General features: G+C 36.9%; 2 protein-coding genes across 4 annotated transcripts in view; one reads left to right on the top strand and one right to left on the bottom strand.

The window, feature by feature from the left end:
- The window catches only part of ENPP3 (ectonucleotide pyrophosphatase/phosphodiesterase 3), a 31,063-nt gene extending 3,079 nt beyond the window's left edge, over positions 1-27,984 (bottom strand). The window contains exons 1-22 of the mRNA XM_042821747.1: positions 27,762-27,984; positions 25,382-25,460; positions 22,575-22,697; positions 21,352-21,477; positions 18,549-18,609; positions 16,230-16,327; positions 15,368-15,447; positions 14,700-14,819; positions 13,314-13,423; positions 11,945-12,010; positions 11,190-11,262; positions 9,734-9,842; positions 9,463-9,591; positions 9,074-9,105; positions 7,055-7,182; positions 6,503-6,569; positions 4,884-4,971; positions 3,962-4,131; positions 3,806-3,857; positions 2,911-3,065; positions 1,805-1,940; positions 698-775 (exon numbers count right to left, since the gene is read on the bottom strand). Of these exons, the coding sequence (XP_042677681.1) occupies positions 698-775; positions 1,805-1,940; positions 2,911-3,065; positions 3,806-3,857; positions 3,962-4,131; positions 4,884-4,971; positions 6,503-6,569; positions 7,055-7,182; positions 9,074-9,105; positions 9,463-9,591; positions 9,734-9,842; positions 11,190-11,262; positions 11,945-12,010; positions 13,314-13,423; positions 14,700-14,819; positions 15,368-15,447; positions 16,230-16,327; positions 18,549-18,609; positions 21,352-21,477; positions 22,575-22,697; positions 25,382-25,460; positions 27,762-27,878 (2,197 nt within the window). The 5' untranslated portion in view covers positions 27,879-27,984. The remainder of the gene's footprint in view (positions 1-697; positions 776-1,804; positions 1,941-2,910; positions 3,066-3,805; positions 3,858-3,961; positions 4,132-4,883; positions 4,972-6,502; positions 6,570-7,054; positions 7,183-9,073; positions 9,106-9,462; positions 9,592-9,733; positions 9,843-11,189; positions 11,263-11,944; positions 12,011-13,313; positions 13,424-14,699; positions 14,820-15,367; positions 15,448-16,229; positions 16,328-18,548; positions 18,610-21,351; positions 21,478-22,574; positions 22,698-25,381; positions 25,461-27,761) is intronic.
- Positions 27,985-32,529: 4,545 nt separating this feature from the next.
- On the top strand, positions 32,530-66,932 carry MED23 (mediator complex subunit 23). 3 transcript variants are annotated; one of them, XM_042811216.1, is made up of 30 exons: positions 32,530-32,656; positions 34,324-34,355; positions 34,461-34,548; positions 35,255-35,379; positions 35,514-35,625; positions 36,414-36,512; positions 37,067-37,168; positions 37,389-37,458; positions 39,026-39,138; positions 39,862-39,957; positions 40,551-40,568; positions 46,987-47,187; positions 48,823-48,966; positions 50,176-50,321; positions 50,892-51,137; positions 51,322-51,464; positions 51,843-52,017; positions 53,444-53,607; positions 54,872-54,996; positions 55,459-55,664; positions 56,276-56,456; positions 57,412-57,582; positions 58,828-59,044; positions 59,848-60,084; positions 61,501-61,666; positions 62,510-62,582; positions 63,669-63,883; positions 64,747-64,867; positions 64,969-65,100; positions 65,804-66,932. In XM_042811216.1, the coding sequence occupies exons 1-30, from the start codon at positions 32,597-32,599 to the stop codon at positions 65,975-65,977; spliced, it is 4,152 nt and encodes a 1,383-aa protein (XP_042667150.1). In that variant the 5' UTR covers positions 32,530-32,596; the 3' UTR covers positions 65,978-66,932. The 3 variants fall into 3 exon arrangements, with proteins under 3 accessions (XP_042667150.1, XP_042667164.1, XP_042667156.1); XM_042811230.1 differs by lacking the exon at positions 65,804-66,932 and adding an exon at positions 65,181-65,777 and having other exon boundaries at positions 64,969-65,147; XM_042811222.1 differs by lacking the exon at positions 40,551-40,568.
- The last annotated feature ends 4,590 nt before the right edge of the window (positions 66,933-71,522 follow it).

Below are 71,522 nucleotides of genomic sequence, written 5' to 3'. Positions count from 1 at the left end.
TTTTGTTACTTACCTGTAACACAAAAAAATTTAAACTAAAATGCCTGTAAAAACAAATCTTCACACACAGTTTGGATTTCATTAGAAAGTATGGACTGTACTCTCTCACCTTTTAAAGAGTTATGGTAAATGCTGTCACACCTGTGCAAGCTCCTGCACTACCATAGCTAATGCATTTGATCTGAAGACAAAGATGCAATTCTAAAGCTGAGAGGCCATTTATTTCTGGCCTATCTGCTAGCACCCACAACTGTCAATTGATAGAATCCAAGATAATGACTTTGAGTATGAAATATTTACCACCTGAGGGCTAGTGTAACTCTACAGCACTCACATAAAATATCACTGGCAATTCAGCTTATTTAAACATGTTATTTGAGCAAATAGAACTTGTATATTCTAAGCTAATGAAACTGAATAGTTATGAAGGCAAAAAAACAAACAAACATGAGTTCGGAGGGCTGGTAGGTTTATAAACATTAAAAAACAAACAAACAACAACAAAAAAACAATAGTTTACATAAGTGCATTTAAAATATTATAAATCTGATTTTTAAAGCTTTGTATACATTTGCATGAGACCTGGATATACTGAAGGCTACAAATTAATGTTTTTAAGTCCTTGTCACAGCTATTCAAAATCCAGAGCTACATTTACAGGCAATTAATCAAATTTAATCAAAATCTTGGATCCTACCTTTAAAAGCTCTATACATGGGAACAATGTTGCTGGTGAGTAAGGCATCATATTGTTCAAGTGCAGATGAATTGAAATCTATTTAAAAGAGCAAAGTATACATTAATGAGATACTAGACAAAGACAAATCTGATAGATATCACTATAAGTTGCAGGTACGTGTCGTTCAATCATTATACATTTCATAACATTTACAATTCCTTCTATTCTGAAGAAAACACAACATTCCCTGTTTAATGCAGGGGAGTTGGATTAGGTGACCTTGGGGCTTCCTTCCAACTCAAATGATTCTATGACACTAAGTATGTGAAACTATATACAAATACATTTATGTCTGAAGCATATTGTGTTAGACTTCCATCATAATTATGACAAACACCAATGACAGTTAAACAAGAAATTTTCTTACCCCAAGAAATTTACAAGAAATTTAATACTCCACAGAATAATTTCAGTTTATTTGCTCACAGAGTAGGAACCATTAGAGCACAATATCCCTGTATTTATTGCTATTATAACTTCCAAGCTATTCTACTCTCATGAAATTAATTTTCTTTTAATTTCCTTTACCCATGAAGTTAGTTCCCCAGAAAAAAAGTATGTTCTGAAATACAACAAATGGTGCAGTACCTTTGTGATATGCTGGCAAAGGTTCTGTGCAAGGACTATCTGATTTCTATCAATTTGTAATTAAGTAGACATCTGAGCATGGTTGTATAATCCTTTGCATATTTAGTATCTTCAAATTTTTTACATAGTCTATTCAATGCAATCATTATCAAATTTGGCAATAGGAAAGGAATATTCACACAGGGAAAGACAGACAGCTTTTCATTCCAACCATTTACACCTTTCAAACCTGTTATCACAATCAAGCTGTTAAAAAAAAAATAAAAAAAAACCTAAATGCTCTAAGCCAAAAATATTTAGATGCAAGGAGCTGTTGTCTAGCTTTTGGTGAGTCTACAAACACTGGAAACATTTTTTCTGCCCAACATGCTGATCCAAAGAAGTTTGCTTTGGTGCTTGGTTATATGTTTAAACATAAACCCACATCCAGCTGATTAAGACTTTCTAAACTCCAGCTATAAAAAGAACAGTGCTCACTGGGAGGGTAGAGGAAACCATAGGTCAAGTCCAGCCCTTCTGGGTAGTTGGAACAATTTTGGCTATGAGCAACGGGGATTCTAACATCAGCCCGCAGACAGTCTGAAACAGTGGGAGGAAGAGAAGATGTGCTTTCCTGTGAAAAGGGAAAAAAAGAAAAAGTATTACACCCACGGTTGTGGTCAACATAATGCTCCGTATGTTTTTAACTCTCTCAAATGGCCTTCATTGAATCTTCTGTTTTCAGAATGAATCAGGTCAGGGTAAGCAATGGATGCTGATGTTCTCTGCCTTGTGTTTTTCCTCTTTTTCTGTTTTTAGGTAATTCCCTAAAATCTTCACGCGGCATGTAAAACTATAGCAGAAGGAGTAAAGTTTCACCTTAGGCAAAAACAAATGACAACTTTGGGTCATTCATCCCTTTTATGGAAATACAAACTTGATATCACATCCCGCTGAGAAGCAGTGAATATATAAAGATGACAATATCATCACATTGTAGCATCTGAAAACTCTGTCTTGATAATAAGAATCTGAGTTTCTAAAGAGTTAAATAAAACCAGAGTAAATTTTACTGACTAGCTTCAGTAATTTCCACTGAGATACGTTAACATACACACAACCTAAGAATTGGTAAAAAGTGATGCTGATCAGTGTAACTGTTTCTAAAACATTATATTTTACAATATAATGCATCATATATTACAATATATAGCATCATATAAAATATCAAAGCATGTGTTCCATATGTAATTGTGTTTTCTTTTTCCATACTCAATTACCTGCTATTTAATTTCTTCGCATTTTTACAGAAGTTGAACACTCCGATTGCATTTTAGAACATTGCCATTTTGATTGGTTCAAATTAGAAAAGAAAAAAAAAAATGGAAAGACCCTCTTGTGCCTCTTTGTACTCCTTGATTTAAATTTATTCTTTCGTACTCTTTCTATAGGAAACATGCATCATTGCATTAATCTGCTTTTCGGAAATAAAGGCCTCAGTCGCATGATATCCATCAGTCTTTAACCAGAATTCCTCATGAATGAACATTTTCAATCCACCTTATTTACACATTTGTGAATTATACTAATATCTGATAACCTACAGGATTAGTCACAGTGTACGCAGTCCATAGTGGCATCCAGATATCATGACTGTATCCACTCACATACTGATGATGGGGAAGGAGGCAGTAGGTGCTTTCTTTCTGAAGAACTTGAGGTCTCCCATATGGCAAATTATATAAAGTTGCATTCTTTACTATAATTAAAAAAATATTTATTCATTCTCCTATAAAATTTCTGATGGAATCAAGGTTTAAGAAAGCAGAGAAAAGAGACAAAGAAAAATGTAAATTAAAGCACTAATAAATACAAATAGAAGTGACAATATACACAAGTACATACTTTTAAGTTCTTAGCTCAGTGGAAAGAAGTGTATAAAATAGTTTTCATTCAAAGAAGTATGACATCAGACATTCAAATTCTCATTTCTTTGTAATTTCATATATAAAACTTTGGAACTCATCAGTGAAGTGAGAACTATATCATATTGGGCTGGGAAGTTTTGTAATGCCCCATAGAATTTCCAGAAGCACCACAAAATAAAATAATAATAATAATAACAAGAAGAAGAAGAAGAAGAAGAAGTGAGTTTTCACCAAAGAAAAGCTTGGGGTAGCAAAGTGGCAAAAAAACAGTTATGGCAATACAGTCCAGAAGTGCACAAGCTTTCCACTGAAACCTGTATAATTTTTCCCAGTATTTTAATTGGATTCAGATTTAGTTCTTCCACACAAATGTTACTACAAAAGCATCAATTAGTATCTTTTATAGAAATTCAAAGAAACAAGGAAAAAGTTAAGTTTCTGACTTGGCTCTCCTATTTCACATTAAATTGTAGTTAACATTGCCAAAGTTTCCACTGACACCAATAAAATGCAATTTAAAATGGTCATAAATTTAAAAATGTTGCTGTCCTTTTCATCTCTCACTACTTACTTTCATCTGTGGTGAGATTTAACCTCTCGTTAATTTCTGAAGCATTTGTCACCTGTAAAATATTATAGAATCCTTTAGAATGATTCTGCTGTTTACAAAATTAAAAAAGAACACACTTGCCAAACATGATTAAAATATTCCCAAACTCCTACTTACACCCTGGCATGTGCATTCCAGTTCATCTACGGGAGTCAGATGGGAAACCGGACATGAAACAGGAGATGACTCTTCTTTTGCATATGAAGGGCTGTAAAAAGGTTTTTTTAGCAGATGATTTAAGCTACCATGTGTGCCATTGTTTGGTGCTGGTGTAATTTGCAGCAGATCTGTTGGAAAATTTGAAAATTTGAAACAAATTTAAAGCTATTTTAAAGCTAAAATGATAGTTTTAACGTGGCAATCTGCAATTCTATCCATTTTCTATGCATTTCTTCTAAATATAGAAAAAAATAGCCTATTCAATTATTGAAAGTATTGAGTTAATTACTATCATCATGCAATTTTCTAGATAAAAAGCTTTACTGGTATTCCCACTGCATCAATATATCTGAATACTACTCACACAATTTTATACATTGCCGTAACATTCTTAAGGTTCTCCAATTTTATGCAGACTATAAACTTGTTTGCAAATCATCACATTATGAAGCATATTAGCTTAGTGCATTTTTGTGTGATCCTTTAATCCATATTTTCTGAGGCTTATACTTCCTAACTGCTCACTGCCAGGGCTGCAATCATCCACCTCAAGATACAAGAGTTGTAACCCTCTACAAGGTTCTTAGCAGAAAATGGTTCCACAGGTACCATTTCAACAGCAAGCCCAAGTGGCAGGAGCACTTCTCTCTGGTTCTTTAGTGGACTCCTGCAATCAGGACAACATCCAAAGCAGAACAAGTTCTGGCAGTGAATGTTTCAGCATAAAGAATGCAAATTGTCATGGCTTTTGCATTTTGTATTAAAAACTTTGCTTTTGGATGAGTTCATTACAGTTTTAGTTACCCTTTAGCTCTCAGCACACCTGTATTTGAAAACACTGTTGGTTTATAGTTTTAAGCACTAGATGCTTTCTACTCACCACACATAAGGTTGTAAACCTCTATGTTTTCAAAAGCATCCACTTCTGTTTTTTCTTTAAAGCCTGGGCCATATCCTAGGAATATAGCCTAGATTGTAATAAAACAAAAGTTGTTATGTAAAGAAATTCATATTAAAAAGTAATTCAGTTGTACTTCATTTGAACAGGGACACTGTCATAAAAGTTACAAAACAGGATTGCTCTGATCAAGAAGGCAAATTTTGCCCATTGCATATAACTTGAAGAAGAATTGTTTTCTTATCTGTTTTTTTTATTTCTTTCTTTAACATTTTCAGTTATATTTATGAAAATTATCTTTTGATGTGTTTCAAATTCACTCCTTTTCAATTTTTAATTCCAACAGCTGGTAAAAGTTATGCCATTTCAAGAAATGTAGAGTCATGGCACTCATACATCCCATTTAAAGGCTAACATCAAGCCAGAAATAAAAGGTTTGGTTTTGTGGTGTTTTTTTTTTTGTTTTGTTTTGTTTGTTTAAACATATGTTACATTAGCAAAAGTCTTTGGGTAGCTTAGGTGCCTACAGCAAGCAGCAGGGAACTAAGGAAACCCATCTCAAGCTTTGCAGAGACCTCAGGCAGTACCACCAATGGTACTGGGCAGCCCCTGCTGGGGTCTGCAAGCATTTTGACAGAGCACTAATACAACCTTCAGTCTCACATTAATTTCTGTTAATTTATAAGCCTCCTGAGCTGCTTGCCATGAAACACTGGGAAAATGACTAAACAGGACAACAATTTATTTTAAAATAATATTCCTACGTTCTCATAATAGGCAAAGAATCCTCAATTTATTTTAAAATACAACATTAAGACATTACTATTTTGAAAAATCATGTTTACTCAATTACTGTATCACCACTGTAAGACTATCTATGATTACTGTTTCCAGAATTTAAACTTTTTTACCATGCAAACATTGAGCACTGTTCTTATTGGTATATAAATGTGATTTTAATACAGTTGTGAATATCTGGAAGACTCTGGTTACTACACACAGAATACGGGCATGCTCAACCTTGCTTAAAGAAAGTACATTAAGAAATGTATCCTCTGGAGCTCAAAAGCTCAAGACTTTGACATTTTTTCACTGTAACCAGAAGTGAAAATGAGAAAAAACTTCAGTACAAGCTACACTAATACACAAGTTACAAAAAAATGACTTCTTTTGTTCTGATAACATGTGTAGGGCTTGTAAGACAAGCAGAAAAAATTAGATTACTCTAATTTGAGCATGCAGGCCTTCAGATGCTCTACTGAATTCCCAGAGCTTATGGAGCTTTTTCAGTCTTTGCTTAAGTAGAAAAGGAAAGAATTTATTGTTCCATATCTGAACACAGATGCTTGATTTAATAGCTCTATGGAGTTAAGGTGAGACGAAATAAGTTTTACTATAGGGTCCAAAGCGCCAAGACATGTACACATTGATGAAAAGCAATAGAAATCTGTGTATCTAGTATGTGTTCACAGTTTACAGGTCTGGATGACAGATAAGAAAAAGCACACTGCAAAAAGTGACACATATTATCCTGGTTCATCTAGCACATTCTGATTTTCTATATGAGAAGATGCAAGAGCTGAAAATCAAAATCATCTTACCTCCATACTTTTAAATTCATTGTCATAACCATGGTTACCCTGATCACAAAATGTGTAACTGTTGTCCCTAAGGAGAAACCATCATACACTGTAAATTAAAATGGCATAAATAAGGTCAGCTAATAATTATCAACCTGAATCACAGACCCTGTATAATGTTATTACAACTGACTCTGAAATAATATTGCACTACTTTTGCTCATCATGTGTTCAAGCCTACATAGATCTCTCTGTCTGGTAATGCAGATTGTGATGAAAAGAAACAATGTATCCTATACAGCTACTGAATCAATGTTTTTTAAAAAAAAAGAAGAAATGCCCATTTTTGAACTGAGACCTTTTCTTATGATGACTAACACTTGCTTAAATTTACCTGTTGCTGAGATACATGGAAAAATAAAGAGATAGTCATTCTATATTGATTCAACACCCTTGTCATGCCCATGTATCCTGTTTTCAGAGGCACCAGGACATCGGTGAAAAGTTGAATATGAGGGAAGTATTAGTAAGAGAAATTAAAAGGAAAAAGCATGATGATAAAGATGATGATACCTCACAGCCAGCCACTGTCGATCCACCAGAAGATGAACTTTATCAATACGAATGTTGTTAGCATAATGAAATCGTTTTGGCAAGTTAGGTGTCAGATAGGGCTTAAAGTGTTGAGGTGACCTTTTGCACTGTATGACAGAAGAAAATCCAGTAGTGAATTTCATGCAGTGTCAAAAATACACCATAAATCATTCCTTATTATCACAAACATCCTAGTGACAGGAATATAAGTACAAAACATATTATTTGGAGCGTGCTTCTTCAATAACCTGCAGATCCCATTTCTGGCCCAAGAGGCAACAGAATGAAAAGTGACTTATTTTGGAACTGAAATACATTACTATAATATTTATTTATAATATTTATTGCTATAACAGTTAGCACACCAATACTGTGGTAAAGGTAATATTAAGACTGAAAGACAGTAGTAATGCTTACTCTATATGTCTGTACTAATGCCACTGGCATTTGGTATGTAAGTTCACAACCCACAGGAGAATGTTTCCTAGCAGCTAATGATTTTCTGCCATCTTCTATCACTACACCATTCAATAAATAGCAAAGAAAACCAAGTATGCATAACACAGTACAGTCTAGAGTTTTAGCTGCAAGATTGAACAGGTGATGTCTAGTGCTCAGTTGTTAGATGAAGACTTTTACATCCACATTTAATGTGTTAATATAACTGCTGTGTTAAGAGGCATGCCACTGTGAGTCTACTGACAGCAAAACAACATGCTGCAATGATTTAACTGTATATGGTCATTAGGAACCACTCCAGCTGCCAGAAATCATCATAGTGATGTTTCAGAGACATCAATCCAGTTCACTAATCCAGCACTGGGGCAACAGTGAACACTGAAAACATCAAGTGAAGAGCTGCTAGCCAGTTGTTTAAGCCAGAGAAATGGACATATTTTATTCCACGGACGATACATAAGACTACAGTATGCTTGGACTCTGATCTGACATCTTCACCTTTAAATCCTAGAATTGTATGCTCTGCGTAGAAGGACATCATTGTGTGAAATGAAAGTAAATGTCCCTAATAGTAAACTAAGAAACTTAGTGGGAAATGAAAAATAAGGATTCAGCAATTCTGTTTGCTCGGAAGAGATCATTCTGCAAACAATACTCTAATTAAAGAGAAAAAATTGAGGGAAATGACTTCAGCAATATACAATACATAATTCCCTTCTCTGTCCAAAACCTTCCTCCTAACAACTTGAAAGAGAAAAAATACACAAGCAATAAGTATGAACTGACAGGGGAAGAGGAAATCTCCTCATACCAGGTTATTCTTAGAAGACAGAGATGTTACACCTCTCCTCATAACTAATAAAGGTAGCAGTTTCAACAAGGGAAGAGAATATGCAGAATCTGCAGTTGCCTTTAGAGAATGCTCTTTGGTATGAAATGTTCCAGGTCAGTGGGTTAGACAGTGCAACACTGAAAAGGCTCCTTCTCAACCTCTGATATTCTACTTCCATGCGTCCTTGTATGCTGAGGAACAAAGGGTGTGTTCTAAGGCATTCATAATCAATAAGAATTTAACCAGGAAAGTTTACTGCTCTTTGGACTTCATGTGGCTCACAAAAGCTACAGGTAGCATACTTTCAGCATTCAGTTGTTCAGCAGGTTACAGGAAGACATCTAGTGGTACTTCATCAGAAATATACCCAGATGAGATAGCCCAGTATTTTTACAAGCTGAGTAGTTTTTCTAAAAGCATCAGAACATCTGCCTGTTCTGATGTCTAGTCCAACTGTTTGGACTAGGACTAGTCACAAAACAGAAAACAAATTGGCACCGAAGGAAAGAAAAGATGGAGAGTTGTTTTTATGCTTAACTCACTGCAAATGATAAATGTAAAGAAATACAAGGCACCAAGTTTCTCAAATGAGTCCCAGTTTGTACATCACACTCACCCCACATGTATTAATGTATATCTTGAACTAAAAAAAAAAAAAAAAGTAAAAAAAGTGACTACTAGGAAAAAGTATTAAAATATTTACTTACTGTGAGGTTTTTAACAATTCCTTCTGAGTCAACTGTTACAAAGGAAAGATGATATACATTAAGATAGTTCAGCATGGTTTAGCGCATTCACTTTTCACATTTTAGAAGAGCAACTTCAGTTACAAACATCAGCTTTCTGAGAAACGAATCTGGACACTTTACAAAGGAAAATTCTTTCAGAAAGAGTAAGACCACTAGTAGAAATGATTCAACAATTATAAGGAGATTAAGTCACATTAAAAAAACAACATTATTCACTCCACTGGACTACTCAGAATACCTTGTTCCTGTCTGACTTAGACTGCGATTTATGCCAAGGAAAGTCTGCTTTATGTTAACTTATTTCCTGTCGTACTGCTTGTGCAATCCCAGGATTGGTCCACACTTACAAGTATAATAGTTCTGTGGAACGATGCGTGCTCGAATGCGAGCTGCAGGCCCAGCATATATGTAGAAATTAATCTCACTGAAGTAATTAGTCATGTATTCTAATTGGCTGCAGTAGGTCATATCCATCCCTAAAGAATACAGAAACAGTTATTTTTCTAGATAAAGTGAACTATAAAATTAACTTAAAGTAATAAGTACATATATTATACAGCAAAAGAAAACAATGACTCAGTGAAGAGAAACACTGAGAAACAAAATGATATACATTACCATGATCAGCTAAAACAATGAGGTTTACACAGTTGTGAAGGTTTCTCTGTTTAAGCCCCTCCATTAGCATTCCCAGCGTTTGATCTGCTAGCTGTAAAGCTTTGATTACCTGTGAGAGAAACAAGCTTCCTTAGAACCTTTCCTTTTTACTGATTACAAGTTATCACTTAATGCAAACATGAAAGACTAAAAAAGCATGTTTTTCTGTTAGCTTTCATGTTCTTAATATTGCTTCCTTTCTTTTGCTCCAGTGCAATTTGCCATCCCTACTGGAGTACAGGTGTGCCCGCTACTCCACCACAGGATTTCCTATACTAAGTACTTTTTTTTTAAAATCTATTAATTTTTTTTCTATTTAAAATTTATTAATTGAAAAAAAAGTTACACATTAAGATCAAATTTTCCATACTCTCAATTTATATAAAATGTGATATTTATAGCATTGCACGTAATTTTTTGTAATATCACGATGCCGTTGTATTATCAATAAGAGGCATTTTGAAAATATTTACATACACATGTTACTTATTAGACCAGTGCAGCATTTAAGTCACTTAAGTCCCTTTAAGCTTCCTGCAGAATATCACCAGCAACCACTGAAGTGACATGTGAGAAATTTAGCACAATCCACCTTGCAGAACTTCACAGCGAATGGTTCTTCTCTAACTGGCACAGCTGATTTATTGTCTGCTTTGAAGTGCGAGCAGTAAGGACAAGATCTGACTGAGCGTGAGCATTTGCATGCCTTTTGTTCCCCTAGCTGCACTCTCGAATTTCTTGCATGCACGGACAATACACACACATATGCAATTACGCATGCAGTCACAGATTGTGTGCCTTTTGTGGACAAAGAGAAATTCACTTCACTTTCTAATTTAGACAGACTAAAACTATCCTACAAAGATGAGTTTTTTCATCCCTGTCCACCATAACAAGGCCCTCTGTGGAAGACTATTTTCAAGGATATTGCACAAAATCATTCCAGGAGGGAGCTGTTACAGTAAATCCTAGGCTCCTTAAAGATGTAATATCTTCTGTGCATGCAAGTAAAAAGGAAACACTGCAAAACAAGAAACATTGAAGTAGAGTATGGAAAGTAAACAGAAGACAGTTCTGGGAATTTGCTAGGCTACACGCTTCCAAATATCCCTTGCTGATAAAATTCAAGTTCAGTTTAAATACGTGCAGCTTGAAACTTAATATTATTTCTAACAGCATGTTCAGCAATGATTTTCTGCCAGTCTCTTATGATTTCAGCAGTGTGTATGAGCCAAAGTAGCTGTAATCCAAACAGCACGCTCAATCACAAACAAGAATATAATGGAATGAAAACTCATATGAGAATTGTGGTAATTTTTGATCTAGTATCTTTTCCAAGTTGATAAATTGGATAAGTTCTTAGTACTCATCCATTTTTAGTGATATTTAGTCTAGTAAAAACAAAAAAGCTACTTACACCACCGCTAACTGGTCCAAATGAATGTCCAGAAGTATCTGGTTCTTCAATATACAAAGTGTAGAAATCAGGCCTTGAGTTACAAGTAAATAAAAAAGGAATACTGTGAAAACTTGGAGACATAATTACAAAAGAATACTTTCATTTTAAAAAGAAATGAAAGGAAATATGTACAGAATTGTAAATAAATACAATTTACTTAACAACAGCAACAAAAACCAGACAGCAAATACAGTCATCTACATTACTGTGAGTTTTGTAGTTAACCAACATGAATTATTTGAAATTACATTTTCAGAAACTGTATCCAGTATCTATAATAGAATCCAGAAAACACTCCCTAGAACTTCAAAATCTTAGAAGAGAAAAATCAAGCTGTTCCTTGGGATATAGATGGGAACTGCCACCAAAATTACCTCAATCTGCTTAAGTGATGAGGCTCTAGAGAGTACCTCTTAACTGCATACATAAGAGAAATCTGCTAACAAATCATGATATAAAAGATTTCACTTGTTTACATATCACATGGTAGTTTATCACTCCAAATATAAAAAGCAGTGATTCCTCATCTGATGTTATTTCATTTAACTTGTGCAACAGGCTGTACTTATAGAAAAGGCTTAAGTTCAGCAAATTCTCATTTGAGATGGTGAGGAAGATTCCACGTTTCACAAATACCAACAGAAAGCTCAGCTGCCAAGTATTAAAATCCTTCCAAGCTGTATTCTTACAAACCATTGGAATACTGCTGTTACCTCTCAGATTTGGTTTTATCAAGCCATTTTAGTATTCCTGAAATTCTCTCTTCATACGCAACTGAACTGAAAAAAAAAAAAAAAGTATATCAACAAGTCCTTTCTGATTTGCCCTTCTAATTTCAAAGAATATATATACAGAGCACACCCTGTATGGTAAAGACAATGACTTGTATTGCAAGAATGATGTATCACATTAATATACCAGTAATCAGTTTTATTATTTTTATTTTTGATTGAATGTAATGCATTTTTAATGATAAAACAGATAGACCCTGATATTGAAAACAGAAATATGGGTGGGATTATTTATATGTTTAAAAGTAAATACATGCAAAAAAGGAGTTTTCAAGTTCAGAAAAACCTGAAATACAAGTCAGACTCTTTTTTCATTCTTTCCACCACGTCTAGAACTTGGACTTTCATATTTTAAAAGCAAGCAATGTCTCCACAAAAATCTTCATGAGGTCATGCTCTCTTTCCTGTGAATGAGTTTTACTCATTTAATATCTCTACTTTTCCACAAAGTCATGCATAAGCTTCATGTTAATAAACTATGGTACTCAGTTGTTTTCTGAGTACCAATCCTAGATATCACAGCCAAACATTTGTTATCTGTTAATACTTATAATTACATGCTTACTTTAGATTTACTTAGTAATTATGAAGAATCATCATTTACTGAAATAACTATAAAACTTTTGAAATCATTTGCTGGTATCAATGTCTTCCACAAGAAAAAAGATTACTATGAAGGTTATTATTGTATTTTCATGCATGTAACCTGAGAATTAGCAGCAATGTGCACTTTATCATACTTTCAAGCAAAATCAGAGGGAATTTGTCTACAGCCCATCTTCCTTCAGTAGCTTCTCAATGCAGAGGTCTTACTTCAACAAGTTTCTGCCTTGTATAGGCTCACGCCAGTGCTTCTGAGTTACTTAGGGTTTAATTTAGTGGAAGGCTTATTCTCAAGTAGGAGAACTTGTGAAGGATATTATAGATAGATATAGATATTATGTGGGAATTTTTTGTGTTAAAATGTGGCAGTTTTTATAATAACACAGAAGTGGTTACGTCATAGGAAGGCTTCCCAGTGGGAAATTAGTGGTTTCCAGTTGGCTGGAACATTTAAAACTGTCTCAGGGGATAACACACATACAATAACCTTTGCTTTATTATTGTGAATAGCCTAAAATTTAACTGTTAATGGTAGTTCCATGGTAAAATCATAACTATGTAACAGGGAACTTGTCACTCAGACTGGTGTTTAAAAAGTCTTGTTCTTTATTTCCTTCAGCTGTTATATGGCATTTTGAATTTTTGTAGTAATTTAAGGCAATTTACCATAATCCTGATAAAAACTTACCCGTTGAATAAATAGAAAAAGTTGGGGTATGTACCATTAATTGGAACATCAGAGCCTGGCCAGAAGAAGGTGCCTGCTTTCAGACCTTGGTACATTGCTGTCAGCCATATCTATGGATAAAGATACAAACAAACAATTTTATGGCATTAACACTGCTGGAGGATCTCAGATGACCAGAGTCAAAATACTGAAATGGCTTAGGAATGTGGCCTACAAGAATACATTTCCCTTTCTTCTTTCATACATCATGCTGCTGACCAACAAACACATCTGATTTGAAGTTTGTTTCTTACATACATAGTCTGAAAAAAAAATTGTAGCACAGGAGTCAACATGTTGCCATTTGTTGGGAATTCTCAGTGTAGAAATGATGTCATATAGATATTTTCATAGGTGACAACAGCCAGTGAGTGACCTTCTATCCAATGACACATTCGGTGGAGTGGATAAGTGAATCCACTGCAATGGATTGTGATCATGGAAGATATGATTTCCAGTTATATGATTTTATTGTAAAAAGGTGTTTTCCTATTCATCTCACAGAGCCCAGCTACAGTTCTGTTAGGAGCCTGACTGAATCCTTCAGGAAACAGTAGCCGTAAAACCTGGCCACTATAATATATTAGAAACATCACCACACAGATACTATATATAAGTATATATAGGGACTACAAGTGGATATATATTTAACTCTCTCCTCTGTCCCTATATATATATATATACACATATATATGTGTGTATATTAAACAGATACGTTAAGCAGATACTACGTGTTTATATTTTTTCCATTTTTGTACTGCATGATATTTCTAGTAAATGAATAGCATTATAATCACAGGTGCTTCTTCGATGAAATGGGACGAAATGTACACATAAATACTCATTTTGATGGAAATGAAGTTCTTGGTTATTCTATCCCTTTCTTTTACATGCCTGGACATTGAAAATACTTTTGTTATGTTGTTTTTGTTGCTGTTTGTTTGTTTTATAAAATGATGTATTCTGGAAGTAGATTTGTAGATTTCATTCTTTAGATAGTTGTCAAAAAATAACCAAACTCCACACAAACCCTATCAGACTGACTGAGTTTTTCAATATTTGGCAGCAAAGAACTCCAAGTTTGCAGATATTCTGTTCTAAAACCATCCATTATGAAAAGGATAAGTGCTGGTTTAAGTTTCAGTGTTAACATTTTAGGAGTTCCTCTATCTTTACAAAAAGTGAACTGTTTCACAGTCAGCCTACAATATGAAGGCTACATGACATTTACCGTGTACTGCAAATATATCACACAACTTTGCATTTTGTTCTCTTTTTGTTTTATTTAACAACATGGCATATGAGCCACTAGACATAGAGATACAACATAAATAGAAGTAAACTTACTGGCTGACCCTGCCACCATGAAGGCTCAAATTTTTCTGTGCTTGAAAGTGAGAAATGCTTGTTCAAATCTACATCATAAATGTTGTTATCAATAATACCATGAGATTCTGGATACAATCCCTGCAAAATGAAAAGAAACAAGTAAAAACCTATGAACCTATGATCTTAAATTACGTTGCAATGTGGTGTTACAATTATTTTATGGCTGTTTTATCACAGAAACAGAACATAATTTATAATTCCCATAGAATATCACATTCCTACTAGTGAATTCAGTGTGCCTTTCAAGTTCCCTTTTAGTTTCCCTGTCGTCTTCACAGCCCAATTAAAACCTGATCTGCTGTAGATTAAGTCCCATGGCCATGTATCAGCTGCCAAACCTATCCCAGCAAGACACTCATCAAATGGCAGTGCTCTCATCCATACTCATCTGTATACACTTAGAATGGCAAGGGCCAGGAATAACTGGTTCACAGACCAGAATATGGTAACATACAGACATAACCACATAGCCAACATTTATTTCCTTATACACAGTATCTGTCCCTCACTTCTACATCTTCACTTCCCATGTCATTAGTCATTAGATGAGTTAATTCCCTGACACCACAGGATTCTTTCTGTGTTGTCTAGATAAAGACAAGTAAAAATAACAAACTCTCACTTACTGTGACAATAGTATAGTGGTTTGGAAATGTTTTTGTGGGGTAAGCAGCTCTCATGTATTTTGAATGTGTGCCACATGTTTCTGCAAAAGATAACAATTCATATAGATTTGAATATATATATTCAAATCTAAATATATATTCAAATTGAAAACTAACAGTTTTAAAGACAGGAAAAAATTACAACAGTTAATTGCTGATTTGCTATGCTATTAGAGGGGAAATCTGACTTCAAACTATAACACATACATTCTCATGTTTCCTTGTAAGGTAGGTCTACACTGTGATTACCTTCATGGTGTATATATTCTGTAACAACTTGCTTAACTACCTCCACCAAAAATGCAAGCTTAGGTTGGTAGAGAGGGAAAATTTTATGTTACAAATCAGCTTTACAGTCTTCCTTTCACAAAGAAAGGAATTCCTCTTTACTACTCCCTGTAGATCCAGACAGTGACCTTTAAAAGAGCATCTTTGAGGGACACTTCCCAAAAACCCAACGCAGTTCTTCCTTATCAGTAGGAAGTTTTAATAGAGTACAGAGAATGAATGAAATCCAGCTCTGGAACTATTTTGCAGCTTTAAAATGTATTTGAATGTATGTTTCAAACTACTTGTGTAATAAAAAGCTGCAAGCCAATATTAATTGGCTTTAAAAAAAAAAAAAAAAGCCATGTTTGCTGTGCATTCAGATACAAGAATTAATGTAGAATATGAAATACTGTAAGTATACAACTGATGATAGAGACCTGATTTGGGATCTTATTGTTGAGAAACAGTTGTGAACAACATAGCAGCAAAAGGAACTAGAAAGGCTATATGCAGACTTCTAAAGAAAAGACACAAAGCACTCCGGGTAACTTACTGAGCTTTTCAATATTTGGCAGCAAAGAACTCCATGTTTGCAGATATTCTGCTCTAAAACCATCCATTGAGAAAAGGATAAGTGGTGGCAGATCAAATCTGCAAGAAAATATCACTTTTTGATCATTAAGGAGTTTGGCGAATTAAGACTTGTTAAAGTCATTAACTGCAATACATAAATTCTGTTTTTTATAAGCAGGATCTAGAACACCCATATACTTTCCAGAGTTATTATCATGGTGAGAGATAAACAAATAGTACAAATACACAATTCTCCTGAAAAGAAAACAGTCGAGGAATAAAATATAAGCTACTCAGTAAGTATAGAACCTAAGAAAATAAGTTGTTTGGTTCTTTTTCATCTTTTAATTACAAACATAAATCTACAGACTAGGATCCAAATTCAAGCCCAGAGTATAGGACAACCAAAGCACCTCTGAACATACTAATGAGTTGGATTCTGTCTCTTGTCTCTTTATGCATCTCAGGACAGCTGCACCAAGGACTGTGAAAACACAGCAATCACCCAGTAGGCAGCAAGGCTCCGGTGGCTTCAGGGGGAATGTAATCTCCTTGAGATGCCAGGTTTGAGGTAATCTCTTGCCTTACAGCATTTGCTATGTGAAAACATTATCGAGTAGTTCAAGTTCTTTGTGGTTTAAATCTTTCAACCTTCCCAGCCCTCACTGAACACTTTCTCACCCTAAGTGCAATGACAAATTGCACTTAAAGCTACAAGAATGCAGCTACCCATGACTTTATTAAGACATTATGTAAAGAATAAAGATTAAAAAGCCTCAGATCTTAGCTCAGATGACAGGTAGATAAAAAGTGCAGAAATAAAAAATTATCTCCTGAACAGTCTTTCAATTTTTGCTGTAAAAATTCTAATTAGGAAGTGCTACTTGTGAAAAAACCGAAGTTATTAAAAATACTATCTTCTAACCAGTCTGAAAGGACTCAAAAATACATTACCAGATATGAAGTGATAGTGTTATAGCATTTTTCTTCATAATTTGAAGAGAAAATATTCTGTAGGATTAAGTAGTCTAGTTTTGTGATTCAGTCTATTAACCATCATTATATGTTGCAAGGTCACATTAGCAACATATAAAGACTACCATTAAATGAGAAATGTAGTTTGAAATAGATTCCACTGTACAAAATACCTCAAAAAAGCCCAACTAATTGTAATTCATCAGAAAGGTTTGAAGATTTGCTATATAAACCTGGAAAACACTGAGAGAGAATAACTATTAATTAAATGCAGTGACTCCGCATGAATTGTTTTGAGTAATTCCTTGAATTATAACAAAAAAAAAAAAAAAAAGAAAAGAAAAAGAAAGAAAAAAAGTTGCATTTTCACAATATCACAAGAAACAAAACTGGGACAATAATTGTCCCAGTTATTTTCTCATTCACAGTGCTCTTTTCAAAACAGTAAAGCACATTGGCATCAACAGTATGTATAAAAAACACTGAATAAAGCAGCTTCTTGAGTGGAGTCTGAACCAAAATGGAGCTCCATATAGCAGTGTTCATGGCATGTAAGTCTTTCTCCACACAAAGCTTTTAAGCTCTTGGCTATGAAACTGTGAACTTGAGAAGTTATTTGTTAACTAATAACTTAGAAGTGCATTTTTGTATTGCTCTGGGAGGTGCATGCAGGAACACTTGAACTTTAGAAAGAAAATACACTACTAAAGGTATTATTGCTATAATATGGTGTGCCAGTAAAATAGATAACGAGGATAACATCAAAAATACTGTAACTGAACCAGAAAATAATCCATTTTACTTTGAGAACAACTTTTACACTATATTTCTGGCTAATCTACACCTAAGATGTCCATCTGTAGGTAAATATCTATACAAAATAACTAAAAGTGAGCATCAAATCTTCTGTGTTCCAGCTTTTGCAGACATAATGATACATTTACAGCTTCCTTTTTATCTATACTATCAGAGATACTATGTCAGCAACCTTAAATGGACCATGAACAATTTGTGCTACGTGAATCCTGAATTAACTCTAATAGTTTTTCCAGGTCTTTGCAGAATGACTTACGATCTGGATTCAAACTCCTGTACTCTGTTCTACCTTGTAAATGATAAATGAATCTGCAACAAAATGACAAAGGTTTTAGAAAGAAAAAACAGTACTAGCCACATTCCACTTCTACAGAACATCCCTATGGGCAGCACCTTATTCTAAGTAAACTTTCCGTTTTTCTAACCTCTTAAAAACCTCCTTCAGCTGACTGACTATTTCTGAGCATCATGTTTTTATTTATTAAAGAGATTTTTAAAATTATCCTACCCAGCTGGACACTGAGGAGTTTCAAGTGAAATACACGGTTCTTCTACCCAAGGTATTTCACCTAAGAGGACAAAAGAAAGTATTGAGTTAGCATTAAAAAAAATAATAATACAAACAAATAGAACAAAGAAGTTTCCTGGATGATCCTTTTAGAGAACTTCCTGGAATTTCTTCTGTTTCAATACAGAAATAATGTAAATTAGGGCTAAAATATCTTTAGAAATCATTTAATTCAACATATTAGGCCTTGGAACACTGAGTATACAAACAAGATGGAGGAGAAATAACTATGAAAGCTTAACCTGTATGTTTTAACTATCACCTTAAAATGGAGAATACTTAACTTGTATTCAGGATACACACTGGAATACTGCTTTCTTTTTTTGCAGATTCCACTTACACATTTAGTGATGACTACCAGGGCTTTCATTAGCTTTTCCCCCACCTTTGTTTAAAGAACACAGGTTCTTCAGTCTTCCAAGGACACTGGCTTCTGCCTTTCAAGTCACTGTTCTGTTTTCTCATGAATACTCTCCACCTGCTTCACATCTACACTCACTCATAATAACAATCTGCCCACTTCTTTGGAATAAATAAGAGATGTTAATAAGAGAAGAAATAAGAAACATGGGGAAAAAAAGGAAATACATATATATAAAAGAAGCAGTGCCTGTCAAAGTTTTTAGCTTAACACAGAGAGTTCATCTCCCAGTAAGCAGACAAAGGTGGGAATGTACAGTCATTTTAACCAGGTCAGCACTTGCTACTCAAACAAATTAGCATTTAATCGAACTCTTGACTATTTTTAGTTTCTCTTTGCATTTAGGTGACAGATATACATAGGTCATTCTGAAAGTAATGCCTCCTACTTATTTCCACTGATATAACGACCCACAATAACTTTTTATGATAAAGACAATTTTCAGCTTCAAAAAATTATTTTTCAACAGTCACCACCATTATCTATGGATTTTTGCCAGTGATAAACAAGAGTCTGCATGCTGAGTTCATAAAAATTTACAGAAGCAGAGGTGACCCACTGTTTCACAGCTGCTATGACAGTGTCATTGCCAGGAAACTGTTGCCTACTCAATCCATCTTTTAGCAGCCCAAACAAATGAAATCAGAGTGCACCAAATCCAGACTATATAGTATGTGTAGTAGGACAGTCCACCTAAGACTGCCAATGTGCTCCATGGACTTCAAACTGACGTGAGGCCTGACACTATCATGTTACAAGAGAAAGGTGGTCTTCTTCTCTGGCCTGACTCTGGAAGTTTGAGCCTTCAGCTTAGTCAGAATTATGGTGTAAAGTTCAGAACTGAAGGTTTGTCCGGGTTCCAGGAGATCCAGAAGGATTATGCTCTTTCCTATCCCAAAAGACAGTGCACATCACTGTACCCAGAGAGGACTGCATCTTGAACTTTTCTTTGAGGAGGAATTCATGTCACCACTCCACGGACCACCATTCTGACTCTCTTGTAGTGGTGACACCGTGTCTTAACACTTGGTAATTATACAACCCCAGAAACTGTTACCAACTGCCTCATATTGGTTCAATTGGTCCTGAAAAACTTGCATATGGTATTCTTTCAGCTCCTGTACAAGCATTTGTGGGAGTTTAGTACAAACTTTGTGATACTCTAATGTTGCCACTATCATTTCCAATGCACTGAAACTGATATTCAGCTCCCTGGTAATTCACCAACTCATACAGATGAGCTAATTGAGACACTCTTCATTTCATGATGTGACAGCTGTGCATGGCCATTTGGAATGTGGCTTGTTTTTCACATCACTGTTGCCATTGCAGAAACATGCCACTCACAGCCTCACTGTACTCACATTACTGCTTGGTCTAAATGCAAACATTTAGGAATTAATAAGCAGCAGGAGGCTGAACAGGATGGGGAGAGGAGTGTCAGAACTTGCACAAAAAGGTAACTGATCTTGGTGTTCCTGCTCTGGCAAAGGGATTGGACAAGATGACCTTTCAAGGTTCTTTCCAATCCCTGATATTCTGTGATTCTGTGAAGTATCGATGAATGTCAATGGGTGCCATTTTTTCCACATGGAAGAATTCAGTAACACACCTTTGCTTCATACTTCAGACTGCCTCTCTGCTGCCACCTGTCACATGGCAACAAAACATAATGGGACACTGGTGGGAAGGTTCAACTTCTACTGCCATACCACCAACATCCACCTCTGCTGTCATAGGCCAACATACTAAAACAGGGGGCATTACTTTCATAAAAGCTCTCACTATATTGCAGAAGCTGCCTGAAGTCTCTGCCATCTAAACATATGCAGGAATTCTGACAACAGATGTATACTTTAAGTCAGCAGTATACTCTGCAGATGTCATTCCTATAATCAAATTTACCAATGAAGACAGGGTCTGTATGACACAACCTGGTATGTTCAAAGATATTCAGTTAAGAAATCCAATCTGAAAATTAATTTTCAATAAAATGAATGGGAAATTTTAATTAAATATCTTCAGATTCCAGGGAGTTTGAAGCAAAAAAACATGTATTCAACTATTTTGGAAAATAAAATCCAAATGACCACAACCACCAAATTTGGGTTGCTCCTACAACATTCTTATGAATGACACACATCTCACATTTCTCTCCAAAAATCCTCTTCTCCCAAGTTAGACATATCATTTTGTTTCATTTCAAAACATCTTCATTTTTCAAAATGTAACTATAAGGCTCTAACTTTGAGAAACAAATATATCTACCTTCATATTTTCAGTGTTTGTCCAACTATTTATTTCACATTATCTTTGATTTACCTTTGCAAACAGTATTGTAGTTTACACAGCAGTCATTTTCCTGCAAACAGTCATCAGAACAAGAACAATAACTTCCAGGTAATCTTGTCTCACCACAACGGAAATTAGTGCAACTCCAGGATCGAGCTGAAAAGTGGAAGAAAGACATTATTTGAGTCCCAGAACTTCATGTAAACTTTAAACTCATATTAACATCTCCTACCTGAGTAGCTTGACAGTTTTATCTGAGACGAAAACACAAGACTCCTTTTAACACATAAAGACCATTTTTTTTTGCCACCAAATGGTAACAACAAATCATAGAATAAACCATTTTAGAAATGCACTCTCAAAGTCATCTTGTTCAATGCCTTCCACACTTTTCCTGGAAGATCTCAACATAAATAAATAAATAAATCCATGGAAGAGAAAAAGAAGGTAGTAGATCTTTTTGTTCCACTTCTATTGTGCACAATCTGTAGCAGAGAGCAAAAAGGCTCTAAGGAGGGCAGAAACAGGCAGAAAGTGATAAGGATGAAGAAAATCCCAAGCTGCTGCAAAGAGAGCATGCAGAGTAACTGGCTAAGAATCTAGATTTAATGCAGAAACAGATAAATTTCCTGGAGGAATACTGTAATCCTGATTCTGCTAATTATTCCTGAGTAATTCTCAGGCCTACATAAGGCCGAGAATACATTTCATGGGAAACACGCATTAATTTTCAAAAGGACAAGAGGTGCCGGCACACAAGCATCATTTCAGTCAACTAGTCAAAGGAAACCTGTGTTTCCATTCATCCATGACTTAATCTGGACCAGGAAACATTCACTGCAAATGCTCTGGTTATCCAAGGGAGTTGGCTGTGCTGTACTGCCGTGCTCTCTGCTACACTGCTTTATGCTCTAATGTGATATGTGAAACCCATACAAATTACTTGAAGAAATATTTTTGCCTAAAAGGCACGCATCTTCATAGCAAAAAAATGAGATAATTTGAAAGAGATCCAGAAAGATTTCTTGTCACGTAGGCTAAGGACTTCTAACAATCTGAATGCAGCATTCACTCAACACCACTAACTTCCTCCCTCCCCAAATCATCGTGCGGCAAGCAAGCCTCAAAGCTTTTAATCAGACAGCTTTCCATATCCCTGTGCAAATAAGAGAATTGGTCTTTTTTCAGTCAGTACTATACAACAAAAGAAAACAGTATAGAAACCAATGAGCATTGCCTCTAAGGGAACATACTTGGCTCCACGCAGGCATCTTCATAGTCCCAGCAGCAGTCCTGACGCTCCTCGCAGCTGCTATCACACTGGCAGCCTGCCACCTCTTTCCGATAGGGCTCGTTGCACTTGTGTCTGCAGCTGACTGCAACAAGAAGACAGGGACTCTTAGTGCCCAGGCTGCAAGACAGCCTTGTCCCAGCTGGATAAGCTAAACAGATTGTGGATTCAGACATAAAAGGTGTTGAGTGATTTCCCAAAACAATATCCTGAGTCAGTTTCCACTGCAGTTGCTAGTACACAGATTGGACCAAGCAATGCAAGAGCTGCAGAAGGTCTTTGAGATGCAAATGTCCTGGTTTTAGTTTCAAGTGTGCTCACCTAGAGTTTCTGTCACAGCTGTTTCTACATCTCAGCAACTGGTATCTCCCCAGCTTGTTGCTGAGTCCAGGACACAGAGAAACCCAGAGAGCTGGGGAAGGCTATGAGTTTTAGTACACTCAGGAACCTGACCATCTCCCTTCCACTTAGCTGGGACAAAGTGCCTAAAAATCCTGCAGGTTTGATTGTTTTGACTGAAAGAAAGAAAAGGATCCAAAGGAAGGGCCTTACACAGGAAACTGAAATGTGCAATTAGTTCCTCACCACAGCTCTGATACCTCCATGCAGGGAGCAAGAGCTCTGATACATCCAAAGACAACTTCGAATCACAAAACACCACCTGAAGCTCCCCTTGAGTCATTAAGAGCCTTGCATCTGTGATCTCTGTACTGGAGAAGTAATGTCTGAAACAATCTAAGCATCCACATTTCCAGTTTTGTCACCCATCCACAGAATTACATAGAAATACATATAAGTGCTTAGGCCTGCTAGTAGAATTCTGTAATCGTTGCCAAAAGGTTTGTGCTTGTGCAAGGTGCACTGCCTATAAAAATCAGGCGTTAATATCCACTGTGTATGAATTATGTGGAGCTAAGAACTTTCTTTTTTCAAGCTAGTCAGCTTTTTTCACATGTAGAAAGCTCTGAAGTTGCACTTTGTTCTTTACCTTCATACATCAACAATAACTGTCCACGCAGCCAAGCTGTGCAAGTAATTAGAACAATGAACAAACACATGTAATGATCATAAATGGATATTTCAAGAGAAAGTACAAATGGAAAGAAGAAACTAATAGCAAATCATTTCATGGCTGGAACCTGCTCTGCCAAGAAAAGCTGTGATTTTCCACCAATGTGCAGTTTTTCTTTGCTTTTAAACTGAAACTTAAAGTATTTAATTTAGTTTTTCCCCTATCCATTGGCTTTAAAACAGCTCAAAGTTGTTTAGGTCCTCTACCTGAATTAAAGTGATATAGAATACAGAATATGTATTTCAGAAGAAATATAAACCTTTTCCTCTGTCTGAAATATAACTGTTTATACTTCTAATAACCTGCAATCCATGCCTCTAATTTCTTCACTACATTTACAGAAATGTGTGAGTTCTGCAAACTTAGTATGGTATTAATGTTAAAATTTAGTATGTCAGGAAATTTTATCTGGAATAGTCAGTGCAGTTATAGGAGCTATCAAGTTTACCTTGGGTATATAAACAGAAGGAATTGTAATACATCACCAGATGTCATGTCTGTCTAACTGTACAGAGCAGTGGACCACTACTCACCACTGACTCCTCCCAAGACTATAACCCCCCAAAATGCCTCTCAGCCATGACTCCCTTTGCCTCTGAACAGGGCCAATCTTTCCCTTTGTCCTCACAAGAAATGCAGCAGTACAGTCATGTACCACTCCAGGTTGAGGCTTCCCCTCTGACTGCCTTGTAGCACTGTGTGTCATTACTTCATCTTTCTGAAGTAGATCTGGTTATAAAGGTAGAAAACAAAGTTAGGCAGGCCCTATTTGGAATTCTCCATAATGTCTGCAGAGACACCAAAATTTTCGTTTTGCACCATCTTCCATTTCCCATTAACTTACTGCAACTGTGACCAAGTTCCTTAGGTAAATGTCAGTGAAGATTCACATGGTAGGTATCTATGCATTTTACAGAGGAAGTAGTAGTACAATACATCTGTCATAAAAAATAATTTCAGTTCCGTCTTGTTCAGCTAGGATTGAAAGATCTTCGAAAGAGTTAGAAGCTGATGAGTAAGTAGGTATAGAAGTTTGATATATGTTGATTAGAAATGAAAAAGATACTGTGCATCCTTGAACTCCTCCAGTATGAGACTGATATTGTCTTGACTCTGACGGAAGTGTTTCAATTCACCGGGTGATGTTTGTTTGTCCTAATGTTGCTTGACTCCTTAATACGCTATTCTGCTTTTTTTTTAATTAAGTAATAACATTTCATCAAATCAAAACATCCCTTTTTACCATAGCATTCCATAAATATAAGTTTTCAAAAAAAAATTATGACAAATTTTAGCCACCTCAACTATGTCACATGCACTCTAAGTATGAATGTTGACAGTGGTCACCATCTCTTCTACAAAACACATCGCTCAAATAATTGTAAAGTGTTACATATGACAAGATACATCCTATTTCAATTTTCATAGAAACACTAGTAAGACAAAATTTCCAAAGTTGTTGTGAAGCAGGTTTAACAACTGTAGAGTGAGAAGTGAGACATGCAGTGGTTTAGGAGAGGTTTTTTCAAGCATAAATTATGTGTACAGGATTTATACAGTCCAACTCAAAAAATACAAGAATTTTAGGTGGCAACTTTTCACTGAATATTTATATTACATTACAAAAGAGCCTTCATTGAAAGCCTTTACCAGATCTAGCTTCAGTGGTAATTACACTAAAAATATCATAAACATACCTTGCTCCTGGGCTCCACGGTTTAGTCCCAGTCCCAGACCTAGTCCCAGAGATACAACCACCAAAGCACTTAGCAGAACCTGCCACACAGACACACAAAAAATCATAGTTCATAATAAGCTTTTATGTTTAGTAGAAATTATGATAGGAGAGGTGCAGAAACAATAATCTTGTGAACTGCTTGTAAGGCAACACCTAAATACTGCACCTCTAACCTACGGTTGGTCCCATCTTGTGACTGGGGAAGTCTTTGCAGGGGAAAAAATAGCAGGAAGTAGCAAATACATTTATGTATTTTTCAAATTCTTGATCTATGCAAAGAGAAGGAAATCTCAATCTTTCACAAGCCAATATTTCTTTTTTATTGCTTCCGTATTTTCCTGAAATGCCTACAGGGATTTCTTATAAAGCTCAGCTAGACTGAAGATGTATATACTAAATTTTCACCACAAGACATTTTCTCTTAATGGGTAAGACACTGTAATAGTGAGGTTAGAGGAAACAAGAAATATACAAGTAGTCCAAGAAAATTCCCTAAAAGAAAGTCACAACATTTGGGAGACTGGGAAAGCACTGTGGAAGCCTGTCGCAGCTTAACAGACATGCTGGCTGGAACAGCAAAAAAGGACAACCCTCTTAGACTGTATCACAATGCATCCACTTTTCAGTAAGGCAGTGATGGGAAAGAAAATGCTTCTCAGAGAAAAGCACCATCAAGCAATCTACTCTGTTTCCGGCTTTTGTCTCAGTTTACTTCTGTTTCCTGCTACTTCCAGCATCCACCAGGCATTACCAAATGGCTTAACTGCGACTATGGAAATTACAAAGAGCTGATAAAACCTACATGAGTGAGCAGGATATAAGCAAGCATAGACATGCCGTGTTGTTACTGTTTACCCATCTCTGCTCACAGTAGAACCCTGGGCTCATTGTGTCCCAACATCTCACCAACCGGCAGTGGTGTGGAGCGATGCCCAGGCCTCTGCTGAGGGTGTGTGTACATTTTGGGCAGATCCAGTGGGACACATCCTAAGTACACACTATTCCTTCCCATGAACCGGGAAGATCACCCTTACTTGCTCCCTATTGCTCACTCCCTGTTTTTTAGAGAGGACGAATATCCCAACAGTAGGAATGGAAATGGAATTGATAAGAGATCCGGATAAAAGAGACAGGTGGGAAAAGTGCTGTTGCTCAAAGCATTGGAAAAGGCAGGGTGATATCTCTTGAAGAGATCCTTGCCTGGACCCAGCTGTGAAGGCCACAGTTCAGTGCCACATCCATCTAGGAAGGACTGAGAATTAGGGGTCACATCTGGGCCAGAACAATTTCTACTTCTGGACAGGGAGCATATTGCCCTTAGGGGACTGTCCTGGGTTTTGTTGTCTGAGTGCGGAACAGCCCCTGTGTTTTAGGATGCTTCTCAGTTTATTCTTCCAAGTAACTCTTGAAAGCACCATTTATTTTGTACTTTATTTAGGCATACTTCTGACACTGTCTCTCATGGTTAAATTATTTTTATTGCAGATTTAAAGAGAAAAATGCCTGTTTTCACTTCTTTTCCTCAGCTTCCAGTATTTCTCTCATATACTATGCAATACTTACACAATGAAGCATTAGATAGGAAGTCATAGTATATGAATCTGTTTTCATGATATGATGATGAAAAGTGTCACAACTTGCCTCTCTTTTTCATATGTATACATTCAAGATTTGTTTCACTTGTGGTCAAAAACAGAAGCCAAAAATGTGTATCAGCTCAAAAAAAGGTCTCAAAAATGTATAAAAAGCCCTACATAGTATTATTTATAAGGCAGCTGTGTGACTCTCAATGCCTTGGGGAAGAGGGAAAGAACTGGCACGATACTTGAAATGTGAGGCTGACAACACCAGATGAAATAGTTCATTCATCTTTTCCTATGCTTCAGAAGTGTTTTTCATCACTGCCTTTCCTACATACTCTTTTTCACTGATGATGAGTCTGAACGCACAAAAAATTAACCAAAAAGTAACTGGGGCTGCTTTGCCCACAGATTTAAACATATTTTAAACAAATATAGAAAACACTGCATTGAAACACCACCTACTGTGCAAACTGTCAGTTTATCATAGTAAAGCAAAAAATGTACTTCACTGCCAGGAAAAAAATTTTTGACAGAGCTGAAGCCTCTTGATAAGTACCACAAGCACTTCAGAAATCTGCCAGAGAAGTTCATGCCTTCATGCTACAGAACTTCACCACTTATCACACTGCCCTGAATTATTAAATTAATATAAGGAAACCAGTAAAACTTCTGTGAATTTGAAAATTGCTAAAGCAATTCTTACAGATCTGAAAGGAAAAAAAGGAGTCGCCGCCCTGAAGAGCAGTGCCTACTTACACCACAGATGATCTTGTATCTCTGGAGTGTTTTTCTCTTCACATATTCCATTGGTTGTAAAATCACCTCATCCAAATGTCCGCTTTGATGCATGCCAATTTCACTGTTTGGATCCATTCCGCTGACGCCTGCTCTCAGCTGCACACACACTGTGCTTCTCTCGCTGCACAGCTGGCTTGGCTGCAACTGAGAGGCTGCTCGTGCTTCAAGTGTGTATGTACTTTGTTCACAGGACTTTATCGAAGTCCTAACTTTTGCACTGGTGATAGGCTTGCAGGATGCCAAAGTAAGCAGGAAAGCTACCAAGCAAGGTCAAAGGTTGAGAAGAAGCATTTGAGCACAGAGAACATCAGTCACATTTCAAGATAAAGATGGCATTAAATAAACTGTAGATTAGAAATAATATGTTGCTAAGCAGTATCTTGTGAATATGACTACTCAGGTATTTGGTTAAAAGGCCATCACAGAGTACTTGCTGCTTCCAAAGAAAGCAATACTTAAGCAGATGGTTTTATAGCTCCTGCTGTGGTCGCAACTATGCTTTGAGCTTCCTTCCTTTACTGTACGGGGCTTTGGGCAACCTGATCTGGTGGGTGGCAAACTGCCCACGGCAGGGGTTTTGAACTGAATGGTCCCTGTAGATCAGGATATAAGATTTAACATTGCATTGTACTTCTCTTCTTTCCCTTGCCCCAGCACGGATGTATCCAAGGGCTGCAGTCCCCTAAGGGGTGTACTTGTTGCAGCATGGAAGTACTCACAAGCCACACACCCTCTGACTTGAGGCACTGTAGCTCTAGCCTATCTAGTACAGCAGCACAGGAAGAACAGCACTGCCCTGACAATACACCATCCCAGGGGTGTAGCATTTGCTGTTATCAAAATGTTCCCAGGAACAGCAAAGTAAGTTGATAAGGCATAGAGCAAACAGCAACCACTAACAATCACTGGACTCTAATACACTGTAAAGTAAGCAAGACCCCTGGCAAGAACAGAAGCCTGCCAATTAATAGCTAGATTGCAGAAACACAGAATGACTGAGATTGGAAGGTACCACTTAGGATTATCTACTCCAACCCCCCTGCCTCAATCAGTGTCCTCTAGATCATATTGCCCAGGATCACACACAGGTGTGTTCTAAATACCTCTAGAGAAACAGACTCCACAGCCCCTCTTGGCAGCCTATTCAGGGCTTTGTTACTCTCACAGTGAAGTTTTTTCTTATGTGCAGATGGAACTTCCCGTATTTCAGGTTGAGCCCCTTGCCTCTTGTCCTGTTGCTGGGCACAACAAAAAACAGCTTGGCTCCGTTCTATTGATACTCTTCCTTAAGATATTTGTACAGATTAATAAGATTCCCTCTCAGTCTTCTTTTTTCCAGGCTAAAGAGGCCTAAAAGAGGCCTAGCTCTCTCAGTCTTCCCTCATGAGAGAGATGCTCCAGCCCCTTAATCATCTCTGTAACCCCATGTTGGACTCACTGTAAGAGCTCCATGTTGTTTTCAACAGCTATAACAGCTACAAATTTGGTCTAGAACATCCCAATCAAATTTGTCGTTATCTTGAATGTTATCTAGTCCCATCCTGGATACCAAAAAGTACTCTTGTGGGTTAACCCCAGTAGACAGCCAAGCCCCGCTCCTTCCCAGTGGGATGGAGGACAGAATAATAATGGCAAAAGGAAAAAAAGCTTTCAAGGTGAGTTAAAGGCAGTTCAGTAGGTAAAGGAAAGCTGCATGCACAAGCAGAGCACAACAAGGAATTTATTCACTACTTCCCATCAGCAGGCAGATGTTCAGGTAATTCCAGGAAAGAATGGTGTTATCACACCTGTATGGGTACTTAAGGGTACTTAAGACTACAAAGAACTAGACAGGCTTTATTTATCTTTATTAATGAAAACACACCTTTATACTCATTCCTAGTCCATCTTCTAAAATGAATGGCATTCACATAGAGGGGAAAAAAAAAAGAGGAAAGAAAAGAAGAAAAAGACAAAGCTTAATCATTTCTCTCATAAATATTTGCAGGTAATCAGTTTGAATAAAAAGGAAAAATTAGAAACTCACATCTAGAATGCAGAGATCCTGGAAAGGAAGCCAAAAGGGGAAGTTTCATACCCAGAAAGCACCATGTATTCACATCTGTTGTTCTGAAACACCACAGCATGCTTTACTGCTGCCTACAGATTAATTTTATTAATTAAAAAGGTGAGAGTAATAATAATCTAGATCAAGCAATCAGGTGCCAAAAAAATGGGTTATCGAATAAGTGAATGCTAATATTACCTGGAAAAAAAAGAATACCTTATTCCTTTCTCTTTATTGTTCATTCATTTTGTAAACCATTTTAGCCTGGTCTTTCTCAGTAGTAAAACCAGCAAAATAACATTATAAAAATAAATTATAGACCAATCCACTAGTTAGAATGGATATAAAAGTTTCTTACTGTACTTGTATAACAATTCTATAATGCTACTTTTGATAATGTTTGCTTACTTTTTAAAAATATTTAAAGTAATTTTGTAAAGTATGTTTCCTTTTAAGTCACTGGAATAAGAGGGTCATTTCTTTATCATGCTAATGTTTCTTTACTTCCTTGTTTGGTAAAGCTTACAGGCCCTGTATTACCTAACACACAGAATTCTCCAGAGCTTCATTCCTTGCCAAAAACACCTAGGCATAATCCCAGCCCTTAAGATCTGTACAGTTCTTCCTCTTTGACATTTGGGTCCTCGACACAAGGCATTACTTAAGACTGAGTTGTTAAGTAACAGCCCTGGCTTGGGCCTCAGGGACTAGATTCTTTGCCATTGGTAGGATCATATGTATTGCAGTCTGACTAACATAAGATCTGGATGGATGAGCGTGGTGGTTTCACATCGATGGGCTGCTCAGCTCCACTTCCTACTCCTCAACAGAACAGGGGAGAAAATATGATGAAAAAAACTCATTACATGGCTAAGATAAGGACAGGCAGAACATTCACTACTTACCATCACAGGGAAAACAGACTCAGCATAGGTAGATTAATATAATGTACTGCCTATTGAAAAGCAGAGCTTTCAGCAAACTAAAAACCAAACTAAAAAGACCCCTTCCATCCATTCTTTCTCCTTTCACAGAGAGGTACAAGGGAATTGGGAATGGAGGCTACAGTCACTCCATAATGCTTCATCTCTGGTTCTCCTTCATGGTCACTCTGCTTCTGCTCCAATGTGGGGTCCCTTCCACAGGATGCCATCCTTCCTCAACTAATCCCACATGCACGTCCCACAGCCTGCAGTTCTTCAAGCACTGCTCCTACACATCTCCTTACCATGGTGCTCATTCTTCAAAGCAGACTACTCAAGTACAGGTCCCCACAGACAGCAGCTCCTTAAGCCCTCCTGCCCCATGAAGGGCTCCTCCAACTCAGGCCCTACTCCTGTGGGGCTCTCTATGAACCATACCTTCTTCAGGCCTCATCCACTGCTATGCATAGGCTCCTCCATAGCTTCACCTGGAGACCAGCTTTGTGTGGTTCTCGTGGGCTGCAAGGAGACAGCTTACTCCACCATGGGCAACTACTGGGCTGCAGGGAACTGCTGCTCCAGCCTGGAGCACCTTGGATACCATAAATTGGTCTATCAAGAAACTCTCTAAAACTTAAACTGGAGTTTAGAAAGCTGGCATTCTTTATTATAATCAGAGCTGGATGCATGGGTGTTGAGCTCCACCTGTCATGCATACCTTGCACAAAAGATCTTCAGCTTAAACACATTACTTGTGTTACATACACAGAGGTTTTCCCAGAGGTATGTACATATTCAGTATTTGCTTTCACAATGGATTCCAAGCAGAACTTCCTTATCTATTTGGTACAAAGACTTAACAGAACTCTCTTTATCTGTTTGGTACAAATACACAGACTCTTCCCGTTGTCTAAACAAACTATAGGGTCATCCATCAAGGGACTTACTGAGCATAACAATATCATTACAGTTTGCAGCACCTCCTGTCCTCCTGCACCAACCCTAGGGGCTCCTGGGCTGTTTCTCTCACATTTCTCACTCACATCTCCCAGTTGCTGTTGTACAGCCTCTTTCCCATTTCTTCAGTTTGTTTTCCCAAAGGGACACACAGTGTTGCTTATGGCTGAGCTCTGCCCAGCAGCAGGTCCCTGTTGGAACAGCTGGAGCTGGCTTTTATCTGATGTGAGGCAGTGCTGGTCCCTGCTCACAGAGGATATCTCCACAGTTCCTACTGCTTTGACACACGAACCCAATACAGTGAGGGGTTAATTCATGAGCTAAGTCGCCGCTGGGATATCTTAGGGAGTTGAGACTACCTTGTAATCCAATTTTAAGGATAAAAGTGGGCTTGGTACATCTTAGGGCTGCAGCTGAAGGCATGGCTGGGAACTGCTATTAGCCTGTGAGCTAGCAGTAAGGATCCTCAAGGCATAAAATGAACTACATCACCTCCCAAGGGCTCCATTTCCCATCCTGTGACGGGAATGGATTTTGAGTTTGACAAAGAATTGCAGCAGGTAACCCTCCCGAGTGCTACCACTTGGTAAAAGACCAGCCAGTCTGCCCACAGTGCACAGAAACGCTCCTACGCGTTGCTCTGACAGAATTAACAGCAGTTTCGGTACAAGGATGCAGATGCAGCGCAGAACCTCAAAGCCAGCAGTAACACACAGCGACACGCAGCCACCCACTGCTCTGCGCGCAGGCGCTGCGCCCGCCCCGCCCCGCCGGAACTCCGTGACAGCCGGAGGGAGGGAACTTCCGGCTGGAGGGGGCGCTCTGCGCCTCCGTGTCCATCTAACGGAGGGCAGGCCGGTGGGACAATGGCGATGTCTATGGTGCCCATGGAAACGCAGCTGCAGAGCATCTTCGAGGAGGTGGTGGTGAGTGTGTCCCGGATGCGTCGCGGCCTTTCTGGGCTGCTCGGCCGGCATCCCGCAGCGGGACTTGCGCTTTCGGGTCGTGTGCGGCGATCGGCGGAGCCCCGGTGCGCGGTGCGGAAATGATTCCTTAGAGCAGCAATTCCTCCTCTGCGCGGTTCTGTAAGGCGCTTGAGGCTGTGCGGAATGGAGCTGGGCATGAAGTAGGGGCAGCTTGCGAGGAGGAAGAAGCCATCTGAGCTGCGGAAGGGGAGGAAGATGAACTTAGAAGGAGAAGAAGAGGAGCAGAGCCAGGAGTTATTTGGCAACCCCGTTGGCAATTTCTTAGTAGATTTGGGTAGTTCGTGGATCTTAGTGAGTGTTGTGGCCAGAAATACTGGGGTGGCATTGGCTGAGGATGTCCTGAACAGGAGCTTGATTGATGACAGGTAGAACCAGCAGTATCTGGTCTGGAAAGGATACATATGTTTGCTAGAGCAATGCAACTGAAAATCGCAGAATCATGGAATGGTTTGGGTTGGAAGGGACCTTTAAGATCATCTGTTCCATCCCCCTGCTGTAGGCAGGGACACCTCCTTCTAGACCAGGTTGCTCAAAGCCCCATCCAGCCTGGCCTTGAATGCTTTCAGGGAGGAGGGCTTCCACAGCCTCTGTTCCAATGTCTCACCACCCTCACGGTAAAGAATTTATCCGTAGTATCTTGTCTAAATCTACCCTCTTCCAGTTTAAAGCCATTTCCCCTTGTCCCGTTTCTGTCTGCACTTATAAGAAGTCCTTCCCCAGCTGATGTGAAAATGGTGGTTTTCAGGAGTTGGAACACTGAGTTTTTCTCTGTGCATTATAAAATGCAAATGCAAAAGGGTATACTTTTTCTTTAAATGCAAGAGTGCTTTTTGTTCACTCTTGATGATTTGTTTGTTTTGTTCTTGACATCGCCATTCATGTTCTGTTTTCACATGCTTAACAACAAGATTTGACTGTGTGCTCACTGCCTCTTTTTTTTTTTAGTAGTATTTTTTTTTTTTTTTGCCTGAAGTTGTCAGGGGACAACAACAAACTCTTCAGCTTTCCTTGCATTTGCAGATGAGAAAATATCAAGTTGTCACATTCACTGCTTCTATTACTGACTGAATGGATGGCAGTAAAACTTAAGTTTCCATGCACAGTGGATGAATATCACATTGTCTTGAGGTGTTTCCAGGCCTTGAAATTTGGAAAGGATCACCAATGTTTTTCACACATTCTTTATTTCTTCCGTGTAATAATGAAAACACGTAGTGGTTACCAATCACATCTGAGTGTGATACGAAATTTCAATAGAAAGCAAAAGGGTACTATTTTAAAGAATTTTGCCTATGTGTTAGGATAATGCTGTAGAAAATTTCTGAGTGTGAAGGAAGAGCTATAGTTACAGAATTGAACAATTTTTCCAACCTTGGGACATAAAATAATCACTAGGTTCTTATGGGAAAGGGAAGAGAGGAGCCTTAGTCTGAATCCTCAGAGCAAGCAACCTCAATGTTGAGACTCTAGCATAACAGAAGAAATGCATCTCTTTCCGACACAGTCCTGAAACAGTAGAATTTTTTTTCTTCAGTGTTGTGTCCTGATAGTGAGACATTCATAGAGAGCCTCTTCACAGTAACTCACTCTGGGTTTTTCTCTTGCAGAAAACTGAGGTAATAGAAGAAGCTTTTCCTGGGTGAGTGTAAATGTTTATTTTTGTGACTTTCTGTGTAAGTGTGTTTTTCTATTTGTGCTCTTTCTTTGGTGTAGTGCTAATAACCAATTTTCTTATTTGAATTAGTATGTTTATGGACACTCCAGAAGATGAGAGAACGAAACTGGTCAGCTGCCTGAGTGCTTTTAGGCAGTTCTGGAGCAGTCTTTCCCAGGTTAAGATTTCATTTGTTTCTTCAATATACTTTTGGGGAGCTGTGGAGGGGAAGATGGGGGTATAGTAAAACCTTAAGTAGTAATAGGCAAATATTTCAGGTATAAGGTCTGTTTCTAGTCATTCGAGTCATCAGAATCTGCTTTCAGATACGGCATAGTAAAGAATATTTACAAGAAAATTATTGGTTTTGACCTTAAGGACACTATATAGTTGTTTTTTTAGGAAAAGTTAGTGTACATTTCTAATAAAGATAACCAACTGGAAGTGTAACAGTAAGGAAGAAGTTGTTTGTTACAAGTTTTTTGTCGAAGTGAGTAAGTAGGAAGAAAGAAAGTTCAAAAATTACCTTCTAAAAGTTAGATAGGCATTCTTTCTGAAATGCAGTCATCTTCATTTTCAGTGAATTTGATTGTAACTCTGAAGAATAATGTAAAGCAATTACATTTTAACCTATTCTTTGCTAATTCACATTTAAAGAAAGAAAAAATGACTATAGAAAAGTATGTTCAATGGAAAATGTTTCCAGTATTATATCAAATGACTTGTAAGGAGAACTGGATGTTGGACAACTGGACTTCTAGCTTGTTAAATCCTGTTCTTATCTCCTATCGGTTTCATTTCTTCATAATGGGACTTTTATATGAATTTTATTATTTGTCTTACTATTGTAAGTGCACTATTTCTCCCCTCTGCTGCTTTTTCAGGAATCCCATGAGCAGTGTGTCCAGTGGATTGTAAGATTCATTCATAGTCAGCACAGTCCTAAAAGAATTTCTTTTCTTTATGACTGTTTAGCAATGGCAGTTGAAAGTGGACTTTTACCACCCAGGTAAGCTAAGATGCAGTGAGTTCAATACATGGAAGTTGCAGTGTTGGAGGGTGTTCTGTGAGATTATTTTTGAAGTAGTGCCGGAGAGAACATGCTTATTATCTGCAATTTATTCTTGTGTTGTCCTCTGATAGGATGGTTTGTGAGTCTCTGATAAACTCTGATACACTTGAATGGGAAAGAACACAGTTGTGGGCACTGACATTTAAATTGATCCGGAAGATCATTGGAGGTGTAGACTACAAGGTATCTTCCCTATGTTTCTTTTTTTATGAGAAGATATATTATTTTCTGGGTTTGTTTTTATGACTTTGCTTGGTTAATGAAATGAAAAAAAAAAAAAAGTTCAGGGAGACCAGATTTAATGCTTTTTCATAAATATTTTATCTTAATAGGTAATTTTGTACAGGTATTCGACTCTTCCTTCTCTCCTTTTCTTTTTTAGTACGCTGTCATTTTCCATATCTTTATTATTTACAAACTAAGTAACCCTAAGGCAGTTGCTTAAGTGATACACATAGAAATGTATTACTGTCAAACAGTAAAACCAAAGTTTTTGCATCTCCTCTTCCTCTTGTTGCTATGTACGAAAAGGGTCCTGAAAGCTGAGTCTTTAGCAAGGCACAAATCCAACACAAGTGGTAGAAGACCCAAGTATCTCTTGCAAAGTACCACCTCACCAGTGATAGTAGGCTTGTTAGAGCAAAAACTGTAACTCACAGCATTGATCTAAAGACCTAAAGGGAATCTACATAAGCTCTTTGATTCTCTGGATGCTATAAGAATTGTAACATTAATTATTCTCATCTGGAGTATGCTGAAGTTGTGAAATTCGAGAAGGAGTTTAATGTCATGAACATTCACATTCTCACAAGCAGTGTGCCTTCTAACACTTAGTAAAAAAAAAAAAAAAGAAAAACCAAAAAAAACCAACTGATTTTGCTGAAAATGCTGTCTGACCACATTGATTGTGTAATCTTTCTGCCAGAAATAAAGAATATCAAGGAATATTAATGTTTTCTGCTTTCTTCTAGGGTGTACGCGATCTGTTGAAAGTGATCCTAGAGAAAATCTTAACAATTCCAAACACTGTGAGCTCAGCTGTTGTGCAACAGCTTTTAGCAGCAAGAGAGGTAGTTATCTGAATTTTATATACCACTATGAAGGGAGACTCATTCTTTTGGCCTCATTCTTTTGCCACTCATCAGTATTCAATACCCAGGGTGGCTTTCTTTGAGAGTTGCTATAGATCACCAGCAAAGACATGTTTTTTGTGCTCTAATTGTTTCTGTAATTGTGTTTCATAACTCATTCAAGGAACTTTTTGGGGATGCTGTAGGTAAGGAAGAGTCAGATCTCATGTTTGACTTACTGAAGTAAGCTGAATGAGAGAAGATACTAAGATTACCTTCCTTCTTTTTCCTTAGTGAGTGAAAGTACTAGTTGTTTTCAGTGTTACGTAGGCAGGTGTAAAGGCATAGATTTACTTGGGTTTAAACAAAGCTAGCTTATGCTAGTACAACTAAAAACTTTTAAACTAGCGTAGTATCAGAGTACAACTTAAGAAAAAATGTATTAATTCTTACCAATACATATTTTCATGGGTTACCTCAGGCTAGTGTATAGACTGCATCTTTGTTTGTGTTATTCATAGGCTTTTTACACTGATATATTTTTCTACTTGCAGGTGGTAGCCTACATTTTAGAAAGAAATGCATGTTTGTTACCTGCCTACTTTGCAGTTACTGAAATCAGAAAACTATATCCTGAAGGAAAACTTCCACACTGGGTAATGATGAGATCTAAAATCAAGCAATTGGTTTTCATAGAGCGAAACTCTAGATCTTTTTTTTGTTTTAATCAAACATAAGAAGATTTAAAAATCTCTTGTTATTTTAGTAGATTTCTACTTATCTTAATAAAACGTATAAACATTTTTGTCTTAAGTATTCCTTATCAGTATATGCAACTTAAACTCTTAACCTATTTTTGTTCCTCTTCTCACCCAGTTACTAGGCAATTTAGTGTCGGATTTTGTGGATACCTTCAGACCTACAGCAAGAATAAATTCCATTTGTGGTAAGGGAACACTTCAAAACAAGTTAACTATTTCATTTCATATGACAAAATTCTGTTGTATTTGTTTCATGTAGTGTACTTCCTTTTGTCAGTTTGTTTTACGGGTCCCTTCAGTTTTTGTATTTTGACTATGAGTTGATAGTGAAAGTATACTTTTGTTACGGAGACAGCCAATTAATTTCTAAATAGAACAGACTGTAGGAAAATCATAACTTTTCTATGTGTAAGGATTTTGAGCTACTGTAGGTTCACTGGTATGTTAGCCATAGAATATTTTCTTATTTCAGTTTCCAATGGAGCACCTGTAGCTCTCAGCCTCCTCCCTATTCTTACAGACAAATAGGGATGTGTAAACATTTCTTTTCTAGTTGATTATTACCTTTTCTCTTCCATGAAAGAAAAGCTCACCTTAATTCATTGCTAGAAATAGGCAAAGTTTGGCTGTTTTAATTGTGATGCATCTTGCTGTTTTCTTCGAAAAAAATAAAATACCTTCTATTTACTTGAAATGACGGCTGCATTATTTCATAGCTTCAAGAAGTTCTATTCCAAACTTATTCAATGAGATTCAAAGATTAAAGATGTGAAATCGTCTATATTGTCCCCAAGCATTTTGTTTCCAAAGCGTGTAGTTATTCTACTTATTAAAAAAAAAAAAAAAAAGGTTGAAGGGAAGATAGAAATATTTATACTTATTTTATGTGACAATAGTATGGTCAGTTTGGATAACAGAAGCCACAGAACTTGAACTGACAGTGCAATTTAGGTCAAAGTTAAGGCACCTAGTACTTAGGTGCACAAGGAGTCCAGTTCAGATACTTCTGTTTAAGCAACTGAAATAAATCCTAGGTGTCTTGTCTAGACTCTCTTGTCTAAATTTACATACAAAAAAACTTGTTGGTGTGCAGTGTGAATCACACCGGACTCCACTGACTTAGTTGGCTAGATCTCCACTGACTGTAACTGGAGCATGGACCCTTAGAATTGACTCAGTTCATCACGTGCAGATACTTGCCTGCATCATTTTAGGGGATGAAAGAAGGAAAATGGAAATAATAGATTGTATATTTACGTTAGTAATGCAATTTTGGGGGAAAGGGTTAGTTAACCAAAACTTGATCCCTAGTCCAAACAGTGGCATTAGACCAGTTTTTGAGTGAACTGGAAGCTCTTTGGGCACAGAAGTTGCTTCTCTCAGAGTAGAATAACACTGTGACACATCATGGAATAAGTTTTTATTTTGCTTGTGCTTATGGTTTGCCACACAATATGAATTGCTATAATTTTTTTTCCCATGGGAGTTGGTGTTAATTATTGCAAATACTTTTTATTTTCTGTGTACTCCATCTGAATAGATGAGGATTTAATTCCTTAGATATTCTATTGGCTGGAGAGTTGAACTTCCAATTGAAAGAATAATCAACCTCAAACAATGCCATGCTAAAAGGACTTAAACGTAGAAGTTTAGGGAGAGTGTAAAAGTGGCCGAGGCCAGTTTTTGCATCAGAATGATTAACAGTAGACAAACTTCATTATTTTAGAATTCATAATGTTTCATTGCATATAGGTCGCTGTAGTCTTCTTCCTGTGGTAAATAACTCAGGTGCTATGTGTAACTCGTGGAAACTGGATCCTACAACTCTTCGTTTTCCTTTGAAAGGTCTCTTACCATATGATAAGGTATGCTTTACTAATCTTCTAAAACATATAATATCCAAGAAATATGAAGGTTTTATATCATAAGGAGAAAAAGTTCAGTGGTGGATACTCTACTGTTAAAACCAAGCTAATACTGCAGTTAGTTATAGATGTTTTTGGTGTGATATGTATTTTAACCTTTATGTGGGTTACCTTCAAAGTAGCATGTGGTGTAATTGCTGCACAGGATGCTGAAGAAAGACATTTGACGTTCTTTGTCAGTGTATGCATGTGGGTGTAAGCAAGAGTAGGGAGTTGAATGAAAGTTAGTTTAGCAATGAGGAGATGGGGAAAAAAGACAGGGGGAAAATAGTTTCTTCTTTTCTGTACTCTTTGTTTTTCCATAGGAAAGATTATTTTACAATTAAAATGTAAGTTAGCTTAGACAAACTTAAAAGTCTGGAGTGTGAAACAGTGGCATACTGGGAGAACTGAGACTGCAGCATCTCAAGGCTGTTTTCAAAATGCATGCTGTTAGTTAAGGAATGTCTTTCTATTTGACCCCCATAACCCCAGCTCTGAGGAATAGTGGTTGCTTCCTCCTTTCTTTTGGGTATCAGAAAAAAGATTTGCACTGATAAATCTGTGTGGGTAAAATGCTCACTGCTGTGTTGCTTAATTCAGTCAAATGAGATAATGTTAATAATAGTCTTGAGGCAATATATGTTTGTGTGTGTTTGCTTTTTTTTTTTCTTTTTTTTGAAGGATCTGTTTGAGCCACAGACTGCTTTGTTGAGATATGTGCTGGAACAGCCGTATTCAAGGGATATGGTCTGCAATATGCTAGGTCTGAACAAGCAGGTACTGTACTGTGCTGTAACATGTGATTTAATTCTGCATAGAATCTGCACTATTCTTTTTCTCTTTTCTTTGCTATAGCTAACTAAGCAAAACAGTTTAGGTCCAGAGAGTGATTTTATTTTTATTTTTTTAGTTTTTTTATTTTTATTTTTTAGTTTTTGATGAGATCATATCAGGTTAATTGGACACTGTTGTTCCTATCATTTGTATATTGCTTTACGAATGTTAAATTGAAAAATAGAGATTTAAAATATGATTTTTTTTTTGCATTGCTTTTTTTTCCTATAAGGCCAGCCTCAAGTACACCTTTGACAGACAGTAGAAGACTGCTAGCTCAAAAAGAAAAAATGATTATCGTTCCTATCAGTTTTCAAAATATTGTGTTTTGTTATATTGGCGTGTTATAGTACTAGAGAAATGAAAATCTGTGTTTTGCTTTGTTTTGTTTCTTTTTATATCTTAGAACTGGGAGGGCTTAGTCTGACTTGGGGATCCTTGAGGCTGGCCTCATAGTCACTGTTTTGTCTTTTCTTTTTTTCTTCCTTTATTTTTGTTCTGTCCTGTCTTGTCCTGCCCATCCTCCAATGCTCTAGACCTTGAACATTGCTCAGGTATGTTCACAACCTTACTGTTGTATTGTGACTAACGATACGCTGGCCGCTTTGTAGCCACTGATTCCAGTTAGAGAATACATGTACAGTCAGGGCTTGAAATTGGCAGGACCACTAGCCAAGGGCAAATTCTCAATACATATCTCTTGATATTTGAGAGATGTAGCATAAAATTGACAGTGAGTGATCCTTTGATGCAAAGATTTTGATTGGAATGAACTTCTACCATTTCCTTTACCAGTCACAAGAACTTTTACTGCTGGAATTTTCAGATGAGTAGAGATTCATAGTTCAATATCTTTCCTTGTGCAAGTGGAAAAACAGCCACTGCACCTGACAGTAAAATTTTAAACCTGTAAATACAATCATTATTAAAAACAAACAAACCAAAAAAGAAAAAAAAAAAACCCTAAAAATTTTAATAAGGAAAGGCTTTACTAGTGGATTTTTTTTATTAGGAACCCTCCGTAACAAACCTCCCAACAGGTAATTGTGATACCCTCCAAACTAGGTAAAAGAAAGTGCTGAGAGAAGTATTTCCTTTTAAAATTTGCCTACTTATGTTTTCTTTGGTTTCTGTTTTATTCTTTAAAAGCAAACAAAAAAAAGAATAACGACAAGCCTAAAAAAATCAAACAAGCAGACTTTGTTTGAAATTTAAGTATAGGTACTGTATTTTCAGTTGATCCTTTGCTACAATTTCACTCCTACTAAAAAAAAAAAAAAAAAAAAAAAAAAAAAAGTCTTTTTAAGATTTATAAAATAGCGTTGCTGTTTGCAATACTATAGTGAAGGTTGTGTCAGTGTTTCCATTTAAGAAACTTTTTTCAGATTTGTCACCTGACTATGAAATTTACATGATCCTGAAACCTTGTGTATGCATTTCCCATTTTAAGCGAAATACGCGAGTGCTCCAGTGCTCTTTCTGGATTGAGATAATGGGTTTGAGCGTGCGCATACCTGCACCTTCCTAGATGGTGTGCTGCCTACATCAATCTTCTGTATTTGAGACTCCTAAAGCAGCTGAACTGTTGGACTTCAGTAATGAGCTGCTAGGTTTAGTGATCAGATGAGTACTATTTATATTCTGTGTCTATTTCTGTGTCTACATTTAGTAATAAATCAGACTTTTCCTCCGTATCTTGTAGTTGGTAAATTATACAAGACCTATACAAAAGTATTTCTTGAACCCATTTTATTTTTCTAAGCTATCTGTGCCTTACAGTCAAAAACTGTCAATGTTAAAAATGCTGTTTTTTTGATTTCTACTTTGCTGTTCTCTAAAAATAATTAAAGGAAATTCGATTGAAGTAATGAAATATATTGAAGTTTTCTTAAAGTTTGCTTTCTAGCATAGGAGCTTCTACACAAAGTTTCAATCTAGCATGAAATTTTATGGCCAAGGAACAAACTTGAAGAATGTAGCTTATAAAGGAAATGCTGACAGAACATGAACTATAGCTAGCTGTGCTGCTACAACTACACCATCATAGGGGTGTTAGGCTGCTGAAATGAAAATTTATGAGTCAGAATAGAAATTCAGCATAGGGTAGTGTAGTGGTATAGAACAGGAAATGTTAAATGTTCTACTTAAACATTTATGTTGTTTAAAGCAATAGTTGTAATCACTTCCAGGTACAAATTGACTTTATAGTTGGATTTGTTAATGTAGCCATTTGACCAAAAAAATGTGCTTTTAAAGTCATGTAACTGCATTGGTGTTTTCTGTAAAATGGCTGATAATTATGTATTTTATTGTTAGAACGGAACTAATCTGTATACATTGATTGTCACAATAATAAGATGCTTAGCATTGCAAATAGCACCAAGTTTGTTTCAAAAACAAGTACAGAAACACCTCGAAGTGATAATCAGGCATTCCTTTTTACTTATATGAAGCTGCTTGTATACCCTATCAACTATTCACACAGATCCATTTGCAGGATTGGAGCCTTCATTTGAATCTTTTGGCATCACAATCTAGGTATGGTTCAGCAAATCAGAAATTTGCCCTAGTTCTTGAATATTGTTGAAGATGAACGATGAAGTTCTCTGGTTCAGGCCTAACTAAGCAGATATATATTAGAAAAGTGTTCACTTGAACCGTCTCTGTGTTGTGTAGAAAATACAAACCCAGCTGTCCTGCTAACCTTGCAGAGAAAAACATGAAGGTAAAATTTGATATGTTTTTGGATTCATATGTTCCTTTCAGAAATTGAAGGTTTGTTGTGGGATTTTTATGAGCTTTTCATATATCTTTATCCATTATGTGGGTTTAAGTCCAGCTACAGTAATGCCAACTTCAGAATATTCCTTTTCTTGGAGTCTGGGGGTGGTTTTTTTGTTTGTTTAGTTTAGGTTGTTGTTTTTTTGTTTGGTTTTTTTTTTTTTTGCTAGTGCGTACTTTTGAGTGGGGTTGTATTTTCCCTTGTATACCTCTGTGAAATGGCTTGTAAGAAGCATGGTTCTATCATATCACTTCTATATTAGTTGTTGGCTGGAGTAATGCTGCCTTCTTTTAAATTTATTTTTAAAATAATTTTGTTGAGATATGCCACAGTCTGTTGGGTTTTTTTTATTGTTATTTTTTTGTTTGGAAAATACTTAACAGTTAAAAGTATGTTAATACATTGATGCCAAATTAAGATTAAACTTGGAGATCCTATTTAAAAGAGTCCTTGAAACAGTTGCATATTGAAATCCTGTTTCAGTAATGTCTTAAAACAGTCATGAAACTACTTTGGAACATTTTGATTTACATTTTGACCTTCTATATGCATAAAATTTTGCTTTAAAAAACAAGCTCTTTTTCTTGCATGATTAGTCTGGATGGCATTGCCTCTTAACAGTGAAGTTGACTCCAAGTTTACATTAAACTTCGATTTCTTTGGGTTGAGGAAAATTTTAAAACAGACAATTTTTCATGTCTTATTTCTCAAATGTTATACAAACATTTAATTGGGAGCTGTAATATTACTATACTAATATTATTATACTGTGATTCTGTGAATCATCAGTAGTGATCTGTATGAGTTTATGAAATTACCTGTACCATACTCTGCCCAGGTGAAAGTATAGCTGCAGTCTTTCCTAACTACAACCAGAACAGTTTGAGAAAGATACTTATTTAATGTCTGTCCATGCATTGTAGCAGTGGAGTTAAAACATCAAGTGAAAGGAATGATGTAATGCAAAACCTGACTTTCCTTTCCCTTTTTAATATACTGTGTATTGATCTTGGAGACCTGCTTTCTGATATTACCAGCATTAGCTTGGCAAAATACTTAGGCTATGATTACTGTTTTGGATGCATTTTTGGTTGTCTGTGTTTTAAGAACACTTGAGTGCATTTTTCTCATTAGAAAATGAGTAAGATTCAATGAGGAAAACTTTAGAATGCCCAATAGTCTTAGCAGAAATAGAATCCGATATAATATAAACAACATAAAAGGCTAAATTTGAGTCTTGGTAGAGTATAACTTTGGAAAATGGAAGTGAGATCGGACTGTAGTGTCATTCCATGTGAAAACTTTGAGCTGGATTTATATATGGAGACAACCCTTTCTCAACAAGTTTCTTAGACTGTTTGGCCTCCTGAATCCATTCTTAAATTTAGCTATATAGCTCAAAAATATAAAATGTTGTTTCTTAAAATCACTTAAAATGATAATAATCTGCAGGTAGCCTCACTGAATTCTTAGAATACTTTACCTTGAGGGCAGTTTTTCTTTGCAATTGAAGATTTGATGTACTTCAGAAAGCTACCAGTACATTGGAGGGCTGGTCTCAAAAAGTTTTAGTATCAGATTGTCACAGTAGAACTTCTTTTTCCTTTGTATTTCTGTATGGTTTAGTAGTGTTTTCAGTGCTGTTATGTATTTGTCAGTCATTTACAGATTATTTCCAGAGCAAAATGGGGAATGTGTTTATGTAACAAAATTACAATATGTTCTTTTTTGAAAAAAAGAAAAACCAAAGTGGTTTTTGAATGTTGTATTTTTTCCACATATATAAAGTATATTCATATACAAAATTAGTCTCTCTTTAGGCATTTCAAACCACAAATTCCTGTTTATTTTTGAGGAAAATCAGCCCTCGGAGTCTCAATGCATATTGAGGTGCTGTATTTCAGTTATGAGTGCTGAATAAAACAAGACCCCAATCCTGTTTACACACTTGGAAGTGCAGTATTTTATTTTGAGTAATCCAAAAACTATAGGTACAAATTTTGTGCTGAATATCTTCACTGAAAATATGCAAAAAATGCCAGAAAACTAGTTAAACAAGATGGAATGTGAAATTTTGCTTTGTCTTTCATAGGCTACTGCAAAACAATGAAATGATGAATTTCAGAATAAAAAGATGAACTTAATTATTTCTTCCCACTGATGAACTTTTTCCCAGTCTTAGGATTATTAAGAATAGTAAAAATTCCTACTGGAAATTCTGGCTTTCTTTTTAACAGTAATATTTTCCTGTTGTATTCTTTGAATAACTTGATCCTAATTTAATATAGCCTAACATGATTAGGCCTGTGGACATTAACCCAGTGCTTAGCAAACTATTAAATTTCAAGCCCTGTACGTAGTAGTTTTGCATGCCAGATTATAAACTAGTCTGTAGTCTTGTCTGTTGCACCCTGCTCTGCTTCATAAGTAGTTGCTCTGGGGGAGTGGGGATGATGGGATAATGGAAAAAAAAAAAAAACCAAAAAACCCAAAACAATGAAATTGAATTATTCTCATTTGGAGTGTTAATATTGCTCTCTGTAAACCTGTAGTGTGGTTGATCTGTGATAATGGCATTGTGTACTGGAAGAGAAGGTGAAACAGTAACTGATGCTTTCTGTTATAGTTAGAGGTTTGTGTTAAGCATGCTTCAAGAAAACACAGCTAGAATTGTAGCTTTCTGCAGTTTGGGGCTGGTGAAGAGCATGCAACAGGGGATGCTGTTCATTATATTTTGTCAATTTTTCCAATTTTTGCATATTATGTTTTATTAAGAAGAATCTCTTTGTTTTTATGGGAAAAGATTACCGTTGATGAATGTTAGAACAAGCATCCCCTTTCAGCATCTCTCTTTCCTTTTGTTATTTCTTACTTTATTAATTAAAGGGTTTTTAGGCTGCCTGGCTAGAAAGTCAAAGAATTCATCTAAGGCATCCCTAAAATATTTTGAGTATTTGGATAATCTTCTTAAACTGTTTTTACGTATGCCTTATGGCCTCTAGTAAGGCAAACTGCATTTTCATGATTAGTGTTTGAGCAGCTTGGTTCCTTTTCTTTGGTATCATTTAAAGTAGTAATGTTTTCTTTAAGGCTGCATTATGTTACAGGTGTTAGATGTAAAAATTTTGAAAATGGAAGAAAAATGGGACCATTCCTGAAGAGATGATAATGAAACAAACAGAAGTTACATGATTCCCATCGTGCTAGCACTGTGAATTTAACTGGAATAAGTTACATTCCACACTGCTTTTTGTCCTTAGTAATAACACTGTTCACATACAGGGTAATAAAAAGTTGTTGTCTTTGATATTAAAGTTGATGGTCTTCACGTGTAAGATTTATGGTCTGAGTTTCAGACTACTGGTGGTGGTCCTGGTATATATACACCTGTAGTAACATATGGACCTGAATATATGTAGTGTGTTTCTTACTTGATTATTGCTGAAGATCTTTGGAGGAGGTGTGTTATTTAAAATGATGTATGCGTTTTGCACAGCTCTCTGTGGGGATAGTAGCAATCAAAATCCAACATGTAAAGAGTTCAGTGCTGTGATACATATTGTGCACAGAACGGTAATTACACAGAACATACCACTTAGCTTAATTTTCAAGTCTTTTTGATTCTGTATTGCGCCAGCTGTGTCTGTAGGACTTCTACTTTTAGGAGTGTTAATTCTGCTGCTAGTTGTAGATGAGCTCAAAATGAGAGTGAGAAGAAATAGGCATTAAATGCCTGTACTGTGTGTCGGGATGCTTCTGGTTTTGGCAGTATTGTTGATCTCTCCTTTGAAATTTCTTTAAAGAAGAGGGGTGAAAACAAAGGAAAGCAACAAAAAGCAGTGTATTAAAATAATGAATTATGTTTTCTGTAAGATTAAAAAAATAAATATTCTGCACAAACTTACTGAAAGTAGAGACAAGAAATACCAGATGTTTGTTTTTTTTTTGCATACTGATGATCTGTCTCATGGAACCAAGTACAGAATAATGCAGTGCTTGATAAAATGTAAAAAACATTGACCTGTAACGTAGTGCAGCTTTAACGCAGTGGCTTATCCTTAACTTAAGTTCAGACTTCATTTCATGCTTCCCAGCCTTCTGTCAAAATACTGTACTGTAATTGCAACTGTGCGAGTTCTGCAGTTAATGGCAAGGCTTTTGGAATACTGTATCTGATCTCTGCCTTACAGCACAAGCAGCGCTGCCCTGTGCTGGAGGACCAGTTGGTGGATCTTGTGGTGTATGCCATGGAACGGTCTGAGACTGAAGAGAAGTTTGACGATGGTGGAACCAGTCAGCTTCTGTGGCAGCATCTCTCCAGCCAGCTCATTTTCTTTGTGCTCTTTCAGTTTGCAAGCTTTCCTCATATGGTCCTGTCACTCCATCAAAAGGTAAATTGTTTGTATCGATCCCTGCTGGTAAGAGAGATAGTAAAAATACTAAATTTAAAAAATAAACATTTTTTAATAGGATAGTGAGCACTATCCTATTACTTCTTTCAAGAAGTACCTTATGTGTAACATTTTTCTTTCATGTTGTGCTCTGTAGAAGTGACTCGAATTCTTGATTTACACTGTGTTATACTGGATATATGGTGAATGATTTTTGCAGTAAGAGTAGTGTGCTGGAGCTAGTTATCCAGAGAGGTGGTGCAGACCTCTTTCCTGGAGGCATTCAAGGTCAAGCTGGACAGGTCTGAGCGACTTGATCTAGCTGTAGCTGTCCCTTGTTCACACAGAAGAGCTTGACTAGATGTCTTTTAAATCTTTTTAATCTTTTAAAGAGCCCTTCCAAGTCAAATGATTCTGTGATTAGTTTGGTCTATTGTAGCTTATTCAGACATGGAATATTGTATTATATTTGGGTTCAAAATATGTTAGTTGCTGGACCTGGGAGGAGCTAAAGAAACATGCCTTGTAGGTGGATGCAAGAGTCTGTCTTCTCTTTCTAACCAAAGATCATTTGTCCAATTACAGTGGCAATAGTATTATAATCTGAAGTTTATTGCTACTTCCTCACAGTAATACTGTTAAAAGTGATGCACTTTCAATTATTTACCCTTTCCTTTTTGAATTCTGAAGGTGGTGATATCATTCTTCCTTAAGAAAGGGTAGGAAAGGTTAAAGTGTATCAGCAATATCCTGAGTTCTCTTCTGGAAGAGTTGTGGTGCTGATGGTATGAAAAAGATGTTCTTTCTACTTGCTGTAGAATTAACTTATAGCTATATGTGGATAAAATTTCTAGCATGCTATGTATCTTTGCACAGTTACATGAATATCCAAATGTATTATATATACTGAATATCCACTTACTGCATTATTTTTCTTTGCCTATTTTGGTAGCCCTAAAATTAGGTTGCTTTCCTATAATGGCTGTTAATGAGCCTTCGGTGAAGTAAACCAATGTTATTGAAGCAATGGGTGCTATGCCACAAAATTACACAAATGTAAGTTAAAAATAAACGAAGCTAGATTAGAAACTGTGTACTCATTATTAAAGAATTGCTGTTACAGCCAAACTAAAACTAAAAATAAGACTACATACATAAAAATCAGGCATGTCTAGAGAAGTCCAGATGAAGCAAACTCAAGTTGTTTGGGTTCTGAGACTTTTTAAAATGGAGTTAATATAAAACCCACTATGTGCTGCTATCTCTTGCAATACTGCCTTTGGCTACAGGGCTGCAGTGTGACAGTTTAAGTCACATAGTTGAGTTGCTTTTTTTGTTTGTTTTTGATTTTTGGTTTTTGTTTTTCAAAATGGTGTCCTTGAAGAGCTAAATACACTTTAAATTTTACTGTTAATTGCTGTGGCCTACACAGTGTTTTTGTGTTGGGAGTACTTGCCTTTTCATCATCTTTCTGAAAGTCTGGCATTTATTTCTGCTTATATTGTGCTATAAAATGCCAAATAACCTCTGAAAACTGGAGCCATTTTAGCCTCCTCTTTTACTTTCATTGGATCTTCACAGAGATATTTATTTTTCTGCCTGCAACATTTGTCTGTTATTGAGTGTTTTTGATAGTTGGCAGGCCGTGGCCTCATTAAAGGAAGAGACCATCTGATGTGGGTGCTACTGCAATTCATCTCTGGCAGCATCCAGAAGAATGCGCTGGCTGACTTCCTCCCCGTTATGAAGCTTTTTGACCTCCTTTATCCTGAGAAAGAAGTAAGTCTTCTCTTTGGTTATTATTCAACATGACACCTTTGTGTATAGATATCACTATTTGTACAGTCAACAAGTATACAGTTGGAAGAGTAGCACGGCTAGGGTGGTACACTTTACAGGTGTTATAGTTGGAAAGACTATCGTGGTGAAACAGGGACAGTCAAGGAAGAAATCCTCACCTGTATCTGAGGATCTAGGATTGCAGTGGAAAACTCCAAAAAGAAGAGATCTCTAGGAGATCTTTTCCCAGTAGTAGTCAGTCCTTAAATGGGGTGTAGGAGGTGTGGAGCCTGGCTCCCACCTGTGCTCCCAGGTCTGGCCCAGTCTGTGCCTGAGGTGGTCAATCAGTTGCTTCAGGCCATGACTCAACAGTTCCCATATACCTTTGTTCTTCAGTTGGTATTGCATCAATGCACTGCTTAGTTGGAGATTCATATAATTAAATGAAAGATTTCCAGTACTTCCCAGCTATGTTTTTTTCAATAACCACATATGTCCAGCGTTGGGTTTTTTTTTTAACTACAAAACAATGAGCACAACCAAAATCTTAAGTCATGTTGTCCCTAAGTTTTGTTTGACTAAGGTTTTGAGAAGGTGTTTGTTAGAGCCCTGAGAATATACTATTAAGGAATAGTATACAGGTTCATTGTTACATCTGTGAATACATTATCGGATACTTTTTCATGTGCAAGTAAAATGAACAAGACACTTTAAATTTGTTTAGTATTAATGACTGCCTAAAATTCTTTCTGTAATCTTACATCAGATCCTAGTTGTGCTTGGTATGTTTCTCTAAAATGAATGTTCTTGAGGTAGGGGAGAGTTTAGAGAAAGTTATTAAACCTCCACAACAGTTCTGTCAGCGAGATATCCTCATTGCTTGCTTTTACAGTGTCTTCTGTTTTGGGTCAGGAGGTAAGTTAACAAAAATGTGTGATGCACCAAGCTGATAAGGTTGAGTGTGCTGTTTTTTCCTCCCAGGGAAAGGAGGGAACAGAAATTCTGTAGTACAATTTGTTGCGTGATCTCACAGATGTTTCATTACCACAAACTATGAGAAGAGTGACTGGATTGATTACTTTAACTGTAGTGATGGGCTTTGAGTTACACTTCCTTCAAGTTTTCGTGGGAATATTGTGGATACTGGCTACACTGGTTTTCTCTGTATTAGTACATGCAGCATCATCTCTGGATTGTTTCCTTCTTCAGTGTATTCCTGTACCTGATATTAACAAACCCCAGTCCACTCATGCTTTTGCGATGACCTGTATTTGGATTCATCTGAATCGGAAGGCGCATAGTGACAACTCCAAGTTACAGATTCCCATTCCTCATTCTCTTAAGCATCACCATGAGTGAGTTATGTTCTTTGTTGTTACACTTTGGTATGTTTGTAGACATAATGGCATAAGACTCTTCAAGTCTATGTTTAGAAGGTATTGTGTGCTGGGATGTTGTGTAAGGGTTATTAAAGAATTGAAGCAGCACTAAGATCTCAAAGTAAAAATACTACATAAAAAAATGAAATGCTGTTATTATACCTTAAAGGAAATTACATTACATCTAAAAGGGGTAACTCTTAACTTCTGATGGAGATTCAGAAAGAAAATCAATTACTTTGTTTTATTATGCTATGAGTTGGAAAGTGTGGTACACTAAATTTTTTTCTGAAAAAGTCATTTTTGAGGTGTATTTTCCTTCAGAAGTATTTCTCTGACAGAAGAAAATGCAACTTGATCAGATTTTTCTAAACAGTTATTTGAGTATGTGGCAGATCTAGTTATTTGATGCTGTCCAGTTAATAAATGTTTTTTCCCATTATTTTAAAATGGATTTTTTAACTGGAGTTACTGTGATTCTGACCCTGGAATCATACATGTACCAATTTCTTTTTACTTAATGTTAATCTGTTTTTGGTACTCTAGGTTTTTGCAACAGAGTTTAAGAAACAAAAGTTTACAGATGAATGACTACAAGATTGCCTTGTTGTGCAATGCTTATTCAACCAATTCAGAGTGTTTTACATTGCCAATGGGCGTACTGGTGGAGACTATTTATGGAAACGGCAACATGAGGATATCTCTTCCAGGGACTAATTGCATGGCATCAGGGTCTATAACCCCGTTGCCAATGAACCTCTTGGACTCGCTCACAGTTCATGCCAAAATGAGGTACAGTCAGCTTTTTTTTTTAAACAAAAAAAAGAAAACAAGCAAATTCTTATGTAATTAATTTTCACTATGGAAATACTCATGTTCTTGAAGATGCTGTGTATAGATCTCTTGCTTTGTATCATAAGCATTGTAACTTACATCTGTTTGTTTTTTGATTGAAAAATATTTTCTTTTTCCTCAGTCTGATTCATAGCATAGCTACAAGGGTAATTAAGCTGGCTCATGCAAAATCTAGTGTGGCCTTGGCTCCTGCTCTTGTGGAAACCTACAGTCGCTTATTGGTTTATATGGAAATAGAGTCCTTGGGCATCAAAGGCTTTATCAGTAAGAAAAAAGCTCCTTCCCCTCAACCCTTCCCTTCTCCTTTAGTTCAGTAGCACATACAAGTTGTTCTGTATTTGAAAACAACAGCAACAAAAAATCTTAAGCGAAGGTTCTAAATTGGACAGAAATGATATTCAGTTTATCTCCTTAAAATAATGCAGATGTCAGTTGTACATGTTCAGTCAGAAAATTGAGCTCTATACATGTACGATAATGTAAAACACTGCTTGCATGTGCTCTTTGTAATTAATACAATACTCACGAATCACATGTCTGATATGTAGCTCACTATAACTGTCTGTCCACAGTGGTATCCCTTGTAGCTACATTTTGAAGCTAGATCTCTTGGAAAACTTATTTTATGAACTTTTTCATAAGGTCAGCTCCTGCCAACTGTGTTCAAATCTCACGCCTGGGGAATTCTGCACACTCTGCTAGAAATGTTTAGCTATCGTATGCATCACATCCAGCCTCACTATCGAGTCCAGCTGCTCAGCCATCTTCATTCCTTGGCTGCTGTGCCACAGAGAAATCAGAACCAGCTTCATCTGTGGTAAGTGATGGTTACCAAGTTTAGTTGTAAAATTTTTTTCTTCATTGTACGTTGAAAGTTGTTTAAGAACTATACTATGTTTGAAACAGGATGCAAGTACCTCCCACTCTTAGTTTTGTGACTGTGGTGTTTTGTAGAATCTCAGCAGACTATTTTGGAGCTACAGTTGCATGCTAGTAGGAGTAGTCTGCAGTTGTTTGCAGCAGTCTGTCTCAGACAGGAGATCAGCACCATCGTGTCAAGAGATGTCAGAAAACTGTTGAGCTCCTTCCACTTCAATTGTAGTCACAATGACTAGTTTGTCTGCTCATGGGATTCTGCTTGTTTATTCCTGTAGATGATGTATAAGCCCATTGCAAGAATTAAACTGATTCCAGTTCATTTGGTAGTAACGTTGATTTTCAGTCAGATCAGAGAAATAACTTCACTCATTTTACTCATCTTAGATCTATAAAGGAGTCAGTACGAAGCTGTGGGGACTCTGTGTGACTTTGTGGGGAAAAAATAATTGATGTATGCCTTGCATCAGTGTAAGTCACACTTTAAAACAATAGCTAATCTGCATACAAGAAAGATGGAAGGACTAGTTCAAATTCTAGAGTCCATGTGCAGTTAATTCTAGGGAAAAATACTGGTTTTTGTTGTCTTATGTTTTTTGAAAGGTTAAGCTGCCGACTGATACTCAGTTTGTATCCAGAATCTGGGTTTATTTCTATTGGTTTTTCTTTTTAATTTACTAGATTAAGGCTCCTTCCAACCCAATCTATTCTATGGATTTGAAGCTGGAAATCGTGTTCTTTTTATTGTTTTGTCTGAGTACTGTTTTGTTTTTTTACTTCATGAAAGACAAGAGTGTTATGTGAATCAGACAACTTAGGCGCACGTAACATGTTGCTAGTTTGGAGTAAACTAATAGATGGCTTTGGCATTTCAGAGACATGAGATTGTAAAAGTCTCTTAAATTACTTCAAATTGTCTCATGTGAAAAGCACTTGCAGTCAGCATGCGGTAAAATAAAGTGCTTTTCATCAAAAGCAATACTTCATTTCTTTAGTGAGGATGATCTAGTGCTTTCCATTTCAAGGTGGTATCCTTGCAAATTCTTTGCCTTGTTCACGCTTGGTTTTTTTTGTTCTGTTCTAGCATGCGTATGTTAGTCCGTATATCTTTGTTTAGATGAAGGTGTTCAAAAGATAATAAAGGGGAGCTCTAAACTGGGGAAACTCCAATCTGGTTTCCAAGTACTCCGCACCTGAAATTTTCACTAAATCAACTTTTGAGGGGCTTTATTTGAAAGAAAGTTGAGAACATCACTTGCAAAACAAATGGTTTTGTATTACATGAAGTAGAAGCTAAAAGTCTTTTTGGAATCTTAGAAGCGGTAGTATAGGTATTATTTACTAATTGGACTGTTTCCTTCTTTCAGTGTTGAGAGCACTGCTTTAAGGCTAATCACAGCTTTGGGCAGCTCAGAAGTCCAACCGCAGTTTACACGATTCCTCAGTGACCCCAAAACAGTTCTGTCTGCAGAATCAGAGGAACTCAACAGGGCTTTAATCTTAACTCTAGCAAGGGCAACGCATGTGACAGGTAACAGTGGTGTGCTGAGATGATGTTTAACTGAAGATTGAAGTCAGACCACTTCTCTAAAATACAGTTTAACATAAAATCCTAGAAATGACCCAGTCCAAATATATATCCCACAATTTTCTTGTTTTGAGAAATGTTTAATTTGTGCTTATGAATTCTGACATTATTTTTAGGGAAAAAGCCATCAGAAGTCAGATGTGTAAAAATCAACTAGATCTTAAACACAGATCTAGTGTTACCATCTTGTTCTCTTTATCCTGCTTTCAATTTCATTATTAAAGGTTTGGATTGATGACTGATACTTGACATTTAAAAGTAAAAATGCAGTGTTAAGAGCAAGTATGTTGCTCATGCAGAAACCTCATTTGCTTACCTTTTAAAAAGTAGTAGCATGTGTTTTGGATTTGGGAGGGAAGAGGGAGAAGTTTTTATTGCGGATTTTAATGTGTTAGGAATTTATAATTATAGTGGGTAGTTCTTGTTAGCTTGGTGAAGGGTATTTTCTCTAGCTCCTTTGTTTATGGAAAAATATACTTTTAGTGTAAAGACTTGATGGAGAATGAGAACAATTGATTTTAGAAAAACCAATGGAGGAAATCTTTAAATAAAGGGCTTCTCTGTGTTTAGTTTTTATGCCTTTGATCAATATGTAATTTTAAACCAATATTGGAGGCTAGAAGGGAGTGAGTTTTGTTTGATTTCTACAGCTTAATCTTGCCCCATTCCTGGATGCATTCAAGGCCAGTCTGGATGTGGCTCTGGGGAGCCTGGTCTTGGTGGTTGGTGACCCTGCACATAGCGAGGGGGTTGAAACTAGATGATCATTGTGGTCTCTTTCAACCCAGGCCATTCTATGATTCTGTGAATTGAGAAAACTGCTGAGCTGTTTTTTAAAGCAATGCAGAAGTAGCATCCAGCGATTTCACTGTCATTAATTTCCTCAAGATTTTTTAAAATTTTAATCAGTTAATCAGCAGTAGCATGTTCTGCTGTTGTTAAAGAAAATTAAATATAATATCTTAAAATGGTGCTTGCTTTATTTCTAGCTCAAAGCCTAAAAATAATTCCATTATTGTTAATAGCGTAAAATATGTTATTCTATGGAATAAATAAGGTTCTATAGGAAGGGATGGGAGAAGTTGGTCAAAAAGTGAGCCCTTTTATACAACAGAGCCTTAATGCATGTTGCTACAGAACAAATAACAACAAGCAACGTTAGAATTTCATGTAAAAATAATCCTAATGTTGTCAATCCATTTCTTAGATTTTTTCACAGGCTCTGATTCAATTCAAGGAACTTGGTGCAAGGATATATTGCAGACTATCATGAGTTTTACTCCACATAACTGGGCATCCCATACACTAAGCTGTTTTCCAGCTCCACTGCAGGTAATAGTTATGCTGATGATTTTATATCTGGAAATACGCAGAACTTACTCTCTAAACAAGTTATTCTGCTTTTTACTAGTCAGTGAGATTCATTTTCTGTCTGGGCTATGCTATATCAGTATAAAAAATTGTGTCTGTAACACTGATGTATCTTCAGAAATGAGTTAGCTTTTCCTGAAGTATTCTAAGGTCAAGTTTGGCAAGTTGATACTACTAGTTAAAGGTAAATCAGATCTTTAAAAAATATATAAACAATGATTGAAGAAGCCTGTAATTTTTGTGGCAGTTTGTCATATATTATTGACAAAACAGTCAGCATGATGTCAGGGTGAAGAATCCTGTCTAGTGGATTTTCATTGTACAAGGAAGTAGAAACTTATAATGTGCGAAGTCAGGCTGAAGTTGGCCTTTCATGCTTTCATTTTAGGCTCTTGGTCACACTACATCCTACTTTTCTTTCAGGTGTTCTTCAAACAGAATAACGTGCCTCAGGAAAGCCGTTTTAACCTGAAGAAGAATGTGGAAGAAGAATATCGAAAGTGGAAGTCTATGACCAATGAAAATGAAATAATCACACGCTTTTCGGTGCAAGGTTCACCCCCACTTTTCCTTTGTCTGCTGTGGAAGATGCTGCTAGAGACAGATCACATTAATCAAATTGGTTACAGGTGAGGATACAGAAGGTGCAATTTCAATGTTTGTGCAGCAGCATTTTCTGCTAGGAGGACATAGTCCATGTGCATTGGAGCTCAATTTGCACATACTTTTTAAAATTTGGAACATGGGGAACAAAAGAGTGGAGCCAGATATTGGTGTAGCATCTAAGATTGATTGTACCTCCTGACTGAGTTTTTTGTTTGTTTTGTACATAATGGTCTGTACCAGTATTTTAATGCTATTTTTGTATTTAAGTACACAGTACAGAAGAATAAAACTACATTGGGCTACTGGATATATAACTTCATGGATGTTATGCATAAAAATACGTAACGAAAGCATGTATTCTGAACAGAATACTGTGGTTCAGAATTGGTGAACCTGAGACATTTCTTCTAATTAGAAACTTTGAAATTCACTTGTTCTTTAAATGGGTCTTTTTGTTTGTTTTAGTTTCTCTTCATTTAATAAGGTGAGGAGTAAACATTTGTGTAAAACTCATTCATTCTTAGGATATATCAGATGAAAATGTTTTAAAAAGTGTGACATTTGATTTGCTTCCAAATGTTCTTGTAAAAGAGACTAGCTTTTGTTTTGTTTTGTTTTTTTTCTTCTGTGGTAGAGTATTAGAAAGAATTGGGGCCAGAGCTCTTGTGGCACATGTCAGGACATTTGCGGATTTCTTGGTGTATGAATTCTCTACCTCTGCAGGAGGTCAGCAGCTCAATAAATGTATTGAGATTCTCAATGATATGGTGTGGAAATACAACATTGTAACACTGGACAGGTTGATACTTTGTTTGGTAAGTCTTAAAAGAAACAATCTGAGAGGTTTTTTCTGCTTAGAGTTTGGTCCTTGCTATCTGTGCTACTTCTGTGAGAGCAATTTTTTCAGAAGTGTATCAGTTAAAAAATATTGACTATTTGATAAGTAAAATAGTAGATTAGTTCTGTAAGTAATGTAAAAGTCAGTCTTATAGTTACCTGAATCTATAGGGAAAACCTTTTGTGGTTATTTAAAGGCAACCATTGAATTAGTATTATTGAACTTTATTGTTTGTGCTCTGGATCTTTGATCTCAGAGCTGTGCAATTACTTCTGCATTTGGAAAAGACAGGAGTAGTATGCCATTGTTTGGAAACAAATGGAAAGCCCTGTACCTGTTAGTTATTGTCTTTTTGCTTGGAATTCAGCCTGATTCATCAGAAAAAAAATAGAGGAAAAATGGTGTTTTGTCTTTTCAGGTTATCTTGTAAATTAAAGAAAAGCAGAACTTAGACAAAGGGAAATAAATTTTCTTTCTGTAATTATAATTGTGCTAAGATGAGATTTTTAAATTATAAAGCTGTTTGAGTTTTAATGGGGACTTCAAGTTCAAGTGAGAACATGATGGAGTGGCTGGAAGTTTGAAGCAGTCTTAGCCAATTAATAATAAGAATGAAGCTATTTTCAAGAAGAGAGCAGAGATACAGAAGAGAAAGAGAATTCTTGGGTAACATACTTTCACCGGGAATTTTTTGAGATTTTCTCTCTGCAGAATAGAAAATGTGATGATTACTTTTCTCCAGTGATGATGGAGCCTACCTGTGTTCCATCTTCACTCCAAAAATAAAGTTGAGAGACTATATTTTTTGTGTGAATTTGTGTGCAGATCTATGTAATGTTGAGCTCTACTGGCTTGCTAATGTCTAGTGGTTCCTAAGCAGACAGCAGCATCAACTCTATAATTCCATGTTTTCTGATTCTTTTTGTTTGAAGGCTATGCGTAGTCATGAAGGAAATGAAGCTCAAGTCTGTTACTTCATTATTCAATTACTCTTACTCAAGCCTAATGATTTCAGAAACAGAGTGAGTGATTTTGTGAAGGAGAATTCTCCAGAGCATTGGCTGCAGAATGACTGGCATACTAAGCATATGAGTTATCACAAGGTATCAAAGCTAATAAAACCACTGTATTTTGATACTTCCTGTAGAGTTCAGATCAGCTAGAAAGTATTTTTTCCTTGAAAATTACAAGACAGTTCTGTAGGTTCTTAGAGCTACTTAAGTAGTAATTTGTTTGGGCTACTATAAAAATACAATGCTATGTTTACATAATTGTGTTCAAATTATAATTTGTAATATCCAAATAGAGAAGCATCTGAAGGGCTTATTAGGAACCCTTGTTCATCTAAATCCAATCATTTTAAAACTTTGTTTTTACTGAGATTCATTTAGGATAGAGTTCTTGTGCACCAAGGAAAAGTATATTTCCTTCTGTTCTTTTATGACTAATACAACAGTTAAATCTACATTTTTCTCCTAATTATTAAAGTCTTCCATCTCCTATGTGAGAAAAATACAATTTCCAGACACATCAGGGAAGAGAATTGCTGAGATTTTAATATTTTTGTAAACATACTGGCTTCTGCTGGCTAAAAAGTGATGTGTGATGAAGTGTTCTGTCAAAGGATACATAAATGCTGGGTGAAAATAGGTACAACTAAACTCCCATGCAACTAAGCAGATACAGTTCTGATCCAGGTGCTTTTTGGTCCACATTTGATTCTGTGCTGGCAGTGAAGTGTCTTAACTTTCTAAAAGTGAATAATAGTTGAAGACCAAATTATATTGATCTGGGAAGTGTTCAGCCATAGATGTAAAGTTACTAGACTCAGCCTGGCATGTGGAAATTTCAGTCACAGGTAAACACCATGCACATGCTTCAGCTGCACTCATCTGGTATTTGGGTACATTCCAGTTCTTTCCCAGGGAGCAATTGCATGTATATTATTTCTAGTGCTCTGATTTAGTACATAATGCAGAAGCTTTCAGTGGTGTTAATTTCCTTTGCATTTCCTCCTATAACAGTGTGACAAGTGACACATAGTGACTAGTTGCTTTTAGCTTTGGCTCGGTTTACTTATTGCTCCCTTACGCCCCTTTGAGCAATGGAGAAACTTCTGTTTTTTTTGGGTTTTTTTCTGAATATGTATCTTCTGGTCATAACCACTGCGTGATTTCACTCAGAAGATCATTTTTCTTCAGTAAGCTTTGTGTTGCTTACCTCGTATTGGAGTTGTGAATGATAATGAAGGTTATGAAGTGTCTTTTAAAGTAACGTAGGTGATGAATATTTAATACAGTGCTTTTAAAGAAATAGCTTTCAAGCTCGTTTGGTTTCTTTCCCTCCAGAAATATCCTGAAAAGTTGTATTTTGAAGGCTTGGCAGAGCAAGTCAATCCCCCAGTTCAGATCCAGCCCCAGTATCTTCCAATTTACTTTGGAAATGTATGTCTGCGATTTCTGCCGGTGTTTGACATTGTAATCCATAGATTTCTGGAACTGCTTCCAGTGTCTAAGTCACTAGAAACTTTACTGGATCATCTGGGAGGTTTATACAAATTCCATGGTAAGTTACCTGTGAATGCAGGCTCTTATTCCTACTGTGGTGATGCTCTTGTCCTTCATCTCCTGCATTCATAACAATCAGCTAACATAGTTTTGTTTAATTCATTAGTATTCTATGAATTGTGTGTGTGCATTTCCACAAAGAAGTACAATATGTCATTAGTGTACTTCAGCCTACAAACAGTGCTCTTATTCAGGTAGCTTTTGTAAGACTATGCTTGCTTCACACCTTTCCCTTTCACCCCTTGTAGTAGTGAATACTTGGAGTTGTATCTTAACAGTCTTTTAGATACTAAGACGATAGAAAAAGTTCTTCCACCTAACATTGTTTAAGACAAAACTATTTATCCTGTGGTTTTTTGGGTTTTTTTTAACCCTTTAGTTTTAATACACTTCTGCAGTATATTTATTTTTATAGATGACATTGTAATGTTATGGCCAGACATCTTAGGATGTTCTTTGTTTACTGTGACTTCATGACTAGAGTCTTACTATTTAATAGCTTTTAAATGCAGAGATGGTTTAGAGGATTTATTTATGAATAAATTACTGATAGCTTATGTGATGATGTTGACTTTGCCTGTCTTCTGTCTGTCTCCACGCTTTCAAGCACAAATGCAAGACAAAAGAAAGTCAATGCTGTATAATGACACAAAGAACGTGAACCTGTTCCATACATGCTTTTTTAAGTACATGCGATTTAGTCTTGTCCAGCTCTTAGTTTGAATTTCATTCTTGCCATCGGAAGTGTAATAATGATGCTAAGAGAGATTTCCATTCACTTTCTTGTTTTCTTCTTGGCAGACCGTCCGGTGACTTACTTGTACAACACTCTTCACTATTACGAGAGACATCTGAGAGAGCGCACCAACCTCAAGAGGAAGCTTGTTCATGCCATCATTGGCTCTCTCAAAGATAATCGCCCTCTGGGTTGGTGCCTAAGTGATACTTACCTCAAATGTGCTATGAATGCCAGAGAAGATAATCCGTGGGTTCCTGATGACACTTACTATTGCAAACTCATTGGAAGACTAGTAGACAATATCCTTCTTAGTGTGCACTAAGCTGTACCAATGTCTTTTAGCTTTGTCTTATCAAAATGTTCAATTTCATTAATTAGCCTATTTTGAGTTTGTTTCTAGAGGTGTGTAGAATGTTAAAGCAGTAAACCAATTAAGCAGATACAAAACTGAGTGGAGATTATGTAAAAATCAGTAATGATAAAGAATAACTGACCTCTCCTTAAACAATACAGAGCTATTCCTTCCAATTACAGAAATTGTTTAGAAGATGAGATCAGAGTTGCAACGTGTCTCTTTATTTCTTTGTTGTTTTATGTGACTGTGCTCTCCTAGCAAAAACATCCTGAAACCTGTGGTGAAAATGAAGTACAGTACAGCTTTGCAAATATTTCACTACACTCCATTGTTTCTAGATAAAAATGCTGATATTTATGCGTTCTCAAATGAATCTTAATTGTTACGCAAAGTAAGTTTGACATAAAACATGATAAAAATAAATTTAGAACAGAAGATTACTTTTTTCTAGTGCCATTACCAGTATTATGATGGGGGGAAAAAAAAATTCTGTATAGCTAACAGCATATACGTGAGGGTCAATATGCATTATGTCAACAACTGCTGAGTGTGTTTTTAGGACACAATAATACCTTTAACACCAGCCTTAATGCTCTTAATTGTTGCTTTTTATTTTTTACGTTTGTGATTACAGCTGACTTAAAATACTATGGTGAACCTATGCACCTCTGTGTTCTAGAGAGTAGCACTAGTGGAGTCTCTCTGGATGCCTTTTCTCTTAGGATTAGCTTTATGGGATTTAGCCAGTTTTCTACATCTTACATTTTCGCTCATCTTTCCAAATGGTCTTTTTCTAATGTGTCATGTGGAACGTGTGTTAGATCTATATAAAGAAAATTAAAATTACATAAAAGTCTGCTCTTATGCAAATGTCAGCAGTGTTAGATCTTCTCAATATTTAGCTCTAATGATCTATTCTTCCTTGTGAAAGTCTTTTCAGAGGCTGAGCAGGTGCTCACTTTGCATAAACCATTGCTGTAGAATTCTAGGAGATCTTTTGCTGAAGCAAATTAAAGGTTTCGCACTGCAAATTCTTGTTAATTTCATCTTGTCCTGAATGAGATGGCTGATGTTTTTTCTTCCATCACTTCATCGAGGAAATTTATCCTTTGCATGACATGTGTGAGTCTACACGTTGCTTTATGCACATGTGTATTCATAACTGTATTTATGCAGTGCTTCAAGTGGCTTATATTCATGCTCATCCATATGTCTTATTTTTTAGCTGTGTCTATTTTACACATTCTTAGCGATTTCTTTCAGTTCAGTTTTGTCTCTGTGACATATACATGCAGTGTTAAGCAGTGTGCTGTGTACGCTAGTTCTTGTTGGGGAGCTTTTTTTCCTTAATCACTGTCACCTATGGCAGGCAAATCACCTGGTCCATTTCCAAATTGTGACTGGAGATTCAATGAGTTTCCTAACCCAGCTGCCCACGCTCTTCATGTTACCTGTGTTGAGCTCATGGCACTGGCAGTTCCAGGAACAGATGTGGGCAATGCGCTACTGAACGTTGTGCTGAAGAGGTACGTTGGCTTTCTGAAAATGTTTTCTGCAGTTTATAATATGTAATTGAAGATTGCTAAGGTAGTTTGCAGTATTTGTTTTCTTAAGTTTTGTAACATTTAAATTAATTAAACCTTTCACTATTTGCATTTAAGTGGTTTTTGCAGAGTTTTTCATTGGGTTCAATGGCACAAGGCTAGAAAAAGTCTTGTCCTTTCAGCTGGAGTGAAAGGAGAAATTCCATCAGTTAATATACAGCGAAGGAGGCAGAAACCGTTTGTAGGACTCTGAATCCTGTGTGTTAAATTAGAGATACTTTGAAACAGAACAGAGTTGCAAGGCCAATGTGCTCTCAGGATGCCTTAAATTTGACCTGTAGTTCTATTTATTGATTCCTTGTTGAACTGAAGTGAAAAGAAGGACCTAGTCTTCTTGCAAAGATGACTCAAAACGTCATCTTTGATCAGTAGGGACAAACTGAAATGATTTTGTTTTCAGCTTTATTCAGCTTAGTAATATATTATTGTTAGCTTTGTGGCATGTGGAGGGAACGAGTAAATAAAGGGACAAGCAGCTGTTATGCACTTGAGCTTGTTTGGTAGCAGTCATAGTGTGATTACACCCTTTCAGAAAAACATGCTTCTAAAACAAAATCATGTTGGACTAAAATTTTTCAAGTAATGTCATAGTGATACTTATGCTGAATGTTGTGTCTTCTGAAAACTACATGTGTTTGTATAGTTCTGTAAACTTCTTGAGAAGTGTTCTTTGTATAAATAAACCTTCTTGCAGGCACATGGAAAGCACAAATTACAGTTGTGGATTTCAGAGCTCAGGTTTTCTTTTTTTTTTTCTATCCGTAGTCAGCCCCTGGTGCCAAGAGAGAATATCACAGCTTGGATGAATGCTATTGGACTAATTATCACAGCCTTACCAGTGAGTCAATATGTTGTATTTTAAAATAAAATGTCTTTTTTCACAAAAACATTACTGACTTTCTAGAGTACATTTCAAAACTTTTTTCAGTTTGCAGTGTAAAGGCAACATCTACAGATTCCTCAGAGAGCCATTCTGAAGACTATTTGCATGCTAGAAAAACATCTTTTTCTACTTCTGCAGCATGGAAGAAGTGATGAAGCTTTCTGCTTTTGTTTTGTTTTCAGGCTGAAAATGAGTTAATTACTCCCATTAAAAATGTTAGGTTCCACGTGTTGTATTAATTATGAGCTGGAACTGCAAACTCAAAATTTTCTGTAAGGCTTCTGATGCAAATCTAATTGTCTTAACACTTACACATCCTTTATCTGTATGTCTTTATATCATTCTCTCAACTTCTTGAGAAATATTCTTAAACTATGTAAATGTACCTAAGGCTGTATAAGCAAGTGCATGCAGTATTAGTGATCATGTGTTGGCAGACGTTTTGATCTTCTGAATATAATCACCAGGAAAATCTGAATAACCTTAACTTTCTTTTTCTTCTTACTTGTTGCTTATATGTGCAACAGTTGTCCTTGTGACCTTCCTCTTTCAAAGTAGTTTCTTTCTTTGGAAAAAAAGCCAGCATGGATTTTGTCCTCATTATTTTTGATCCACTGATTTCTCTGGACCATTTTCCTTGAACCTTTGTTTATGTTCTCTGGCATTTATATCTTTCTTTTTGATTTCATGTTGGATTTTTGGTCTGTTTGTGCTTGTACTCAGAAAATTTTTGTTCTCTTTCCACTAAGGCCTTTAACATTTGCTCTGTTCCTTTTGATATCTTTTACAATAGCTCTCTAAATAATTAAATTAATGAACTGTGTCATGATAACCTTGTGATAACCTTTGAGTGCACCACATCCATTGACATGGATGTGGTTTTTTTGTATTATGCATCTTAATTTTCAGGTTCATCAAACAGGTATATAAACTACCATCTAGTTGAAAACATCTTAGAAATATAATGATGTTTCTCATCCTTTCTCTGCTGTCATTTTGAATGTTCTTTTCAGAAGGAATTCAGCCTCTTTGTTTTTCCAGGAGCCATACTGGATTGTTCTCCATGATCACATTGTGAATGTTATCAACAGTCCCAGCTTGACTTCAGAGACAGAGTGGGTTGGTTACCCTTTCCAGCTGTTTGACTTCACAGCATGTCATCAGTCTTACTCTGAGATGAGTTGTAGCTACACTCTGGCTTTGGCACATGCTGTTTGGCATCATTCTAGCATTGGACAGCTTTCTCTCATTCCCAAGTATGTGTAATTATATTTGATGATTTGTCTTCAATGTTATATGTATGTTGTATATAGCAAAGCTGTACCTGTAGTATTCATGCCAGCAAATGTGTAGGGAGTTGCACCGAAATCTGCCCAGTAGGTCATGAGTCCTTTTCCAGCTCCCTTTTTCCCCTCATCATGGCTCTTACTGTCTGTAAGTTTCAGAGCTCTCATCTAGACTGTGACTGTCTTTCACGACTGTCTTTTAAAAATTTTTTATTAGTTTTGTGCTTGTTTTTGTTCATTTAAACTTTTCCTAAAAATGCTGATTGTAGTATAATTGTAAGGTGTCAGCTATGATCAGTGTGTCTTTAATTCCGGAAGGTACCCTGTAGCTGCTCAGTGAGATGCTTTACTGGCTGAAAGACACAATAGTGGCCCACTTAGTCATTAAGTCAAGTGAAAAGTACCACTGCATTAAAAAAATACTGACTTTCCACAGTGCTGTGTTACTGGTAAGACTAACAGCTGTCATTTGCTAATACCAGGTTTTAACATACTGGGCAAAAGTGAAGGTGTTATGATGAATTCCTCTCAATTAGTCATGACAGTTGAATTGAAGGTAATGTTAAAACTTCAGAGGACAGCTTTTCCACTGCACGTAGCATTCTGCTAAGCTTTGGTGGGATTGTGTTTCTCCTTGAGATTTCTTGTTTTAGTCAATAATACCTAGAAGTGTTCTAGAGCGTCACTGAAACAGCTAATATTTTCAAAACATCATAGTAATTTCTAAAAGAAAGGCTCAAATCCATCAGAGATAATCTGATGCTTTAGTTGAATGTTGGGAAGAGAAGAAAATAAGTCTGGTTGAAGTAATAAGTACCTTTGAAATATTGCAGGTTCCTCACAGAAGTGTTGATACCCATAGTGAAAACAGAGTTCCAGTTGCTTTATGTTTACCACCTCGTTGGTCCTTTTCTACAGCGATTCCAGCAGGAGAGGACACGATGCATGATAGAGGTAAAGCGTAGCTCTTGGATCACTTTATACAATGTCTATTATATTTGAATTGCAATTGTATTAAAAAGTAGAGTCTGACACTTTTGTGCCTTTGGAGACAGATTGGAGTGGCATTCTATGAAATGCTCCTGAATGCTGATCAATACAGCTCGCATCTGAATTACATGGATCCCATATGTGATTTCCTGTATCATATGAAATATATGTTCACAGGTGACAGTGTGAAAGACCAAGTAAGTAAATCAGTTATCTTCCCTTGCAGAAAATTAATCTTTCTAAGGAATGATTTTCATCTGTAGCAGTGAAACAAAAAGCTTAATTTTGAACTAGTCTCTCTGTATGCAAACTGGGGAGTTGGTACGCTTTTGTGCAGTTACAATCTTTAACTGCAGTAGGCTTAGTATCTCAGATCTCTGGGTTATTTTCTGTAGTGTGAAGCTTAAGATGCAGCTTGAAGGTTCTCAAAGTACTGTTATTAAAACAGCCACTGGGGCAAAGCTGTATAAAATTTTGAATATTTGACAATATATTTCAAGCCATATCTTTCAAGTTTTTCCTTAGTTTCTGTTTCACTTAATGTAGCTTGACTTGTGAAAAAAGCAAGAATGTGGCCAAAGTTGGTTTAAAAAAATAATAATAATAATCACGTAGTTAATTTTATAACAGGTTGAACTTCTTAGAAATACAAATTGTGTTAATCGTTCTGCAGAGCTTTGTTATAGTACTGTCAGACCAAAGCAGGGGGCAGGGTTAAGGGTTGTTATCACAAGAGGTCCATAACTTTACATGACAAATAGAAAGTTAACATAAAAACTGTGATCTTTTTTTTTCTGTGCATCATTAATGGTCGTATTGGTGGCAATGTGTCCAAAAACTCCCAATTTACCAAATTCATTTCTGACTTAATTTATTATTTATTATTGTTCTATATTACAGGTTGAGAAAATAATTTGTAACTTAAGACCAGCTTTGAAACTTCGGTTACGTTTCATAACACACATCAGCAAAATGGAGCCAGCAGGTGTTCCACAGCAACCTCTCAGTAATGGGTCACCAGCACAACAACCTAGCCAAGTGCCTGTTAATGTTGCTCTGCCAGTAACACAGTGAAATGAAATGTTAGACTGGTCTTGATGTGAAGGCAGCCTTCAAGGTGAAATATCATCTGAACTGAAATCTGGTATGCTGTATAAAAGGAAAGAGAACTACAGACAGATCCGTGCTTCATTTTCTTTTACACAGTGAAGCTAATTGTATGCATGCCAATCTTCTTGACTATTTATATCAGACTCTAAATGAGGTGTATGTTGCCTTTCTTTGAAAGCACTGATTAAAGTTTCTCTACAAGCAAGTATAAAGACTTCTGAAGAGTTTACAGCATTCCTGCTCCCTACCTTGATTTAAGTCATCTGGATTTTTCCTTCCTTCTGTCTCTGTGAAATGAAAGCATATTCAGTGTATATATAGTCTGGTTTAAAAAGGAAAAAAAAAAAAAAGACTTTTCTTGCATTTGACTTCTGAATATTAGGAATTTGTATTCTTTTTGTCCAACAGAAGAATTTTTTATCATCATTTGGGCAGGTAAACTAAACCGTTATGTAGGAAAACTCGTAGACAAAGAGATTGCATCAATTGTGTGGCGTTAGAACATCTTTCTGGAGATTGAGAATGAGCTTTTGAAAATCACTGTAAATTTCATATGTACAGTTTATATTCAAGGGATGTAGGGATTCAAGAGGTGAGTGGTGGCTTTGATCTAGCATCAATTACTACACTGGTGTAGATTTTCCAGAGGCTGTCTCTACTGTATTTACTGGAAGTGTGTGTGCTCAGTTAAAGCTATGCTGTTTCACATTTTACCTTTCCATTTGGGAAATGCTGTAATTTTTATCAGGTCACCTAGATTTTCTTGATACTCTATATTTTAGATTTCTATATTCTACTTTCTTTATCTGTGTACTGTAGTGAGCAGGTTTTGGTAATAGAGCTGAAATACTGAACATTTTGTAAATATTCATCTTGTTTGACAAACTTTTTAAATTAAAAAAAAAAAAAAAAGCCTTAAAGACTGTAATGGTATTAAGCTTATTTATTTTCTGTACATTTTATATTAAAAATAAGGATTTACCATATCAAGGGCTTCTCAGGCAGATCTGAGAAGTGAGAATCTCATTGTGGCTTTACAAGTTCTGTCATAAGTGAAACTCTTAACAGCTTGTTCTCTTCCTAAACAATTTTTTGGGGCATACAGCCAGAAAAACCTGCAGAAACAGCACATCTCCTGTCTGTTCTGCTTGTGTGTTCTGACTGAACTAATACTAACACTGCATTTTCCTGAATTGTCTTTGTATTCTAGCTTGGTGTGGACCCAGGATACTTAGTATCCTTCTAAGTATTCAAAATAGCACCTGTTTCCAGTCAGTGGGATTTCATAGCAATAATGTATTGAGGAAGTTGGATAACACTGTAGAAGCAAATAGTGAAAGCTATTGGCATTCTGTAAAGCTTTCTGTGTTTTGAATTTTGGTTTGTATTTTTTTTCCATTTCTCATTTAGGTCTGTGAAATTAATTTGTTTGTTTTCTTCTATTACCTGCATTGCAGGTAGCTGATACGGAACTGCTACAGTAGTAGCAGACCTCCCCCACCTCACGTCACTTTTGCAGAGAATATTTATTTAGTAAGACTTGAACAATTTAGAGATCTGGTGAAGTCAGCAGAAATTCATGTTAGAAAAAGGTTGTATTCCCTCTTTAACCACCTGAGGGAGACTACAGAAAATTTGGTAAGTGCTTGGGTGTGTGTGTAATACTACATTGCGCATGTTCAAGTTGTCTCTCCATTTACTAATATTGCTATTCAAAGTTTGAAAACATAGGAGCAATATTGCACTGTTGCCCTTGATGTTTAAAATATGCTTTATTTTCCCCTTCGTAATCAAGTTTACAGGAGGACTCACTAGATCTGTGGGCTTTGCAAGATCTTCTAAGTGCGTCTAAGAGGTTTTCAATAATGAATTCCTATTTGCTTTTCCCTCATTTTAACTGAGGTGACTGTGTAGAGGGGACCTGAAAGAAGGATTAATGAAATTAGAAAAAATACTGCAGGTTATCGTGGTAGGAACAAAGAATCTTTCACATTAGGCACTGGAATAGGTTTCCCAGGGAGGTGGTTGAGTCACCATTCCTACATGTGTTTAAAAACTATTTGGATTTGGTGCTCAGGAGCCCATGATTTAGCAGAGGGTTATTAGTTATGGTAGGTTATGGTATGGGTAGGTTGTGGTTGGACTTGATCTTTGAGGTCTTTTCCAACCTGAGCAATTCTATGATTCTATGGTATATGCCATTTCAACTGATGGTCAGGTTCTACTATAGGTTGCCTAACCAAGGGAGGCCTGCTAATGAGGCCTTCTTGCTTTTTCAGCTGCAGGAAGCTCTTGCCAGCTCTCATCCTGACAGGGGATTTCAACCACTCAGATGTCTGCTGGGATGCAGTATGTAACTCCAGCTCCAAGAGGCGGTGAATGTTTTGTTTTCACTGTGCCTTTGTTCCAGCAGCATCTAAAAATTCAGCTGCAGAGGTTCTCTTCAGTCCTCCTGTTCCTTCACTTATCTGCTGTTAGTTGTGGTCAGTGAAACACCATTGTGTTTCTACATTCTCCTAATTTTTTTTTTCTTTTTAAATCAAAAGGAAGATCTTTTCTCCTGCCCCCAGTCTTCCCTTTCCATGCATGCTTGCTGTGTATAAGCTATGTATATGCCCTTGGCATTGTAGTGTTTAGATTTGTAGTATTTGATGATTCCCACAGAGAATGATCTGGGACTTGGTGGCACGTGTCTGTTCTGAGATTTACTAGGGTTGAACTGTGTTGTTAGGATAAATTGATTGTAATTATTACCATCTCCTGAGATGCATGAGAATCCTGTCCATGTCCTGGTGAACTGGACTCTTTAGGTTCCCTACAGCTGAGGTGCCTTGCCATGAAAACCACACGCTCTAGTTCTGCATTAAGCCTGCTGCAGAATTGAGCGTTCACAGATAGCTTTATAATTTAACTTCCAATTAAAAAGTACAAATAGGATACACCTATAAGCCTCCATGTCAGTGCTGCTTGGGAAGATTTCAAAGCAGCCTGAATTGCCTTTGAAGCACAAAGCCGAACCACATGAAGAAGGAGAGAGCGAGGGAGGCAAAAGATAACTGAATAGTTCCTCCGTGCCTACATGTTTCAAGTTGCATAGAGTCTTGATCCTTTCACATCTTTAAGTTTGATGTTCCAGGTTTGTTTTTACATAATAATTTTCGGTGTGGAAAAGAGCAAACCTTAACTAATATAAAGATTTGAGTTGGAACTGGTGATTATCTGTATGTGATTAGACTTGCAGGGCTTGGATTTTATTCTGAAGATGAAAGCAGCAGATGTTGGTGAGAGAGCAAGTTGCAGTTAGTTGGCAGGATTCAAAAAATAAATTTGACAATGACTTAACTGTCATAAAACTGCTGCTTTTTATTAGAATTGCTTCTATAAGTGCTGTTAAACACATGGGCGCTTAAACATACCTGTAGTGCAGTAAGCCTACCAATGAGTCATGATCCTCTTGCATTGCAGGCTCAGCTAAGTCCAAGAACCCTGTCCACCAAGCAGATTCCCACATCCCTAGTTCCTCTCTTCTAGGTAAGGAGAGCTTAAGCTACAGTTTCACAAATCAAGTTTCACGTGCTTTGTATTTTTACTGTCCCTATTAATAGGAGGCTTGCACATTTTTTTCAATGTGTGCATGTGTAATGAGGGGAAGGGGGATATTGTTCTATCCATGGCTCTGAGAGGGCACAGGCTAAGACTTGCATTACATTTCCTGGAAAATGTGGTACAGTCGGGTCACAGATGACATCACTCTGAGGTTAACTGTTGTACTCTGTATTAGTGGGTAGAAGACAGATGAGTGGGAGTGGATTCGTTGGTAGGTTTTGCAGTAAATACCTTTCTCTGGAGCCAGAGTGATGACTGCAAGCCCTCACAGTTAGGCTCTTGCTCTGAATCTGCCTCCAAGAAGGCACCCACCTCTTACCACTGACTGGTTGCCAAGGGAGAGTAACTGGCCAAGCCAGGGACTCAGTGGGCCATCCAGGGCGGTGCTGATATGATGTTGTTTGGCAGCAACATGTCAAACTTAGCACAGCAAGCAAGTAGAGGAAGTTCAAGTGTAGGTGAGTTCCACAGTTCACCTCATGACAAATAGCTAACCCATGCCTGCAAGCAGTGACAAAGGAGCAGGCAGAGAACAGAGTGACAGTACTTCCGTACAGCATTTGCACTGAGCCTCTTCCCTGCTACTGTGAATAACGTCTCTGCATTTTGCAATGCCTCTGTCATTGCTTCCTTTTTTATTTTGAAGTACACTTTCATGAGAGCAATGACAGGTGTATTTAAAATTAGTAAAACTCTTCTGAAAGTTGTTTAAAATACAGTTAGCATGCTCAGTATGAAATGAGAGCATAGCATTATCTGTGTGATTGCAATGGAGTTGAGAAGTATAGGGTTGACTCCTGCTGTAGCTCTAACTGAGCATCATTATTTGTTAAATACAGTCAACATGAAGAATACAAAACCAGGCCCTGAGTGAGCCAGTCCCTGCGCTGAAGAACACATCCCCTCTTTTGCATGCCTTCACTTACAGGTTAAGTTGTATAGTCAACAAACAAAAAACATTACTTATTGGGCTTGTATTATTAATGTATCAGTATTCTTGTGCTGCAAGTGCATGGCGCCTGTGTAATATCCCATGAATGAGGTGAGTCTCACCTCCGTGCCTGGGAAGATCATGGAACAGATCCTCCTGGACAACATGCTCGATCACATAAAGAATGAGCATGTGATCCGAGACAGCCGGCACGGCTTCACCAAAGGAAGGTCATGCCTAACTAATCTTGTGGCCTTCTATGATGGAGTGACGGCATTGGTGGACGAAGGGAAGGCGACTGACGTCATTTACCTGGACCTGAGCAAGGCCTTTGACATGGTCCCCACCACATCCTCATCTCCAAATTGGAGGGAAGTGGATTTGACGGGTGGACGACCCGATGGATAAGCAATTGGTTGAAAGGCCGCAGACAGAGGGTGGTGGTCAATGGCTCTATGTCCAGGTGGAGGCCGGTAACAAGTGGTGTCCCCCAAGGGTCTGTCTTGGGACCGGTGCTCTTTAACATCTTTATTAATGACATCGATGAGGGAATTGAGTGCACCCTCAGCAAGTTTGCTGACGACACCAAGCTGAGTGGTGCGGTTGATACGGTGGAAGGAAGGGATGCCATTCAGAGGGACCTCGACAGGCTGGAGGGCTGGGCTCGGGTGAACCTAATGAGGTTCAACACGGCAAAGTGCAAGGTTTTGCATTTGGGCCGGAAGAACCCCAGGCACCCGTACAGGCTGGGAGGAGTGGTCCTTGAGAGCAGCTCGGCAGAGAAGGACCTGGGGGTCCTGATGGACGAGAGACTGAACATGAGCCAGCAGTGCGCTCTGGCAGCTCGAAAGGCAAATGGGATCCTGGGCTCCATCAGGAGAGGGGTGGTCAGCAGGGACAGGGAGGTGATCGTCCCTCTCTACTCGGCTCTTGTGAGGCCCCATCTGGAGTACTGTGTCCAGGTGTGGAGCC

This window comes from Centrocercus urophasianus, unplaced genomic scaffold (assembly GCF_019232065.1).
Source record: "Centrocercus urophasianus isolate 14NV4802_14NV808 unplaced genomic scaffold, USGS_Curo_1.0 seq_10, whole genome shotgun sequence".
Lineage (NCBI taxonomy): Eukaryota > Metazoa > Chordata > Aves > Galliformes > Phasianidae > Centrocercus > Centrocercus urophasianus.
Note: the sequence above shows the minus strand (reverse complement) of the source record. Positions and strands in the feature narration are given on the sequence as shown.

Bases quoted from the DNA above. Each gene is read 5' to 3' on its own strand.
- MED23 (XM_042811216.1), top strand. From the start codon at position 32,597: ATGGCGATGTCTATGGTGCCCATGGAAACGCAGCTGCAGAGCATCTTC. The intron at 34,549-35,254 runs GTTAAGATTTCA...CTGCTTTTTCAG, and splicing joins TCTGGAGCAGTCTTTCCCAG to GAATCCCATGAGCAGTGTGT. The intron at 37,459-39,025 runs GTAAGGGAACAC...CATTGCATATAG, and splicing joins AAGAATAAATTCCATTTGTG to GTCGCTGTAGTCTTCTTCCT.